The following is a 68,827-nucleotide window of genomic DNA, read 5'->3' on the forward strand; positions in this document are numbered from 1 at the left end:
TGGTCTCTTGAGATTCAATTCTGTCACTGTCACTCCAATGCAAAAGTCACTTTCCCACTACCTTATAATTGAAACGCCACTAGTGGGTCTGGCTCACTTGGTTACTGATTGGCCTTTTTCCTCCTCATGCATGTCAGCGATTGTTTCATCATAGTACAATTATGGTGTACTGTCTTCAGTTATGTGAAACCAGAAGTATGTCGTCGTGGTTCGAAGTATGCAGAAGGCACAGCCACTCACTGAACCTGCTGAATTCCTTTGTTTTGGGTTAGATGGCCAACAGTATCTCCAATAGTTGATAGCCTGCTAAGTAGGAATTTCTGTGCTATCTGGTTGCTTAAATAGTCAGAAATTTTATTTATTTTCCTATAGGCAAACAATGTAAGTACGCTCTATTCGTTTTATTTATCACCAAACCTGAGCAAGAACACTATTTAATCAACCATGGAAGCATCATGTAGTTGTCCTTATGCTACCAAATCAAGGAGGGCAGTTGAACTGTTTAAGCACGTACCCGCTGTAAAGTGCACCAGTTTACTAATCTCCAGTGCCCTTTTCATTCTTGTTACTAGATATCACCCAGAAGAAGCTGAACTAACAAGTCAAAGCAACAAGGTTAGCCTTTAAAATACCTGATAACTAGCTCTGCATTATTCAGAGCTACTCTGATTATTCTAATCATATATCTGTAACCGGGATTCTGCATTTCTACATGCTCTACCTTCTCCTTTGGCTTGTATTGCATTTTCACTAGTAGGAGTCCAGCACATTCCCTGACTGTGATACACAGAGCAGGTAGGCGTTTGACAACACCTTTCCCCCCTTTTTGCAGCTTAGGCTCCTACCACACCACAGCAATGGGGGTTTATACACATCTTCCCAACTCCGGGGTAGCAGCTATCCTGTAAGTTCAGCTCCCCCTTTCTAGTTTACACAGTTGCATCATAACATCGTAGCAATGGCCATTCCGCTTGCGCTTCTTCTATCTCTGCTCTTTGGCATCCTGCTTGCACCGGAATGTGTAGCCACACCGGACATGGCTCCTACCACTCTGCTGCAGGTGAAGTCCGATCTCATCGATCCTCAAGGCATCCTCTCCGACTGGTCGCCGAAGGCTGATGTCTGCTCCTGGCACGGTGTTTCATGCCTGCTGGGAGAGGGCATTGTGACAGGCCTCAACTTGTCGGGATACGGCCTATCCGGCACGATATCGCCGGCGATATCTGGCCTGATATCTGTGGAGTTCATTGACCTGTCCTCCAACTCCCTCACCGGGCCGATCCCGGCAGAGCTCGGCATGCTGCAGAACCTGAAGACGCTGCTCCTCTACTCCAACGCCCTCGTCGGCACCATCCCTCCGGAGCTGGGCCTCCTTGGGAACCTAAAAGTTCTCAGGATTGGCGACAACAGGCTGCACAGCGAGATACCACCGCAGCTCGGCAACTGCACGGAGCTCGAGACCATGGGGTTGGCCTATTGCCAGCTGAGTGGTGCCATTCCTCACCAGATTGGCAACCTGAAGAACCTGCAGCAGCTGGTCTTGGACAACAACACTCTCACCGGAAGCATCCCGGAGCAGCTTGGTGGTTGCGCAAATCTGCGTAGTCTGTCAGTGTCTGATAATAGGCTGGGTGGCATCATTCCCTCGTTCATTGGCAGCCTGAGTGTTCTCCAGTCTCTCAACCTTGCAAACAATCAGTTTTCCGGTGCGATTCCGGCGGATATTGGGAAGCTATCCAGCCTGACATACCTCAACCTGCTCGGCAACAGCCTGACAGGCGCCATCCCGGAAGAGCTGAACCAGCTGAGCCAGCTGCAGGTTCTTGACTTGTCCAAGAACAACATCTCTGGAGTGATCAGCATCTCCACATCACAGCTGAAGAACCTGAAGTACCTTGTGCTCTCTGACAATGTTCTTGATGGTACCATACCTGAAGGCCTCTGCCCTGGCAACTCGAGCTTGGAGAGCCTGTTCCTTGCCGGGAACAACCTCAAAGGAGGCATCGAGGGGCTGCTCAACTGCATTTCACTGCGATCCATCGACGCGTCGAACAACAGCTTCACCGGAAAGATTCCGTCGGAGATCGACCGGCTGTCGAACCTTGTCAACCTTGTGCTGCACAACAACAGCCTTACCGGCGTTCTGCCACCTGAGATAGGTAACTTGAGCAACCTGGAGATGCTGTCCCTGTACCACAATGGCCTCACCGGTGTGCTCCCGCCGGAGATCGGCCGGCTGCAGAGGCTGAAGGTCTTGTTCCTGTACGAGAATCAGATGTCTGGGACCATACCTGATGAGATCACCAACTGCACGAGCTTGGAAGAGGTGGACTTCTTCGGCAACCATTTCCATGGGACTATCCCTGAGAAGATCGGGAACCTCAAGAGCCTAACGGTGCTTCAGCTCCGGCAGAATGACCTGTCCGGCTCAATCCCAGCGAGTCTCAGGGAATGCAGGCGGCTGCAGGCATTGGCATTGGCGGACAACCGGCTCTCCGGCGCACTGCCGGACACGTTCAGGCTTCTCACCGAGCTCAGCATCATCACCTTGTACAATAACTCCCTTGAGGGGTCGCTGCCCGAAGCACTGTTCGAGCTGAAGAACCTGACGGTGATCAACATCTCGCACAACAGGTTCAGCGGCAGCGTGGTGCCTCTCCTTGGCTCGAGCTCCCTCTCCGTGCTGGTGCTGACCGACAACAACTTCTCCGGTGTCATTCCGACAGCAGTGACACGGTCGAGGAACATGGTCAGGCTTCAGCTGGCCGGCAACCATCTCACCGGTGCAATCCCGGCCGAGTTGGGCGACCTGACGCAGCTCAAGATGCTTGACCTCTCATCCAACAACCTCTCCGGCGATATCCCATCGCAGCTCTCCAACTGCTTGCAGCTCACCCATCTGAACCTTGAGCGTAACAGTCTGACAGGCGCCGTGCCTTCCTGGCTCGGCGGCCTGCGGTTCCTTGGAGAGCTCGACCTCTCGTCGAATGCATTGACCGGCGTTATACCGGTGGAGCTCGGCAACTGTTCGAGCCTTCTCAAGCTGTCTCTCAGCGGCAACCGTCTCTCCGGCAGCATTCCGCAGGAGATAGGAAGGCTCACGTCCCTGAACGTTCTAAACCTGCAGAAGAACAGTCTCACCGGCGTCATACCGCCCACACTCCGGAGGTGCAACAAGCTCTATGAGCTGCGCCTGTCGGAGAACTCGCTGGAGGGGCCGATCCCCATGGAGCTCGGGCAGCTGTCAGAGCTGCAGGTGATGCTGGACCTAAGCCAGAACAGGCTGACCGGACAGATTCCGACGTCCCTCGGCAACCTCGTGAAGCTGGAGCGGCTGAACCTGTCCTCCAACCAGCTCCACGGGCAGATACCAGCCTCGCTGCTGCAGCTCACCAGCCTGAACCGCCTCAACCTGTCGGACAATCTCCTCTCCGGCACGATACCCGCCGTGTTATCGAGCTTCCCGGCCGCGTCCTACGCCGGCAACAACGAGCTCTGTGGCGCGCCGCTACCGACGTGCGGGGCGAACGGGAGGCGCCTGGCGAGCGCCACGGTGTCCGGCATCGTGGCGGCCATCGCCATCGTCTCGGCCACTGTGTGCATGGCTCTGCTGTACATAATGCTCAGGATGTGGAGCAATTGGAGGGAGGTGTCGGTGTCGAGCTCGGACGGTGAGGAGCCGGAGGCGCATGGCAAAGGGGGCAAGTGCTGCGCCGGGGACGGGAAGTACTGGAAGGTCGGTTCGGGCTTGGTCGTCGCGCCGTCGACGGAGGAGAAGTACAGCTCGGCGTCGGAGAGCAGCGTTCTCCATGGGAAGCTCACGGAGGCGAGCGCCATCAACTCCAAGGGCTAGCAGCGCGGCTTGCATGCTGTGGTTGAATCTCAAAATGTTTGTGTATTATCAGTGGCTGTTTCTTGTATCAAAGTTATCGGTCGCCACCGTTAAGCATTTTGTTCTCGTTTCTCTAATATATTATCTTCATGTTTTAAATTTTGTTCGTGGGTTCTTCATCTGAAGCTAAAGCTTTTTCAATTATCAGAGGACTTTATTGTAAACTTGGAAAACCTTCATCAGATGATTAAATGATCGATTGCTCACATGCACCCTGAAGACTACAGCTCTTAGCTAGAATAACGTACTCCCTCCGCTTTCTTTTTACTCTGTGTATAAAATTTGTTTGAAGTCAAACTACATAAATAAGTTTGACCAAATTTATCTTAAAAAATAACAACATTTACAGTACAAAAGTTATATAGTATAAAAATTAATTTCATGATGCATCTAAAAAAAAGATATTGATTTTATATTGTGAGTGTTGATAATTTTTCTTATATAGTTAGTCAAACTTTACAAAGTTTGATTTTGGACAAATTATATATTTTTTGACAAAGGAAATATATTAATATCGTGAAGATACCAATTACACCCAGCCTTCGCAACAACGAAATGTTGTATAGACATTACGGATACACACAACCTTACAACAGAAAGGAAGAAGAAGAAGAAAAAAGATCCCGCTACGGTGATTAAAACCATGTAGCTGCAACACAAACCACTGCATAGGCAGCACGCGGAGTCCAAATTCTCCAAAAGCGATGCCTCCAGATACACTTTTTTGTGCAGAATAGATTATACTGATTAAATGTGATGTTTGTGTGCAGGTGGTGTTGATGATCCACCAGATGGTTTGGAAGGTCTCATTGTCAGGTTGCACTACTTCCAAAGGTTTGTAGTACTGGAGGGTATGCTTGAGTATGTAGGTGGTTTGGTGGTAGAGTTTCCTGTTGAGAAAGCCAGAATGGATTATGAAGCAATTTTGTCATATGCACAAGATATGTATCATGTGGAAAGAGGGCATTGCAAAAGGGATTGCAGCTACAAACTACATCGGCTAGTTCCTATCAAATCATTGGAAGATGGGCCGCTTTGTTTGTGTGATGATTCAAAGATGGAGAGTGGCACAGCTAATGGTGATTGTGATGTCATTTATGTGGAGGAAAGTATCGGCTTTTCATGGAACATTCTTTTTTTTGAAATGTTGTGCTTTATCTTTGGCATTGTACTAAAGTGCATTGTTTTCATATGTAGCAACCGAGAAATAGCACATGGACATATCATATTGCAGCATCACTGATTTTGTAGCAACATAACTAAATTTGTATAGCAACATGGCAAACATACCTAACAACACATCTTCAGACCAAACTTATACTAACTTATATGCTGAACTAACAACATACCTAACATCACTTCTTCATATCCCCGGTCCCCAAAAGTCATCCATCTTTATATCTTCAGTCCTACACATCTTCGTATCTTCATGCTCATTAACTGACCACCCTTTAGGCACTCAGAGCGGCGCACATGCATCAGGCGTGGAGAGCGGCGCACCCCCTCCTTCACACCCCTCCTTTTCTTTGTCACAACACTCTGCACCACCACTGCCTCGTCTTCTTCCTTGGCATTCTTCTTCACAACGACAACAACATCAAGATCCACGTCGGCCACATCGATAGGATTCTCCTTGTTACTATGCACCTCGTCCCTCTCGTCGTCAGCAACAACAACAATTGGCCAGGCACAGTGCGGATATGAAAGTTGGGGTTGACTGGCACTAGCAAGGCAATCACCATGTCCACGAAGCGTACCACCCTTGACGCGACATGGTGTGGATCTAGCTATGGTGGGGGGACGATGGAGCGATACATCCACAACCTCGCGATCTGGTGTCATGCATGGCCCATAGCAGAATCGCCGCCGGAGGAACTCCTTGGCCTCAGGGAAGGCATGAGCCTTCTCCGTTGATGTCATCACGTCGATGAGACCCCACACGTGGTTTGGAACCAACGGGAGATCCCCTCCCAACTCCGCAGGAAACACTAGATTTTCACCAGTCAACTCCTCAATTGTGTGCTGCCAAGTTACTTGTTCTCCATGGCGGGTAGTGATCGACGGTTGCCTCTACGAAACTTTTGGGAGTGGAAAGTGGAGAGTGGGGAGTCGAGAGTGGAGAATGGGGAGTGGGAAAGGTGGAGAGTGAGGTTATATCGACGCAGCATGCAGATAGTCCGCACGTTTGTCCAGTGCACGACAACCACTTGAACTAATTAGTGCACACAATTGAAACTATTGCACTGTAAATCTCTGAATCCCTACATATATGTGCCTCTCTGCATCTAAATCTCTGCACATATGTGCACACATATCTGAAATTTGCCAAAACCACATATCTAAAATTGAATTAGCATTTTTATGTGAATTTCCACATGTCCGCGTAACCACAAATTCATAGAAATTCAGATGCAATTACACAAAACAAAATTCAGTGTCATTTTGCACACATATCTGGACATTCATTTTCAGTGAAATCAAGCACACATCTCTGAACACAATATCAACATCATCACTTGTATGCATGTAAGTCAAACACATAAAACAACAAAAGACAACAACTTGAAAGTTCATCTTCAGCTTCTCAAATTGCTTCTTCACTGCAGCCATTTCTTCAACATGTCTACCTTGCAAATCAAGGGCAAACACATCTGCAGCACCAAGACTTGACTTGGCGTCCATCAGCAAATGCTCTATTTGTTGCTTCTCAATCTTCATCTTCCTCACATTAGTCTTCAAACGGATCACAACACCACACGGGTCACCTAGCAGATGTGTGAGGAACTCACTGTAAGGATCATCATGCCACTTAAAAAAACGGCAATCGGCACCTTGTATCACACACATGTGTGATGAACAACAACAAGCATCAGTCCACAGTGCGCCAAATCAACTGAAATGCAAAAATTTTGAGCCGAGTCTAAAGAAACCGATTTTTTACCTTTGATTTTGAGTAGTTGTAGTACATGTGCCCTAGATAGGCGAGGCTCCATGAATCCAATGTGACAACTTCATGTTGCAGTGCCACACAATCTCAAGCATATACTCGAGCGGCCGCTCTCGGTATGTCACCAGTGACTACGAAGGCGAAGCCTGCGCCGAGGAGCTATGGCTTCGTGAAGACATAGCGAATGACGACCGTGACATGATTGTCCATGAAGAGCTGCGCGGGGCGTAGAAAGAGCGACACACGACGAGGACGGCAATGAATCTCCAACCAAGGGAGAGAGGAAGAGAGGAAAAGAGGAATAGAGCTAGGGTTCCTCGCGACAGAGAGATGAATAAAGGAGCCAGTCCATGTGTAATATCCAGTCAGCAAGATTGTGCCAGTCAACCATGCGAGTCAGTTCAAGAGAAGTCAAAACCACCTTAAATCCAGACCATAACCACTCCAGGTCCTAATTTATTCAGAGGATTCTATTTTATTTATTCTATCCGAACAAGCCAAACATTCTTTGAGGAGACACTAGTGAGGGCTGCCAAATGGGTGAATCATCTTCGACCCTCATTGCATCGAATTCTCTCGACCAAACGTCCAATTGGGCGCGTCTATATATCGTCCCACTACTGGTGGATGGGTCAGGCCCAACGTCATCCATGGTAGGGACATCAAATGTCCAGCATGGCGAGCGCAAGACTGATTTTTATACTCTTTACTAGGCATATGCCCGTGCGCTGCCACAGAAGCCCAGACATTGTCAATGCATAAGAGCATTAAAAACAATATGGTATTCTGAGATCACCACACACTATAATCTACCCGATCTTGATGGACACTCTTTTGTCTAGGGAAAGAATTTGTGCAAATAGTAGAATGTCCGTGCGTTGCCATCCAACATCTTATTGGCATATTGTCACCATCTAATTGCAACCTCTTGTGTAGTTTGTACAGGTAACTCGAAGCACCTCTCAACATCTGGCATTCCTTTTCATGTACAACATGGAAATGGCTAAGATTTTGTCACTCCATTAGGTGTCTATGATCATACGACACTGTTCAAGCTATTACCATGATAGAGTTTACTAGGAACTAACAGGGGTAAATATATTTTTTGAGTATCTGGTTGGCATCTTGTCGTCATCTAATTGCATCAGCTTGTACAGTTAACTCGAAGCACCTCCCAACATGTAGCATTCTTTGTGGTGTACAATATGGGAACGGCTAAGATTGTCTCACTCCATCAGGTTTCAATGACCATCTGACTGTTCAAGCTATTTCATACTATTTCCTTTTTTGTAGTGTTTGAACGTAATGCACATGTTGTCAGCATAGTTATTCAGAGTTGCTGTATTCATTGTTTGAACAGTATTATTTCTATGAATATCTTCGAAATTCTTCACACAAAATTTATCTCACAATTATTGTTTTCTGGAAATGAAATTATCCTCTCATCAAATTTAATAGCTATGATTGTGCTCTATAGCAAATCAATTAGGCCTTTTTAGCAACATCAATTGTAAAGATGTTGGATGTCTTGCTATGTGCTATGAGGGTGTGACATTACTAAGGTTTTGATAAAATTGTGCTGCCAAACAACTCTTACGGTTTTGAAAAAAGGCACCAACTCTTTCTAAAATAATATGATACAAATTCTTTTGGAATTGTCCTAAACAATCTGGTACCTTTTATAAATAATACGTTAGCTCTGTAGAACAGAGTGATAAACACACAAGAATCTTGCTGTCTATATCTATATCTAGAGGCGTACAAAGCATAGTGGTAGTGCATTGTAGTGAACAAGTACAAAAAATGTATAAATGTATACTAAAATAAAGTATATTGAGGGTTGTGAGAATTAACTCTAGTTCCTTTTTGAATGAGGCAAGCATGATATAATTGAAGATGTACTCGACTGCATGTTTGACCCATGAAAGTTGGGCAATGTCTCCATTTGTGCGGGCACAACCTCGATTGGTACATGTACAACTAATATGGAAGATCGATAGTTGGTGAGGGACGAGATGCGAGCGAGGGACCAGTAAACGACAGGCGGTGAAATAGGAGGATCACAATATATGATGAAGAGTCCGAGGGTACTGATTGATGACCAATTTTTTAGGTAACAATGCATACAATTCTTCTATCCATGCGTGATCCTGATTCAAAAAATTCCAAAGTATAACTGCATGAACCAAAAAAAAACATCATCGGATCATAGTTTAAGCAAAATAATTAACAAAATAATTTTCTACTTCACGTGCTTGTAAACAAAAAAGGAACGATAGAATTTCCTTTTTTTTTCTTTCCTTTTCCTACTTCACATTTCGGGCGTGTTCGGCAATGCTTGATTTTATTTCTTTCCTTTTCTTTCACTAGCATGTGAAGTAGGAAATCATTTCATTATTGTTTTTCCTAAATTGCGATCCAGGGTTGATTCTTTTGGGTAGTGCAGGATGGAATCAAAATCAAGCGTTGACATATTATGAACACACCCGACACATGAAGTATGAAAAGGAAAGAAACAAATCTTTTTGTTTACAATCACGTGAAGTAGGAAATTATTTTGTTAATTGCTTTTCCCAAACTATGATCCGATGCTGATTCTTTTGGCTAGTGCGAGATGGAATCCAAATCAAGCATCGCCATAGTATTAATAATATGGATGTACGTTCTAAAATTATACCTTGGTAGGTTTTGAATTGGAATCATGTACGGATGGAAGAATTATATGTGTGCTTTTCAGAAAGGCAAAACTACCTAATAAATCATCCGTCCTCCTATTTCACCAACCATCGTTCACCGGCCCCTCGCTCGCATCTCGTCCCTCACCAACTATCGATCACCCAAGGAGGTTGTGCCCACACCAATCTGAGGTTATGCCCGCACCAATGGACGCAATGTCCAACTTTCATGACGTCAATCATCCAGTCGACTACATCTTCAACTACATCTCGCTTGCCTTACACAAACAGGAATTAGAGTCAGTTCTGACATCCCTCAATGTATTTTATTTTAGTATACATCTATACATTTTTCACACTTGTTTGCTGCAGATATAGGTATAGCCAGCAAGATTGTTGTGTGTCTAGCCTCTGTTTATCTCTATTTTCAACATAGCTAACTTATTATTTAGAAAAGGTACCAGATTGTTTGGGACAACTACAATTCTTTTGTATCATATTATTTAAGAAAGAGTTTGTGCCTTTTTTAGACACTGTAAGGCTTAGTTTAGCAGCATAGTTTTATCAAATCTTAGTAATGTCACGCCCTCATAGAAAGACATCCAACATCTTTACAATTAAATCACCTATTGTTTCACCTAAAAAAGAAAGATCGGACCGATCGATAGGAAATCCCTAGAACTAAACTGACATTAATCAAAAGAAGTGCCAAGTTGAGGAGAAAATAGTATGTCTCCCCTAGGGAAAATGGCATGCATGAGATGCAGAGCCCTTGACATGCGACTCAAAATCGATGTCACGAGGGCCGAGATTCCACGCGGCGCCCCCAATGCTCATCATAGTGCGAACTGACACCCTCTGCAACCTAGAATCCAAAGAAGTGTGCGGTCGCCATCCATTTCACATGGAGAGGCCGCGACATGTGGAGACGAGGACCAGGGAGGCTGAGACGAAAAGCAGTGAAGACCGCGGGGCGGTGTCATTGCGGGGTGCCTTGAGAGGAGACCGATGGAGGCTGTGTGGGAACTGTGGGGAGATAGTGTCGGTGGCAATAGGGAGGAGGGGGGGGGGGGGGGAGGAGATCAAGGGTTGGGGATGGCAACATAGATGCATGCATGTGTGGTGGGTTCCACCGGCCATTACTTTCATTGTGTCGGTTCTTTTGCCTCATGGAAAATTGGGGGGGGGGGGGGGGGGGGGGAGGAACGGGACGACGGAGGATGTGAAATGGGAGAGGCAGACGAAGGTCGAGCGGAACTGAAACGTTAGTACAATATTTTTTTAAGTAGTGATATAATAATATATGCAATTGCTGGTGCATTGCAACGGAGGCATACATATTTTACTTGTCAACATTAATTTAGTCAAGCAGAAATATATTAAAATACAAAATTAGGATCCTCATGCAGATAAAGAAGAAAATGTGGACTTACCGTTACATTTAAATCACTCATCCACTACTTCTTTCATCTTATTCTTCTTCCACTGATTCTCTTCATCTCCTCAATGCATGCTCCCCATCTCCGTTAATGGTACATCCAACCTCACAATTACCCAACCCTCTCGCAAAACCAAAGCATGCGTCAAGCGCCAAATTAGTGCACCAAAATATGCATCAGATCGACATCCTAAAAAGTTGGCGTCAGAGAAAAATGTAAAGAAAATTCTTGTTGCATAGCTAGTATAGATGTAGAAAAATTCTCCACCTAGCAATTATCTTGGTGTCCCAGATACATGCTCCCCATCACCGTTAATGGTACATCCAATCTCACGATCCTCCAAGCCTCCTGCAAACCCAAGGTATGTTAAGCGCCAAACCGGCATGCAGATTAGCGCACCAAAATATGATCACATCTGCATCCTGAAAAAATGGCATCGGAAAAAGATGTAGAAGAATTTCTTGGCGCATAGCTGGTATAAATGTAAAAAAAATAGACTTGGAAATTATGTGGTACTTGCAGATACTCTGACATGCCTAAATTTGTGACCATAATGCAAGATCTTTTTTTTAACGGGGAATGCAAGATCCATGCAAGGTGCATGTATGTAATCAGGTATAGCAAAATTTATGTTGGATGGATGGGTGAATAGAAGCAAGAAGGCTAATTACAAGGTGGGATTGGTCGACGTAGTGCGTGAGGGCCCGTTTGTCCTGTTGACGAGTGCCATGCATGGCAGTTGGCAGGGAAACCTCCTCGTTGTTCACCCTTGTGTTGTACTACTAGTTCATCTCCTTGATACAATGCTGCATACGTAAGTAAAAATATTGAGTTAACAATGTGCTGCATTGAGAAATCTGAGTAATTAAGTAAAAATAAGTAGCAAAAGTATCCTGTAATCGACTACATAATCATCTGTACGTGTGCATACTATATGCAACGAACCGTCAAGCAGTGCCCTGCCCACGTACGTACAGGGTCTCATAACCATGGCGTACGTGCATGACTCGCTCGGCGGGCGACAGCATGCATGCAGGGATCATTGTTCAGGCGGGTCGTGGAGGAGCTGGGTGTGACGGACCAGACGATGGACGTGATGCGAGTGTGGTGGAGTCGGTGCTGGTCCGCTAGCGACGACGAGGTCTGGGACTCATATATAGGTGACGCGACGAACTTTGTGCCAGGCGCCATGGAGCTGGCCGCGGAGGGGACGGGCGTGGCGGTGCCGGACGCGGTGTGCAGCAGTTGGACACGGCGACGACAGCGATGCATCGTCCTGGCCGTCGTTGAGAAAGTGCTGCACGTACTCCCTCCGTTTCTTTTTACTTCATATATAAGATTTGATCAAAGTCAAACTACACAAAATTTGATTAAATTTATATAAAAAAATATAAACATCTACAATACTAAAATTATATAGTATGAAAATACGTTTCATGGCGCATCTGATAATATTGATTTCATATTATTAATGCTTATATTTTTTTATATAAAGTTAGTCAAACTCTACAAAACTTAACTTTGATCAAACCTTATATACGCATTAAAAAGAAACGGAGGGAGTAGTACATGGCTGGGTTGAGGTCGGCCATCGACATCGTGTGCGTCAAGAGATCGACCCTCTGCTCCAGGACTGGCCACTGTTGAGATTGACATCGTTTGCGCATGTCAAGCGATCGGCGGCGGTGGAACCCTAGGTTTGGCCGACAAGAGAGTTGGTCGGTCTTATGATGCAGGATGGGCTTGGGCCGATCGAGTTCTGGACCAGCCAGATGATATCGCCGCCCTAGAGACAAGTTCTCTGAACCGAGCGGAACGGAGCGCTGCAACGTGGGTAGGTCTTTTGCCTAAAAAAGCAAAAAAAAAAAAAACAGAAGTAGGTCTTGATGAAAGAAGGGGCAAAACGAGAATATTACCTTTCTTTTTTTAAGAAGAGAAGAGAAGAGATAGGAGAGATATATATGACCGGTCGTTTCACTAGAAAATGTTATTTTCCTATTTTTCCAAATGAAAGTTGAACTCTTTTTAACATACCTTTTAAAGTGTTCGTATATTTGAAAAGGTACACCGTGTGATAAGAAAAGTTAATAATTTATTTTGAAAAATATTAGAGTATGTCATAAAAAATGAAATAATATATTTTTAAAAATATCGCATATTACAAAAATATCAATCGTGTTTTTTCAAAGATGTTTTGCCATGTGTGTACAAAATGGTCATCATTTATTAAAAAGTGGTCGCCGTGTAATTGCAAATTGTTCAAAATGTTTTCAAAAAAGCCTACCGTGTATTCATAAGAATGTTTGACATGCATCTGAAAAAAGATCAGCGTGTGTTTAAAAAATGTTCAGTTTCTATTTAAAAATTGTTCACCAGGCATTTGAAAAATGTTCAACACCCATTTAACAAATATTCAACATGTACAGAAAAAATTCCAAAATGTATCTAAAAATGTTCACTGGGTATTTAAAAATTGTTCACCGTGCATTTGACAAATGCCCAACGTGCATTTAACAAATATTCAACATACATATTTAAATATTCACCATGCATATAAAACTTGTTCAATGTGCATTTAACAAATGGTCAACATTAATAAAAAAAATCCAACATATATTTAATAATGTTTAAATGATCACCATGCGTGTAAAAAATGTTTAGTGTCCATTAAAAATTTCAACCTGCTTTTGATAAAAAACAGAGAAAAGAAAACCCAAAACAGGGAGACAGAAAACGAACAAAAAAGAAAAAGGAAAAAAATCGTAAAGCCAACACATGAAAAAAAGGAAAAAAGCGGACAAAATCTTCTTAAAATTGTCGAAAGTTTGCCAAAATCGCTCCAAAACTACCTCTTGGAAGGTTCCAAGCAACATATGTCTTTTTTAGACCCTGCGGGTGATATGTAGGTCTCGCAAGTATGGACTGGCACAAATTGAGCAATCGATCGAGCGGTAGCAGTTTTGTTAGGAGTCCCGACACTTTTCTTTGTTTTTCAGTATCGTTTTTGTAAGTTTATTTCATTTCCTTTTCGTTTTCCCTTTTGTTATATATATATTTTTATTTTTCCTTCAAAAAATATTGGACAAACTTTTTTTAACTCGTGAACAGTTTCTATAATACTCAAATGTTTTTAAAATTCAGGAACTTTAAAAAAAATCATGATCACTTTTCTAGAACGTAATGAGGATTATATTGCCACAATATTAAACTCGATACCGCTTAATATCCAATTTAGGAGACCCCTAGCAGGGGACTGGAATGTACGGTTGCACCTGGTCCATAGGTTGATGGATGTTCACCTATCCGATCATGCAGATACAATACGCTGGAAGTTAAACACGAATGGAATCTTCTCAATGAAATCCATGTATTCGGACCTCATTGATTCCGGGCCATTGTTGAGGTCTTTACACATTTGAAAGATTAAAGTTCCACCTCGAATTAAAAAAATTATGTGGTTCTTACATAAAGAAGTCATTCTAACCAAAGATAATTTGGTAAAAAGGAATTGGGTTGGTAACTCCAGGTGCTGCTTTTATGATCAAAATGAAATGATTAAACATCTCTTTCTCGAATGTCGTCTTGCAAAATTATTGTGGTGATCAGTTCATATAGCTTTTAGGGTTCATCCCCCAAGGAGTATAAACACGTTTTTTGGGACGTGGCTTAATGGAGTGGACATACACATAGCTAAGCATATTCGGATTGGAATATGTGCATTATTTTGGGCTATATGGAACACTAGGAATGATGTGATTTTTAATGGGACAAAATTCAATAACCTTTTACAGGTTATCTACAGAGCTACAACTTGGATCCGTACGTGGTCCTTACTCGCGCATGCGGACTTCAGGGAGATTATGATTATTGGGTGCAACCGCTGGAAGATGGTAGCATGGACTATCTTCAGCCGATTTGCGTGGTGAGCTAATAATAGGCTAGGTGTGTAAGCATCGTAGCTTGTTTTTTATCACCGGATATGGCACTTTTCAGTTCTATATCGCCGGATGTGGCGCTTTTCAGTTTTATTTGCTTTCAACTATTGCTCAGTTTATGAGTCTCTTTGGACCTTAAGACTTTGTTACGTTTTTATTTAATAATATGGCTGCATACTTTTAAACAAACTCCGAACATTTTTTTTATAACACACTAACATACTTTTTAGTTTTAAAAAAAACTACAGCAGCTGGTCTGAAAACCAGAAGTAAAAACTGAGGAAACAATATCGTTCTGCAAGGAGCCATGGATAAAGAGGTCTTTGCGATTTCCCGGCAATTCGACGCAAAAATCGTCCATTATGGGGTCTCTCTCATCAACACGACCGATCAACTATAAGAGCATCTCCAACAAGGTCCTTAATAGTTTTGTTAAAAAACTGCTTCAGCAGGGACCCTATCCTAGCCCCTAAATCATCCCAGAACTGGAGCATTTTGTCAAAGTAGTTGAGTTTATTTGATTGTATCAAATCTAAAAAAAACTGAATTGAACATTTGATCTTTGAACTGAGGCCAGTGAGGCAAGGATGAAACATTTTGTTGTTTTCTTACTGGAGCCGTATTTTTAGATGTCTTTGACTAGTATTAAGTACAAACTACTATTTAATACTCCCTTCGTACATAAATATAAAATGTTTTAGATATTTCAATATGAACTACATACATATTAGAATAAATGATCGAACATACCAAAACAGTTTTAATGTCTATATACATCAAATTCAGAAAAAGTTAAAACAACTTGTATTTATGAACAGAGGGAGTAGTATTTCACGCGGGAAATTTTACTCGACTCGCTAATGCTTTTAGGCTGAGATAGTTCCTAAAATTAGTGGCACAATGACGATGAAGTGACGTCACGTTTCCTTTTATATCCGGTGGAATGTACTTTAGGATTTGCTCCAACAATGGAAGAAATATTTGGTATATTTCTTACGAACTAGTACAAAAAACACCAAAAATGATCTAATTATCTATATTTGATTCTCTCTTTCCTTATGCATAGATAATTTTGTATATATACGAGTCCAAAAGGCGTGCCAATTGCTAGCTAGAACTCTCGTTTTAAGTGCAAAATGATGATATAATAAGGTGCCCATTGTTAGGCGTCAAGCAATTTCACTGTAATACACTGATTTGGTGGCGGGTGCAAGCAGCACGCCGAGGCATCTCACCGCATCCTTTCCCCTGTTCCACATAATCCTTTTCGTTCCATTTTTACTCGATGGATTCGTCTCACGCTGTCAGCTGGGAGCTAAAGCTGCCCTCAGTTCATACATCAGCCGCGATTCCAGGATAACAAAGGCCGATCGAACGCCACCCGTTCTCCTCCCCGAATCCCACGCCCCTGAAGAGCTTTCGATGATTTCCTCCTCGCCAACCGCCGCTGATGAAATTATGTACCTAGAATAGGGGCACGGACCTGTCCAAAGAGCCCTACCCAAGGACATTCCTAGAAGAAGTCACCTTTCAATCGACTTGAAGGTATCCCACTCGACGGGTTCAAGACACTCGACCAAGAAGCTATCACTCGACCATGAAGCCAACCACTCGACTGTCAGGAGACTAAAGTCACTCTACAGGCAAACGGTCGGCTATTAAATAGTCTTTATGGTCATTATAGCACTTTATTAGGGGCGTTACCAGTAACGCCCAACCTTAAATGTACCTTAAATCCTGCATCACTGAGGGCAGGAGAGGGCCGGCGAACTCTATATAAGCCACCCCCTTCTCAGTATGAAGGGTTCGCACCCCTGTTGATCATACACACATAATCCAATTGACCGCCTCCGGGCACCGAGACGTAGGGCTGTTACTTCCTTCGAGAAGGGCCTGAACTCGTAATCCTCGTGTGTTTACAACTTTCCAATAACTGAGATCTAGCCTCTCCATACACACACCCCTACATCACTGTCAGAGTTAGAACCACGACAGTTGGCGCCCACCATGGGGCAGGAATCTTAGCGCCTGATTGGAGAAGTTGCGATTTTTCCGATCCCTTTGATCATGGTTTCGTGCGGAGTTTTGGTGGAGGGCCGCGAGATCCGCCTCGGCGCGCTCACGTTCATCGCCGACGACTCCGCCTGTCTTCAGGAGGCACCACTCGACATCGACGCGCTTCCCGTCCGCGGTGCGACGCATTTCCGCGCATGCGTTCGTGGCGTCCTCCTGCGGCAGCCGTCGACCCAGTATCGGTCGGCCCCCGTATCGTCTCCCCGCTCTGTCTCCCACCGGCGCAAGCACTCCGGTCGGTCGAGACTTCAGAGGTGGGTGAGGCATGCCGTGGCTCGCCAGTCGGCCTCCCCACAAGTCGCGGCAATCGAGCCCGACGAATCCCTCTGCGGCCTGTTCGACCTGTCGACTGGCTCCGCGGAGACCGCATCCGAGTGCGACAGCAGCGACCCAGCGGCTGAGGTTCTGGCGGTCGATGGAACACACAGTCCTCCCGGTTTCCCTCGCGCTGATGGAGGCGCGGGTGGGGGCGACCCATCGCATCCCCACGATGAGTATCTCCCCGAACCTCTCACGTCATTACAGCGAGAGGAGCTTCGCCGCCGGAACATGGACGCACTCCACACTCCTATCGTCGGAGAGACCCCCGAGGCCCGGGCCTTGGAGGACGCGCGCTTGGCTAACTTGGCCGAGCGCACTCGACTGGAGAATCTCCAGCGAGCACTCGACGAGCAAGCGCGTCAGCGGGCTCCCGAGTCTAGTCGACGTCAGCTCTTCCCGCCGACGTAGGTATACCGAACCCCAGTTCAGAATTTGGCCGCCGCGGCCCGTATAGCAGAATCGATTCAGCCCTCCCAGTCGGAGGCTGGCAGGGGCTTGTTGCAGATCAGAGTGTTGCTCCGGGCGGCGGGAAACCAGAATTTCGCTGTTTCTCAGTCGCGGAATAGGATCCACAGTCGATCCGTTGCAACAGATACAGTCCAGTCAGCTCACGGCCCGAGATCGCCCCCGAGGCGTGAGGGACGTGGTGACCGGCATGATTAGTACAGAAGGAATGAGCAGTATGATCACCGATCCAATCGTGATGATCGATGTCGAGTGCCAACCCCTCCCCCGAGGAGTGGGTCATATGCGCCTCGACATCGAGATGACAGGCGCCCTCATAGTGTTGGGCAGAGGATTCCAGTCGACCCCAGGGACCAGGCTTTGTCGCGAGATCTATCCTCGTTCAAGGTTTGGTTGACAGGAACAGAGATCATTGGGAAGGCCACAACAGAGATGCGCCTGCCAGCAGCAGAGTATGTGTTTCGGGGCCAGAGTGTTTCAGTCGAGCCATCAGGGCCGCAGTGATTCCTCCCAACTTTCGGTTGGCGACTGGAGTCAGCAAGTTCACCGGCGAGTCTAAGCCTGACACTTGGCTCGAAGACTACCGAGTGGCTGTCCAGATTGGTGGCGGCAATGATGAGGTGGCTATGAAGCATTTGCCTCTCCTGTTAGAGGGCTCGGCCAGAGCGTGGCTGAATCAGTTAGCGCCCAGCAGCATCTACACTTGGGAGGATCTCTCTCGAGTGTTTGTCACGACCTTTAAAGGAACATGCAAGCGACCAGCAGGCCTTACAAAATTGCGGTCTTGCGTGCAGAAACCGAGTGAAACTCTGAGGGATTACATCCAGAGGTGGATCACTTTGCATCACACAGTTGAGAACGTACCGGATCACCAAGCAGTTTGTGCCTTTAAAGAAGGCGTCAAGAACAGAGAGTTGAACCTGAAGTTCGGTCGGACCAGAGAAATGTCCCTGAATTGGATGATGGAAATTGCCACCAAATACGCTAACGGAGAAGATGAAGATCGACTCTGGAGCGGCAAGCAGAAAACAGTCGCCCAGGAAACCGAAGGCAATTCCAGTCGGAAGCAGAAGCGGAAGGCCGAGCCAGCCGCCCCTGGGGAGGCCCTTGCCGTAGCTCAGGGAAATTTCAAGGGAAAACCCAAAGGCCCCTGGAAGCCCAAGAAAGTCAAGGATCAAGATGGAAATGATGTTTTGGATCTGCCATGTCACATCCACACCAAGAAAGATAAAGAGGGTAATTTTATTTACCGAAAGCATACCACTCGACAGTGCCGGCTCCTGATCCAGCAGTTTCAGGGCAAACAATCCAAAGATAAAGAAAAAGAGTCGGACAGAGTTGAGGACAAGGAAGATAGTGACGATGGATACCCCCAAATCAATTCCACCCTGATGATTTTTGCTGATGTCGAAAGCAAAAGTCGACTAAAAGTCATTAACCGTGAGGTGAATATGGTTGCTCCGGCAACACCCAGTTATCTGAAGTGGTCTTAGACTGCCATCACATTCGACCAGTCTGATCACCCTGCGCACATTGCCACCCCTGGGAGGCAAGCTTTGGTGGTCGACCCAGTTGTCGAAGGCACTCGACTGACCAAAGTCCTAATGGATGGTGGCAGTGGCCTGAACATATTGTATGCTGAAACATTGAAAGGAATGGGCATTCCGATGTCCAGGCTCAGTACCAGTAACACGAGCTTCCACGGAGTCATTCCTGGGAAGAAAGCCGAATCACTCGGCCAGATTGCTCTTGATGTGGTTTTCGGTGATTCAAAGAATTACCGCAAGGAAAAGTTGACATTCGAGGTTGTGGACTTCCAAAGTGCTTATCATGCCATTTTGGGTAGGCCAGCTTACGCACGCTTCATGGCTCGACCATGTTATGTGTATCTCAAGTTGAAGATGCCTGGTCCCAAAGATGTGATCACTGTTACAGGCAATCGGAAGAAGGCAGAAGAGTGTTTTCAGACAGGCTCAAAGATTGCTAATGCTCAGATGGCAGTTGTTGAGCTGCAAGAGTACCAGAAGATTGCTGATCCGAGTGAATTGCTACGAGCCAAGAAGCCTGCTTCAGAATCTGCTTTCCAGTCATCCGGTGAAACAAAGCTAGCCCACATTCACCCGACCGACCCCGATGTTGCCCCGACTCACATCTCAACGACGCTCGACTCCAAATAGGAAGAAGCGTTCATCCAGTTCCTCCGTGAGAACAGGGACATCTTTGCATGGAAGCCTTCTGACATGCCTGGAGTTCCTAGGGGGCTGGCTGAGCACCGTCTACGAGTCGACCCGAAGTTCAAGCCTGTGAAAGAACATCTTCGACGGTCCGCCATCCAGAAGAGGAAAGCTATTGGCAAGGAGGTGGCTCGGCTCTTAGCAGCGGAGTTCGTCCGAGAGATTTACCACTCCGAGTGGTTCACCAATGTTGTCATGGTCCCCAAAAAGGACAAGTCACTTCGCATGTGCATTGACTTTAAACATATCAATCGGGCCTGCCCGAAAAATCATTTCCCCCTCCCCCGCATCGACCAGGTAGTCGACTCGACCGTGGGGTGTGAGCGTTTGTCTTTTCTAGATGCTTATTCAGGGTACCATCAGATCCGTCTGTATGGACCCGACGAGATCAAAACGGCTTTCATCACCCCATTCGGGTGCTTCTGTTACATCACCATGCTCTTCGCCCTCAAGAATGCTGGAGCCACGTTCATGAGGATGATTCAGAAGTGTTTGCTCACTCAGATCAGTCGGATCGTAGAAGCATACATGGATGATATTGTGGTTAAGTCACGGAAAGGTTCCGACCTACTGACTGACCTCGCTGAAACCTTTGCTAACCTCAGGAGATATGATATCAAACTCAATCCATCAAAGTGCACATTCGGAGTTTCAGGTGGAAAGTTACTCGGTTTCCTTGTTTCCGAACGAGGAATCGACGCCAATCCCGAGAAAGTTGGCACCATACTCCGGATGAAGCGCCCTGTGCGTGTACACGATGTCCAGAAGCTTACAGGTTGCTTGGCCGCTCTAAGTCGATTCATTTCTCGTCTCGGTGAAAAGGCGTTGCCTCTTTATCGACTGACGAAGAAGTCTGACAAGTTCGAGTGGACTCCAGAAGCTGATGCAGCGTTCGCAGAGCTCAAAGCTCTACTCTCCACCCAGCCGGTGCTTGCTGCCCCAATCAGTAAAGAGCCTCTGCTGCTTTACATTGCGGCCACGGGACAAGTTGTCAGTACAGTACTTACGGTCGAGCGGGAAGAAGAAGGAAAGGCCTTCAGAGTTCAGCGCCCAGTATATTATGTGTCTGAAGTTTTGACTCCTTCGAAGCAAAGATATCCCCATTACCAGAAGCTTGTATATGGGATTTACATGACCATGAAGAAGGTTGCACACTACTTCTCTGACCATTCCATTACAGTCATCAGCGACGCTCCACTGCCAGAGATTTTGCACAACAGAGATGCAACTGGTCGAGTGGCGAAGTGGGCGATTGAACTCCTTCCCCTAGATATCAAGTTTGAAGCAAAGAAGGCTATCAAGTCCCAAGCAATTGCAGATTTCGTCGCCGAGTGGATTGAACAGCAGCTTCCGACCCAAGTTCACTCGGAGCACTGGACCATGTTCTTCGATGGATCTAAGATGCTGAATGGTTCCGGTGCTGGGGTAGTATTGGTCTCCCCCCGAGGATATAAGCTCAAATATGTTCTCCAGATTCACTTCGATTCCTCCAATAATGAAGCAGAATATGAAGCACTCTTGTATGGGTTGCGCATGGCCATTTCACTCGGCGTCCGGCGCCTCATCGTCTACGGCGACTCAGATTTGGTGGTTAATCAGGTCATGAAGGAGTGGGACGTCAGAAGCCCAGCTATGACTGGCTACTGCAACGCAGTAAGAAAGCTAGAAAAGAAATTCGAGGGGTTAGAGCTTCATCACATCCCCCGACTGAAAAATCAAGCAGTTGATGATCTAGCAAAGATAGGCTCCAAGAGAGAAGCCATTCCCAGCAATGTGTTTTTGGAGCACATCCGATCGCCGTCAGTCCAGGAGGATCCTTTCACAGAGGAAGCCCCGCAACCGAAAAGTGCCACGGATCCGACTGAAGTCGAAATTCCTGCTGTGGTCGACCTAGTCATGGAGGTCTTGGCTATCACTCCCGACTGGACGATACCATACATCGCGTATATCTTGAGGAAAGAACTTTCAGAGGACGAAGAAGAGGCTCGATAGATCGTCCGTCGATCTAAAGCTTTCACAGTCATAAAAGGACAGTTGTATAGAGAAAGCGCAACTGGAATCGGTCAGAAGTGCATAACGCCAGAAGAAGGTCAGATGATCCTTGATGATATCCACTCGGGGACCTGTGGTCACCATGCGTCCTCTCGAACCATTGTGGCCAAAGCATACCGAGCGGGTTTTTTCTGGCCCAGGGCAAACGAAATGGCGAAAGAGATAGTCGACAAGTGTGAAGGCTGCCAGTTTTACTCCAACATGTCGCACAAGTCGGCATCAGCTCTGAGGACCATTCCACTCGTCTGGCCCTTCGCTGTTTGGGGACTGGACATGGTTGGTCCACTGAGAACAGGCAGGAGCGGATTCACACATGTGCTTGTGACAGTCGACAAGTTTACCAAATGGATTGAAGCCAAGCCTATCAAAAATCTTGATGCTAGCACTGCTATCGGTTTCGTCAGAGAGTTGATATTCATATATGGGGTCCCACATAGCATCATCACTGACAATGGGTCAAACTTCGATTCAGACAAGTTCAGAGCTTTTTGCGCCTCTCAAGGCACACGAGTCGACTACGCGTCGGTCGCGCATCCCCAGTCGAACGGACAAGCTGAAAGAGCAAATGGTCTAATTCTCAAAGGACTGAAGCCTCGACTGATGCGTGATCTCAAGCACGCAGCAGGCGCTTGGGTCGACGAGCTTCCGTCAGTTTTGTGGGGACTGAGGACCACCCCGAACCGGTCGACTAGAAGAACGCCATTCTTTCTGGTTTACGGAGCCGAAGCCGTCCTGCCGAGTGATCTACTTCACAACGCCCCCAGAGTCGAGCTTTACAACGAAGACGAAGCAGAGCGAGCCCGGCAAGACGCAGTCGACCTCCTAGAGGAGGAGAGGGAAATGGCTATGATCAGATCGACCATCTATCAGCAAGACTTGCGTCAATTCCATGCCAGAAATGTGAAGAGCCGAGCCTTCCAAGAAGGAGATTTGGTCCTCCGAGTGGATCAGCAGAAACCACACAAACTTGCTCCTACTTGGGAAAGCCCCTTCATCATCACCAGAGTCCTCCACAATGGATCATATCATATCTACAACGTTGGTCGCCGGATCGACGAGCCACGAGCTTGGAATGCGGAACTACTCCGCCCATTTTACACTTGAATTCTCACTCGGACGAGATGTAATAAGGAAAAATTTCCTGCGGTACATTTTTATCAAAGACAAGAGTGTTCCAATAATTGATGTCACTTTTGTTTGCATACGAAATCCCCCAGTGGGTGACTTAGCTGCGAATCCGTTTCGCCTAAGTTTAAAAAATCCTACCGAGTGGAGAGCAATCCTCCCACTCGGGGGCTTAGCTGCAGTCCAGCACTCGCCTAAGTTTGAAAAATTCTACCGAGTGGAGAGCAATCCTCCCACTCGGGGGCTTAGCTGCAGTCTAGTACTCGCCTAAGTTCTCCCACTCGGGGGCTTAGCTGCAGTCCAGCACTCGCCTAAGTTTGAAAAAATCCTACCGAGTGGAGAGCAATCCTCCCACTCGGGGGCTTAGCTGCAGTCCAGTACTCGCCTAAATTCTCCCACCTAGAGACTTAGCTGCAGTCAGGCACTCGCCTAAGTTTGAAAAAAATCCTACCGAGTGGAGAGCAATCCTCCCACTCGGAGGCTTAGCTGCAGTCCAGTACTCGCCTAAGTTCTCCCACTTAGAGACTTAGCTGCAGTCAGGCACTCGCCTAAGTTTGAAAAAATCCTACCGAGTGGGAGCAAACCTCCCACTCGGGGGCTTAGCTGCAGCCCAGTGCTCGCCTAAGTGTTTAAAAATCCTACCGAGTGAGAGCAAACCTCCCACTCGGGGGCTTAGCTGCAGCCCAGTGCTCGCCTAAGTGTTTAAAAATCCTACCGAGTGGAGAGCAAACCTCCTACTCGGGGGCTTAGCTGCAGCCTAGCGCTCGCCTAAGTGTTTAAAAATCCTACCGAGTGGAGAGAAAACCTCCCACTCGGGGACTTAGCTGCGACCCAGTGCTCGCCTAAGTAACTGCAAGACAGTCGGGGCAGAGTAATTACCTTCGAGCACGACGAACAGCTTCTTGGCGAGTCCACCAAAATAAGCCTCCAGATCGTTCCTCTTCCCCGCTAGCTCACCTGCCTTGTCGTGCAGAGCCACGTTGTCGTTCTTCAGTCGGCTGACCTCTTGATTGGCTACCTCGAGAGCAGCTTTCAGTCTGGAGTTCTCCTGCTCAAGAGCTCCGACCGAGGCCATTTTCTCTTCAGCAAGCCTCGTTTTATCCAAGACCTCCTTCTGTGCCTCCGCAAGATCTTGATCCTTCTTCTTCGGAGCTTCCTCCAGTTTATCTGCGGCGCGTTGAGCGAAATCAACATCAAGAATGGACAAGAAAGCCACTCGTCAAGAATGGAGAACCTCACCAGCCATACCTTTTGCTTCTTCTTGCGCCTTCTTCAAATTCTCCTGAGCAAGCTTCAAGTTAAGGTTGAGCTGGATCTGCTGATTCTCCAACTCAGTATAGCGAGCTACAAGTTCGCAGGATTTCTGTAAAAAGAAAAATCAGTCGACAGACGTCCAAAATAAGTTGCTTCCGAGTAACTAAGAGACAATGATGACGTTTCTAAGACTACAGCCAAATCAAGAACATTCGACAGTAGTCTCGGGGACTACACCCAGTGGGTGCACTCAGCGTGCCCCCACTGTAAAAAAAAGTCGACTGCCCTCAGTCGACCGGATACAATCCCATTTGACATGGCCTGACCAGACTGAATGAAGAAATACAGCTACAGCAACACAATATAAAGACTACAGTCGACTGCCAGCAGTCCATCGTAGTCTCGGGGACTACACCCAGTAGGTGCACTTAGCGTTCCCCCACTCGTCCAAGAATTGGCAGACACACCTAGTGGGTGTACAAATACAAAGATCTTCGGAAAAGAGATTCTTCAAACAGCATATCATAACAGACCAAGTGTTGAGTCGACTGACCTAGACGTTGCTCTGAAGAGCCGAGCTCGCGTCATAAGCTGCTTGGCTGGCCTCCCGAGCCACCCTCACTTGCTCCATCATGATCCCCGCCTGGCGTATAGCCTCTTTTGCGGCAGCCGCTTGGTCCTCAGGGACAGGGTACGCGGCAAAAAGCGAAGGCGGATCCGCAGTCGACGTCGAAGGCCGCACACTTGTCAAAGGAATGGCGAAAGTCATAGAAGCCCGAGCGGTGTCACCACCATCCCGAGCTACGGCCTCAGACGCCGGAGCAGATTGGGGGGTCTTGTCAGCCGACGCCCTCTTGTTCCTCCTCACTCTCAGCGGTTCGTTGTCGTCGTCATCCGGGAGGTCGATAACATGAGGAGGGGCTACAAGGAAAACATTCAATCGACCAGAGTTGCAATAAATGTTCAGTCGACTCAAAGCGGAACGTCAGTAATCGTACCAGGGTTGGAGGTAACGGCATCCTCCATCTCTTGGTTGTCGTCCTTGGCGGAGATCTTAGAAGTAGCAACACTGCAAGTCTCGAAAGTCAATCAGTTGGCTCAATGAATCGACCAAGGATTTGTCCACGGTCGACAAAGGGAAACAAGTTTTATTATTACCCAGAAATGGTGGGGACGGCCATCTTCATCTTGGGCAGAGCCTTGGGCGGCTTGGACGGCGTCACGCGTGGGTGTTTGGGAGCCTTTCCAGTCGGCGTAGGAGAAGAGGTCCGAGGGCGTTTCGACGACTGCCCAACAGGAGCAGTCGCCCTACCACGCTCCCGCGCTGGGTCGTGTGTGAGCTTGGATCGCCCCTCCGGGCGGGGGGGGGGGGGTTCAACTTCCTCCTCCTCCTCTTCGCTGGAGTCGACATCGTTGCCTCCCTCTCCTTCACCGTCGGACTCCCACTCGCCTTGATCGTCTCCGCTCTCACCTCCGCTCGCCTCCCCTTCCTCAGTTGGCCCCTGTGCCCCATTGGGCGTCGAGTACATCTCGGTAGTCGCCTGGAGAACAACAGACAAGACGAAAGTCAATCGACCTACTCAAAGAAGACCAATGAAGAAAACAAGATCTCAGTCAGGAGCATAAAGACATACCTGGTCCACGTCATACGAGTTGTCGAGTGGAATTACCCTCCTGACTCCTCGGGGGTTGTCTTTGTTCCCCGTGATGCTCGATAGCCACCCCTCCAGCATCTCGTCAGTAACCTCCTCCCGGTGGACCCGAGTGGTGTCGTCGAGACCAGAGTACAGCCATATCGGGTGGTCACGAGTCTGGAGCGGTTGGATGCGCCTCCGGAGGAAGACCTCCAGCAAGTCCATACAGTCACGCCCTCACGGACAAGCTCAACCACTCGACCAACCAGTACTTTGACTTGGGCCTTTTCCTCCGGCGTCACTTTCAGAGAAGCAGGTTTTTCAGCTCGGTCAAGAGAGAAAGGGGGAAGTCCGGTCGACTGCCCTGGGGTCGCCTGGTCTTGACAGTAAAACAAGGTCGCCTGCCAACCGCGGACCGACTCCGGGAAAATGATAGATGGAAAACAACTCTTTCCCCTCGTCTGGATCGCCAGGCCCCCGCACAGCTGAATCACCTGCGTCCTTTCGTCACTCGACTTGGCCTTCTTGACCGATTGAGAACGGCAGGTAAAGATGTGCTTGAAGAGTCCCCAATGGGGGCGGCAACCCAAGAAACCCTCACACATGGAAATGAAAGCAGCAAGGTATACGATGGAGTTGGGAGTGAAGTGGTGGAGCTGCGCTCCGAAGAAGTTCAGAAAGCTCCGAAAAAAAATGATGGGGCGGCAGAGAAAACCCTCGGTCGATATGGGTGGCTAGGAGCACACACACTCACCGTCGCGAGGCTGAGGTTCGATCTCTCTCCACGGGAGACGCACAGCTTCATGGGGAATGACTCCCCCCTCGACCATGTCGTCGAGGTCTTCTTGCCGGACCACCGACGGCATCCAATCGCCCTGGATCCAGCCGGCGGGCAGAGCAGACCTTGAGGAAGATCCGCCCCGAGCAGATCTCTTCCCTTTTCCCTGCGCCGCCGCCTTCTTCGCGCGCTCCAGAGCGGATGTCTTGTCCTTCGCCATCGTCGCCGGCAAATCTCGCACGGGTCTGCGGCGCTAGGGTGAGAGCGGAGGTGGCGGAGGAGCTTGCGAAGGGAGAGAGGAAGAAGAGAGCACACTGTTTGGAAATCCCGAGCCGGCTACTTATAAGAGGCCGCTCCCGAGTGGCTGACTGGTAGGCCCAGGCAATCCAGTCAAATCCCGCAGCAGACGCGCGCGCAGTACGTGGCGAAAAAGGTGGCACGGAAATCGAGGAGCTTCCGCTTTATCGCTTCCGATTACTGCGGCCGCTCCCGTCCCGCGCGCTTCCCGAAATCCGAATCCCACGACATCCGCGGACTGCAAAACAACTTGTCAAAACAAAAGTCCCCGCTCGCGCCGACACTCGGTATGTCACAAGTAAAGAAATTCACTCGACGAAAGGCCTGGAATGGATCAAAGCAACTGAAAGAGGTTGATGACGTCATCCGTGACGATTGACCCAAAACGAGGAACTCATGTAGCCCAAAGAACCAGTCGGAAGGATCTCCAACTCTTTCCCCACTCAAACCTCGATCCATTCGGGGGCTAATGATGAAGCTATGTACCTAGGATAGGGGCACGGACCTGTCCAAAGAGCCCTACCCAAGGACATCCCTAGAAGAAGTCACCTTTCAATCGACTTGAAGGTATCCCACTCGACGGGTTCAAGACACTCGACCAAGAAGCTATCACTCGACCATGAAGCCAACCACTCGACTGCCAGGAGACCTAAAGTCACTCTGCAGGCAAATGGTCGGCTATTAAGTAGTCTTTATGGTCATTATAGCACTTTATTAGGGGCGTTACCAGTAACGTCCAACCTTAAATGTACCTTAAACCCTGCATCACTGAGGGCAGGAGAGGGCCGACGAACTCTATATAAGCCACCCCCCTCCTCAGTATGAAGGGTTCGCACCCCTGTTGTTCATACACACATAATTCAATCGACCGCCTCCGGGCACCGAGACGTAGGGCTGTTACTTCCTCCGAGAAGGGCCTGAACTCGTAATCCTCGTGTGTTTACAACTTTCCAATAGCTGAGATCTAGCCTCTCCAAACACCCCCCCTACATCACTGTCAGAGTTAGAACCACGACAGCCGCCGCTGCCGCTGCCGCTGAGCGCCGCCCGGTCCCAGCAACGAGCTTTCTCGCCCGACAGTCGTTTTCAGTGCAGGCAAAGGGCCATTGACCGCACAACTTCAACGACAGAATCATTGCGCCATGGAACGGAAGCGAGGGATCTCCAGTGAGTCCCAGTCCCAGGTGTGAGGATGAGCGAGCGCGCACGCGTAGAACGAACGACGGGTCGCTGAATCCGCCTGCGCTTGGTATATATTCCTTGCTCATTGCTCGGCCCGTGCGTGTTAGTGCCGGACGCGACGCGCTGTCAGCGGCGCCTGGGAGGGAATCGCAGGCGGTCCACGCGGGTTTCATGCCCCTATCCGCAGGTTATTCCGTGGCCGCCTCGCTTTTCGGTGGAGCTTTGCGAGGCCGATCAGGCGTCAGTTCATGGCGGATCTCGCCGGCTTTTTTCAACCTGCGTCGGTCGCAGACGGCACCTTTTCTGGCTTTGCTGCCTCCGCCTGCCGCCTGTCACCTGAACGCACCCGTCGAGCCAATGGGTCTCGTGCCGTCGCATGCTGCCGCACAAGAGTGGAGATGCCACTCGCCCGTCCGTCCGTCCATTGGTGATGAACTGATGATATGCTGGTTCCACAGTTTACATTTGATGAGCTGCGATTTGCGGCAGGATTTTTCTTATTTGTCTCCGCAAATAGGTTTTGTACCTGTATTTGAATTTGTGTGCCATTGTTCTCGCAAAAGAAAAAAAAATTTGTGTGCCATTGTGCATTGATGCTTATTTTTTTTAGTTTTATTGTGCATTGATGTTGTTGTTTCTTTGGCCTTAGAGGGAAAAACTAGATTTTTGATTTTAATTTTTCTAAACATCATGATCATGACAAAGTATGTATGTCCTCATGATTGATCTGCTTTAGTGAGTTTTTTTTGAGGTAGTGAGTTACCAAAGATAAGAGGTTGATTTTTAGGGGCTGTTTGATTTTAGGACTAGCGTTGTCACATTTTGCCATACATTGTTGTCAAGTTTGCATAAGGTTAGTTTATCAAAATGAAAGCCACAAGTTGACAAGTCTAAGGAAATCTTGCCACATTTTTTGTGTATATGCCATGTGGGATCCAAATGTGGCTTGCTTAAGGTGTGGCTTGCTTAAGGTGTGGCTTGAACTAACAAATGTTGACTGAGAAATAACTATGTCTAAGTGAAGTGAGCTATAGACATTCCCAATATAAAACCGGTTGAAATTTCTTCAGGTTCCAGAAGGCAGAGTTGCACTGTATATATCGAAGTGACTTTGCTGCAGTCTAATCGGGCAACTAATGCTCCTTTTTCCCTCGTTTACCATCGGAAACTGCAAGTCTTTTCATCACCCCCAAAAAAACATGAACGGTTAAGTTACCATTGGAAAGCGGAAATCCCCTTGAACGAGTGACTAAATTGAGTCAACTGCTGTGAACTTCCCCAAAAAGAGTCTTGAGGGCCGTCTTCATGCAACGAATAAAACCAAATTTTGGTAGTAGTATGAGTATACTAAAATTTTCTCAAACTCTGTTCTGATTTCTGAAACCAATCGAACTTTAAAAGAAAATCAGCACTGGGTTCTTGACAATCTTTTTTCAGGCTAAGTTAGTAACGGATATATGACCAAATTGAACACCAAGAAGACGCAGAGACAGCCCATTCAATCAATGCAAAATCAATAACTGATTCGGTAGACCGTATGTACAAGAGGAAAATTACAGTGCACCAGTTGGGTAGACTTTGCAAAGACAGAGGTCGAAAGCAGTCAGCCCCACCGGCGGCCGATCACAGGTTGTGCAGCGGGTTCGACCCCGTCGGCGCGAACCTCTTGTCGTCCCGGAAGAAGCCGCCGAACCGCCGCGGGGCGAAGGGAGCGATGGTGGTGGCGCGGCCGCCCCGAGTCTGACGGCCCACCGTCCTCCTCCGCTCCTGCCTCCACTGCTCCGCCGGCACCGGAGCCAAGACGCCGGTGCGTGATGCAGAGTCAGGGGCGGAAGGTGACGGGACGACGAGGAGCGACGCCCCCCTCAGCGCGAGAGGGATGAGGGAGAGCAGTACGAGAATCTTGACGCAGTTCATGCCGGCGGCTCCCTCTCTCTCTTTCTCTCTCGGCGTAGATATTGGTTGGGGCGGCGGAGTGAGCGGATATATGGGAGCGGCCGGTGAGTGAGAGGAGACGACAGTGGCGAGCATTGGCGTTGGTTGGCAACTTGCGTAAATGCGTAATCGGCAATGATGGACGGAATGGATGCAGTCATGCGGAGAGAGAAGAAACAGAGAGTGATTTGACGTAGGAGGGAGGGAGGGGGGAGCAATGAGCCAAAGGGGGAGCAGCTTTCTAGAGGAGCAAGTGAGCCCAGCGTCGCGTATTATTCGTACCGGTTTTCGATTGGACGGGTGAGGAATCATGAAATGACAGTGGCATCCCTCACTGGCTCACTGGCTCTCGCTCTCTCCTCCCGAAACAACTAAGTTGATGCGTGCAAAATAGTGGCATCCTGGCTTAACCCATGACACTGTCAGGGCATGATTGTTATGTGGAGGTGGATTCAGGGTGAGTAGTTCTGGATAGATCTAGGTTCTCATGGAGTGGAGTACCCACAAAAAGAAAAAGGTACTCATGGAGTAGTAGAGGTGTTATGTTGATGTATCAACTCACGGTTGATGAATAGATTGGAAGTTTTCTCGGGAAAAAAACAACTCACGGTGAAGGGTTGATACTTTTCTCCCTATAACATATTGATGAACATGCTTGTGCGTACTCGAGAAAAAAAGATTATAGCTGTGGCGTGACGATGAAGAAAAGAGAAGGCCTATACTAAAGACATCTTCAAGAATTTGTGCTTCAGTTCTGCAAAAAAAATGTTTCTGCTAGAAGGGGATTCTTTGGAGAGTAGGAAATGGCCGAAGCATCAGAATTTGGCGTGACAACTAGATTCCTAGACCATTCAGTTTCAAACCGGTTACCACTCAGGGCACATGCAGAATCAGGTTTGTGGCGGATCTGCTTAATCCTAACGGCTCTTGGAATCTGGCCTTACTTCAACAATACTTCCTCCTAGCTGATGTTGTGGAAATCTCTAAAATTAGAGCATCCCCGAGACAGGAGGAAGACATCATTGCTTGGGGGCCAGGCAAACAAGGTGTATTCTCTATGAAAAGCGCTTACAACTTTGCGTTTGAAGAGGTTTATCGATATGCAGAATCGGCCTCCAGTTCAGCCCCGGATGGTAGATGAAAAGGATGGCAGCTGATATGGAAATGTGACATACCCCCTTCGGCCCGTAACTTTGTTTGGAGAGTGGCAGTTGATTCTTTGCCAACCTGGCAAAATAAGCATAAACGCGGGCTGGAAACATTTGAACTATGTACGCTTTGTGCTACAGAACTTGAAGATAATTTTCACCCATTTTTGCGGTGCCCTCTTGGCCGGAATTTATGGCATACAATGGCGGAGGTCTGGTCCCTGCCAGATATCAATATGGTAGAGCATACAGGGAAAGAGTGGTTGTTGCATGCTTCGGATCCTATGTCCGATGTTGATCGTTCCATGTTACTGATGACCTTGTGGCGTACTTAGTTTGTCCGGAATGAGGTGGTCTACCATAAACCCCCACCTCCGGCTGAGTCCTCGAAAAGGTTCCTGGTGAGCTATCTCGATTCCCTGCTAGGACTTAAAACTGATACATGCAACTATCAGGGAAAGGGTAAGACTCCTATTGCTACACCAGTGGTGAGCTCCAAATTCCACGCATATTGGTCGATGGAAATTGCCGGATGCTGGTTGGGTCAAGTTGAACACAGATGGATCGGTTGGTGAATATGGTAGTGCTGGTGCTGTCATGGTCCTTAGGGACGACAAGGGAGCTATTATTTTTTCATCATGTCGAGCGCTTTTCTCTTGCAGAGATGTGTTGGAAGCTGAGCTATGTGCGTGCATGGAAGGTCTCTCTTTGGCGATCCAACGCACCGAGCTACCAATTATTGTGGAGATGGATTCTATGGTTGCCATGATGATGATTCGGGCGCAAGGAGTGGATAGATCCTTATATTCAGCCATTGTAAGAGAGATTAAGTATATTTTGAGTCTACATAGGTCTTGGATTACTTTTGCTAGTCGTTCTCAGAATAAGGTTAGCAACAGTCTAGCTTCTTTTGCGAGGATTGAAGATAGGATTATGACTTGGTTTGGTTCAGGACCTTCAATAGCTGTAGAGCTAGCCCTCGCTGATTGTAACTCCTTTGTTTTTGAGTAATACAAGTCTTCTACCCGCAAAAAAAGAAACTTAGAGCAACATCAGCTATCCGATGCCTCCCAGCTACGTCGCGCCGAGGGGAGGGTCTCGCAGGGCAACCTTCTTCAAGTGAACCCATAGTTTTTTTATGCAGTCGCGGGCTCATATGTGAAGGAAATATGCCCTAGAGGCAATAATAAAGTTGTTATTTATATTTCCTTATATCATGATAAATGTTTATTATTCATGCTAGAATTGTATTAACCGGAAACTTAGTACATGTGTGAATACATAGACAAACAGAGTGTCACTAGTACGCCTCTACTTGACTATCTCATTAATCAAAGATGGTTAAGTTTCCTAGCCATGGACACGAGTTTTTATTTGATGAACGGGATCACATCATTAGAGAATGATGTGATTGACATGACCCATCCGTTAGCTTAGCACTTTGATCGTTTAGTTTACTGCTATTGCTTTCTTCATGACTTGTACATGTTCCTATGACTATGAGATTATGCAACTCCTGAATATCGGAGGAACACTTAGTGTGCTATCAAATGTCACAATGTAACTGAGTGATTATAAAGATGCTCTACAGGTGTCTCCGATGGTGTTTGTTGAGTTGGCATAGATCGAGATTAGGATTTGTCACTCCGATTCTCGGAGAGGTATCTCTGGGCCCTCTCGGTAATGCACATCACTATAAGCCTTGCAAGCTATGTGACTAATGAGTTAGTTGCGGGATGTTGCATTACGGAACGAGTAAAGAGACTTGCCGGTAACAAGATTGAACAAGGTATGATGATAGTGACGATCGAATCTCGGGCAAGTAACATACTGATGACAAAGGGAACTGCTACCTCTTGAGCATGTGTTGGTTTTACCTTGAAGAGGAAAGGGTGATGCAGCAAAGTAGCGTAAGTATTCCCCTCAGTTTTTGAGAACCAAGGTATCAATCCAGTAGGAGACCACACGCGACTCACCTCGTACCTACACAAACAAATAAGAACCTCGCAACCAACACGATAAAGGGGTTGTCAATCCCTTCACGGCCACTTGCAAGAGTGAGATCTGATAGAGATAATAATAATAAGATAAATATTTTTGGTATTTTTATGATATAGATTGAAAGTAAAGATTGCAAAATAAAATAGATTGGAAACTTGTATGATGGAAAATAGACCCGGGGGCCATAGGTCTCACTAGTGGCTTCTCTCAAGATAGCATAAGTATTACGGTGGGTGAACAAATTACTATCGAGCAATTGATAGAAAAGCGAATGATTATGAGAATATCTAGGTATGATCATGTATATTGGCATAACGTCCGTGACAAGTAGACCGACTCCTGCCTGCATCTACTACTATTACTACACACATCAATCGCTATCCAGCATGCATCTAGAGTATTAAGTTCATAAGAACAGAGTAACGCTTTAAGCAAGATGACATGATGTAGAGGGATAAACTCATGCAATATGATATAAACCCCATCTTTTTATCCTCGATGGCAACAATACAATACGTGTCATTTCCCTTTCTGTCACTGGGATCGAACACCGCAAGATTGAACCCAAAGCTAAGCACTTCTCCCATTGCAAGAAAGATCAATCTAGTAGGCCAAACCAAACTGAAAATTCGAATAGACTTGCAAAGATAACCAATCATACATAAAAGAATTCAGAGAAGATTCAAATATTATTCGTAGATAATCTTGATCATAAACCCACAATTCATCGGATCTCGACAAACACACCGCAAAAGAAGATTACATCGAATAGATCTCCAAGAGAATCAAGGAGAACTTTGTATTGAGATCCAAAGAGAGAGAAGAAGCCATCTAGCTAATAACTATGGACCCGAAGGTCTGAGGTAAACTACTCACACATCATCAGAGGGGCCATGGAGTTGATGTAGAGGCCCTCCGTGATCAATGCCCCCTCCGGCGGAGCTCCGAAAAAGGCCCCAAGATGGGATCTCTTGGGTACAGAAGGTTGGGGCGGTGGAATTAGGTTTTCATGGTGCTCTCTGATGTTTTCAAGGTACATATGTATATATAGGAGGAAGAAGTAGGTCGGTGGAGCCACGAGGGGCCCACGAGGGGCCCATGAGGGTGGAGGGCGCGCCCAGGGGGTAGGCGTGCCCCCTGCCTCGTGGCCTCCTTGTTGATTGCTTGACGTCCACTCCAAGTCCTCTGGATCACGTTTGTTCCAAAAATCACGCCCCTGAAGGTTTCATTCCGTTTGGACTCCGTTTGATATTCTTTTTCTGCGGAACACTGAAATAGGCAAAAAACAACAATTTGGGCTGGGCCTCCGGTTAATAGGTTAGTCCCCAAAATAATATAGAAGTGTATAAATAAGCCCATTAAACATCCAAAACATAATATATAATAGCATGGAACAATCGAAAATTATAGATACGTTGGAGACGTATCAAGCATCCCCAAGCTTAATTCCCGCTCTTCCTCGAGTAGGTAAATGATAAAAACAGAATTTTTGATGTGGAATGCTTCCTAACATATTTCTCAATGTAATTTTCTTTATTGTGGCATGAATGTTCAGATCCGAAAGATTCAAGATAAAAGTTTAATATTGACATAAAAATAATAATACTTCAAGCATACTAACTAAGCAATCATGTCTTCTCAAAATAACATGGCCAAAGAAAGTTCATCCCTACAAAATCATATAGTTTGGTCATGCTTCATTTTCGTCACACAAGAATGCTCTCATCATGCACAACCCCGATGACAAGCCAAGCAATTGTTTCATACTTTAGTAATCTCAAACTTTTTTCAACTTTCACGCAATACATGAGCATGAGCCATGGATATAGCACTATGGGTGGAATAGAATACACCGAAGGGGTTATGTGGAGAAGACAAAAAAGGATAAAGTCTCACATTGACGCGACTAATCAATGGTCTAGGGTGATGCCCATCAATTGATGTCAATGCAAGGAGTAGGGATTGCCATGCAACGGATGCACTAGAGCTATAAATGTATGAAAGCTCAACAAAAGAAACTAAGTGGGTGTGCATCCAACTTGCTTGCTCACGAAGACCTAGGGAACTTGAGGAGGCCAATTGTTGGAATATACAAGCCAAGTTCTATAATGAAAAATTCCCACTAGTATATGAAAATGACAAAACAAGAGACTCTCTATCATAAAGATCATGGTGCTACTTTGAAGCACAAGTGTGGAAAATGGATAGTAGCATTGCCCCTTTTTATTTTATATTTATTTATTTTATTTTTTGGGCCTTTTTTTATTTGGCCTTTCTCTTTTTTTCTTTTGGAACAATGCTCTATTAATGATGATCATCACACTTCTATTTATTTACAACTCAATGATTACAACTCGATACTAGAACAAGATATGACTCTATATGAATGCCCCCGGCGGTGTACCGGGATGTGCAATGACTCATGAGAGACATGTATGAAAGAATTATGAACGGTGGCTTTTCCACAAATACGATGTCAACTACATGATCATGCAAGGCAATATGACAATGATGATGCGTGTCATAGTAAACGGAATGGTGGAAAGTTGTATGGCAATATATCTCGGAATGGCTATGGAAATGCCATAATAGGTAGGTATGGTGGCTGTTTTGAGGAAGATATAAGGAGCTTTATGTGTGATAGAGCGTGTCGTATCACAGGGTTTGGATGCACCGGCGAAGTTTGCACCAACTCTCAAGGTGAGAAAGGGCAGTGCACGGTACCGAAGAGGCTAGCAATGATGGAAGGGTGAGAGTGGGTATAATCCATGGACTCAACATTAGTCATAAAGAACTCACATACTTATTGCAAAAATCTACAAGTCATCAAAAACCAAGTATTACGCACATGCTCCTAGGGGGATAGATTGGTAGGAAAAGACCATCGCTCGTCCCTGACCGCCACTCATAAGGAAGACAATCAAATAACACCTCATGTTTCAAATTTGTTACACAACGTTTACCATACGTGCATGCTACGGGACTTGCAAACTTCAACACAAGTATTTCTCAAATTCACAACTACTCAACTAGCACAACTTTAATATCACTATCTCCATATCTCAAAACAATCATCAAGTATCAAACTTCTCTTAGTATTCAATGCACTTATATGAAAGTTTTTTATAATATCAAAAGAAAATTACCATGCTGTTCTAAAGGACTCTCAAAATAATATAAGTGAAGCATGAGATATCAATTATTTCTATAAAATGAAACCACCACCGTGCTCTAAAAGATATAAGTGAAGCACTAGAGCAAAAACTATATAGCTCAAAAGATATAAGTGAAGCACATAGAGTATTCTAATAAATTCCGGTTCATGTGTGTCTCTCTCAAAAGGTGTGTACATCAAGGATGATTGTGGTAAACTAAAAAGCAAATTCTCAAATCATACAAGACGCTCCAAGCAAAACACATATCATGTGGTGAATAAAAATATAGCTCCAAGTAAAGTTACCGATGAACGAAGACAAAAGAGGGGATGCCTTCCGGGGCATCCCCAAGCTTAGGCTTTTTGGTGTCCTTGTATTTTACCTTGGGGTGCCATGGGAATCCCCAAGCTTAGGCTCTTGCCACTCCTTGTTCCATAATCCATCGAATCTTTACCCAAAACTTGAAAACTTCACAACACAAAACTTAGCAAGAGAATCTAGTGAGCTCCGTTAGCGAAAGAAAACAAAACACCACTTCAAGGTACTGTAATGAACTCATTCTTTATTTATATTGGTGTTAAACCTACTTTATTCCAACTTCTCTATGGTTTATAAACTCTTTTACTAGCCATAGATTCGTCAAAATAAGCAAACAACACACGAAAAACAGAATCTGTCAAAAACAGAACAGTCTATAGTAATCTGTAGCTAACGCAAACTTCTGGAACCCCAAAAATTCTAAAATAAATTTATGGATGTGAGTAATTTATCTATTAATCATCTGAAAAAGGAATTAACTAAATATCACTCTCCAATAAAAAATTGCAGCAATTCTCGTGAGCGCTAAAGTTTCTGTTTTTACAGCAAGATCAAAAAGACTTTCCCCAAGTCTTCCCAACGGTTCTACTGGCACAAACACTAATTAAACAAGGTAAATCGCCATGATAATGGTAAGGTAAATCGCGATAACTCATCTCATACTCTCTACGTAAGCAAGCTTTCTTTGTGGCAAGCAAAAGTAATCAAAAGGGCTAAATTTAACGGGACAAAAGTCCCCAAGATCAAGCTCGGGAGGTGTTGGTTCCTCCTTTGGCCCCTCATATTGCACAACCAATTCATCATTATAAGCATTCTTTTGGCAAAAAATCATGAGCCTTTGTTCAAGGGAAAAACCTAGCCCATTGTTCTGGATAGCAAAATTATCATTAAGTTCAGAGATCCTATTAACAAGAACATCGGTAGGAACCTTTTTTCTAAGGTTTTCATTAAAAGCAACATGATCTAAAGATCGTAAAGGCATAATGTCTTCTTGATAAAAAAAGGATTGCTTCTATGGGAGGACGGCCAACATCCACCCTATAATGCGCAAAAATTTCATTTGCTTCTTTTATTATAAATCTGAACTCATGAGCTAAAAAGATGGTTGCTGCTCGCTTAACAGAAGAATGCTCAATATAAGAAAATTCTAGGAAAATCCTTTGTATGGAAGGATGCATATGTAAAAATTGTCTTCCAAGTTCAACTATGAGCAAAGATATAGCATCTGTGAGACTACTAGTTTTATGAAGAATAGACCCGCTTATGTTGGGCAAAGCACCGGCACAAGTAAAGAAATCTTGAATAACTCCCTTCCCAATAATGTTACCGCTACCAATCCGAAACCTTTTAGTGTGTAAAATAGTAGGATTTTCAAGAGGATCATCAATAGCATCAAAGTTTTCCATATTATTATCCTTATCAATGATAACCTCCCCAGTTTCAGACATGAAGACAACAAGTTGCAAAAATAATGAGCACACAGAAGGCAGGAAGGAAAAAGAGGCGAACGGGAAAGAGAGGGCGAATAAAACGGCAAGGGTGAAGTGGGGGTGAGGAAAATGAGAGGCAAATGGCAAATAATGTAATGCGAAGGATAAGAGTTGTGATGGGTACTTGGTATGTCTTAACTTGGCGTAGATCTCCCGGCAACGGCGCCAGAAATCCTTCTTGCTACCTCTTGAGCATGCGTTGGTTTTCTCTTGAAGAGGAAAGGGTGATGCAGCAAAGTAGCGTAAGTATTTCCCTCAGTTTTTGAGAACCAATGTATCAATCCAGTAGGAGACCACATGCGAGTCACCTCATACCTACACAAACAAATAAGAACCTCGCAACCAACGCGATAAAGGGGTTGTCAATCCCTTCACGGCCACTTGCAAGAGTGAGATCTGATAGAGATAATAATAACAAGATAAATATTTTTGGTATTTTTATGATATAGATTGAAAGTAGAGATTGCAAAATAAAATAGATTTGAAACTTTTATGATGGAAAATAGACCCGGGGGCCATAGGTTTCACTAGTGGCTTCTCTCAAGATAGTATAAGTATTATAGTGGGTGAACAAATTACTGTCGAGCAATTGATAGAAAAGTGAATAATTATGAGAATATCTAGTTATGATCATGTATGTAGGCATCATGTCCGTGACAAGTAGATCGACTCCTGCCTGCATCTACTACAATTACTCCACACATCGACCGCTATCCAGCATGCATCTAGAGTATTAAGTTCATACGAATAGAGTAACGCTTTAAGCAAGATGACATGATGTAGAGGGATAAACTCATGCAATATGATATAAACCCCATATTTTTATCCTCGATGGCAACAATACAATACATGTCGTTTCCCTTTCTGTCACTGGGATCGAACACCGCAAGATTGAACCCAAAGCTAAGCAATTCTCCCATTGCAAGAAAGATCAATCTAGTAGGCCAAACCAAACTGAAAATTTGAAGAGACTTGCAAAGATAACCAATCATATGTAAAAAAATTCAGAGAAGATTCCAATATTGTTCATAGATAATCTTGATCATAAACCCATAATTCATCGAATCTTGACAAACACACCGCAAAAGAAGATTACATTGAATAGATCTCCAAGAGAATCTAGGAGAACTTTGTATTGAGATCCAAAGATAGAGAAGAATCCATCTAGCTAATAACTATGGACCCAAAGGTCTGAGGTAAACTACTCACACATCATCGGAGGGGCCATGGAGTTGATGTAGAGGCCCTCCGTGATCAATGCCCCCTCCGGCGGAGCTCCGGAAAAGGCCCCAAGATGGGATCTATTGGGTACAGAAGGTTGCGGCGGTGGAATTTGGTTTTCTTGGTGCTCTCTGATGTTTTCAGGGTACGTAGGTATATATAGGAGGAAGAAGTAGGTCGGTGGAGCCACGAGGGGCCCACGAGGGCGAAGGGCGCGCCCCCTGCCTCGTGGCCTCCTCGTTGATTGCTTGACGTCCACTCCAAGTCCTCTAGATCACGTTTGTTCCAAAAATCACGCTCCCGAAGGTTTCGTTCCGTTTGGACTCCGTTTGATATTCTTTTTCTATGAAACACTGAAATAGGCAAAAAACAACAATTTGGGTTGGGCCTCCGGTTAATAGGTTAGTCCCAAAAATAATATAAAAGTGTATAAATAATCCCATTAAACATCCAAAACAAAATATATAATAGCATGGAACAATAAAAAATTATAGATACGTTGGAGACGTATCAGGAACAACGTATGTTGTTGTGCGGTTTGACCGATAAAGATCTTCGTAGAATATGTAGGAACCAATATGAGCATCCAGGTTGCACTATTGGTTATTGACCGGAGATGAGTCTCGGTCATGTCTACATAGTTCTCGAACCCGTAGGGTCCGCACGCTTAACGTTCGATGACGATTGATATTATGAGTTTATGTGATTTGATGTACCGAAGGTTGTTCGGAGTCCTAGATGTGATCACGGACATGACGAGGAGTCTTGAAATAGTCGAGACATGAAGGTTGATATATTGAAAGGTTATGTTTGCACACCGGAAAGGTTTCAGATTAGTTTGGGCATTTTCTGGAGTACCAGGGGGTTACTGGAACCCCCCGGGGACTTAATGAGCCTACATGGGCTTTAGTGAAAGAGAGGAGGAGGCGGCCAAGAGGTGGGGTGTGCCCCCCAAGCCCAATCCGAATTGGGAGGGGAGCCCCCCCCTTTCCTTTCTCTCCCTCTTCCCTCCCCCCTCCTAGTAGGACTAGGAAAGGGGGGAACCTACTCCTAGTAGGAGTAGGATTCCTCCCTTGGGCGCGCCCTAGGAGGCCGGTCAGCCCCCCCTCCACTCCTTTATATACGGAGGATGGGGGAACCCCATAGACACAAGTTGATCTCTTAGCCGTGTGTGGTGCCCCCTCCATAGATTTCCACCTCGGTCATATTGTCGTAGTGCTTAGGCGAAGCCCTGCGTCGGTAACTTCATCAACACCGTCACCACGCTGTCGTGCTGACGACACTCTCCCTCGGCCTCAGCTGGATCTAGAGTTCGAGGGACGTCACCGAGCTGAATGTGTGGAGATCGCGGAGGTGCCGTGTGTTCGACACTTGATCGGTTGGATCGCGAAGACGTTCAACTACATCAACCACATTACTTAACGCTTCCGCTTTCGGTCTACAAGGGTACGTGGACACACTCTCCCCGCTCGTTGCTATGCTTCTCCTAGATAGATCTTGCATGATCATAGGAATTTTTTTGAAATACTACCTTCCCCAACAGTGGCATCCGAGCCAGGTCTATGCATAGATGTTATATGCATGAGTAGAAAACAAAGGAGTTGTGGGTGTGGGTATATACATATTGCTTGTCGTCACTAGTTGTTTCTTGATTTGTTGGTATTGTTGGATGAAGCGGCCTGGACCGAGATTACATGACCGCGTTCATGAGACTGGCTCTACCGACGTGCTTTGCACATAGGTGGCTGGCGGGTGTCGGTTTCTCCAACTTTAGTTGAATCGGATTCAATGAATATGGTTCTTCCTGAAGATCAAAAAGCAATCACTATACCATGTTTTGGTTTTTATGCCGTAGGTAAGAACGGTTCTTGCTAAGACCGTTGCAGCCACGTAAAACTTGTAACAACAAAGTAGAGGACGTCTAACTTGTTTTTGCAGGGCATGTTGTGATGTGATATGGTCAAGACGTGATGATATATAATTTGTTGTATGAGATGATCATGTTTTGTAATAGTTATCGGCAACTGGCAGGAGCCATATGGTTGTCGCTTTATTGTATGAAATGCAATTGCCATGTAATTGCTTTACTTTATCACTAAGCGGTAGCGATAGTCGTAGAAGCAATAGTTGGCGAGACGACAACACTGCTTCAATGGAGATCAAGGTGTCAAGCCAATGATGATGGTGATCATGACGGTTCTTTGGAGATGGAGATCAAAGACACAAGATGATGATGGCCATATCATGTCACATATTTTGATTGCATGTGATGTTTATCTATTATGCATCTTATTTTTGCTTAGTATGGCAGCAACATTATAAGATGATCCCTCACTAAATTTCAAGGTATAAGTGTTCTCCCTGAGTATGCACCATTGCTACAGTTCGTCGTGCCGAGACACCAGGTGATGATCGGGTGTGATAAGCTCTACGTTCACATACAACGGATGCAAGCCAGTTTTGCACACGCAGAATACTCGGGTTAAACTTGACGAGCCTAGCATATGTAGATATGGCCTCGGAACACTGAGAGCGAAAGGTCGACTATGAATCATATAGTAGATATGATCAACATAGTGATGTTCACCATTGAAAACTACTCCATCTCACGTGATGATCGGACATGGTTTAGTTGATACGGATCACGTGATCACTTAGATGATTAGAGGGATGTCTATCTAAGTGGGTGTTCTTAAGTAATATGATTAATTGAACTTTAATTTATCATGAACTTAGTACCTTATAGTATTTTGCATGTCTATGTTGTTGTAGATAAATGGCCCATGCTACTGTTCCGTTGAATTTTAATGCGTTCCTAGAGAAAGCTAAGTTCAAAGATGATGGTAGCAACTACACGGACTAGGTCCGTATCTTGAGGATTATCCTCATTGCTGCACAGAAGAATTACGTCCTGAAAGCACCGCTAGGTGCCAAATCCGCTGCAGGAGCAACTCAAGATGTTATGAACACCTGGCAGAGAAAGCTAATGACAACTCGATAGTTCAGTGTGCCATGCTTTACGGCTTAGAACCGGGACTTCAACGATGTTTTGAAGGTCATGGAGCATATGAGATGTTCCAGGAGTTGAAGTTAATATTTCAAGCAAATGCACGGATTGAGAGATATGAAGTCTCCAATAAGTTCTACAGCTGCAAAATGGAGGAGAATAGTTCTGTCAGTGAACACATACTCAGAATGTCTGGGTACCACAATCACTTGAATCAGCTGTGAGTTAATCTTCCGGTTGATAGTGTCATTGATAGAGTTCTTCAATCACTGCCACCAAGCTACAAAAGCTTCATGATGAACTCTAATATGCAAGGGATGGATAAGACAATTCCCGATCTCTTTGCAATGCTAAAGGCTGCGGAGGTAGAAATCAAGAAGGAGCATCAAGTGTTGATGGTTAACAAGACCACCAGTTTCAAGAAGAAGGGCAAAGGAAAGAAGGGGAACTTCAATAAGAATGGCAATCAAGTTGCTGCTCAAGTGAAGAAGCCCAAGTTTGGACCTAAGCTTGAGACTGAGTGCTTCTACTTCAAAGGGACTGGTAACTGGAAGTGGAACTGCCCCAAGTATTTGGCGGAGAAGAAGGATGGCAAAGTGAAAGGTATATTTGATATACATGTTATTGATGTGTACCTTACTAATGCTCGTAGTAGCGCCTGGGTATTTGATACTGGTTCTGTTGCTAATATTTGCAACTTGAAACATGGGCTACAGATTAAGCGAAGATTGGCTAAGGACGAGGTGACGATGCACGTGGGAAATGGTTCCAAAGTCGATGTGATCGCCGTCGGCACACTACCTCTACATCTACCTTCGGGATTAGTTTTAGACCCGAATAATTGTTATTTGGTGCCAGCATTAAGCATGGACATTATATCTGGATCTTGTTTGATGCGAGATGGTTATTCATTTAAATCAGAGAACAATGGTTGTTCTATTTATATGAGTAATATCTTTTATGGGCATGCACCCTTGATGAGTGGTCTATTTTTACTAAATCTTGATAGTAGTGATACACATATTCATAGTATTGAAGCCAAAATATATAAGTTTAATAATGATAGTGCAACTTATTTGTGGCACTACTGTTTAGGTCATATTGGTGTAAAGCGCATGAAGAAACTCCATGCTGATGGGCTTTTGGAATCACTTGATGCTTGCGAACCATGCCTCATGGGCAAGATGACTAAGACTTCGTTCTCCGGAACAATGGAGCAAGCAACAGACTTGTTGGAAATAATACATATAGATGTATGTGGTCCGATGAGTGTTGATGCTCGCGGCGGGTATCATTATTTTCTGACCTTCACAGATGATTTAAGCAGATATGGGTATATCTACTTGATGAAACATATGTCTGAAACATTTGAAAAGTTCAAAGAATTTCAGAGTGAAGTGGAAAATCATTGTAACAAGAAAATAAAGTTTCTATGATCTGATCGTGGAGGTGAATATTTGAGTTATGAGTTTGGTCTTCATTTGAAACAATGCAGAATAGTTTCACAACTCATGCCATCTGGAACACCATAGCGTAATGGTGTGTCCGAACGTCGTAATCATACTTTATTAGATATGGTGCGATCTATGATGTCTCTTACTGATTTACCGCTATCGTTTTGGGGTTATGCTTTAGAGACGGCTGCATTCACGTTAAATAGGGCACCAACTAAATCCATTGAGACGACACCATATGAACTGTGGTTTGTCAAGAAACCCAAGTTGTCGTTTCTTAAAGTTTGGGGCTGCGATGCTTATGTGAAAAAGATTCAACTTGATAAGCTTGAACCCAAATCGGAGAAATGTGTCTTCATAGGATACCCAAAGGAGACTGTAGGGTACACCTTCTATCATAGTTCCGAAGACAAGATATTCGTTGCTAAAAATGGATCCTTTCTAGAGAAGGAGTTTCTCTCGAAAGAAGTGAGTGGGAGGAAAGTAGAACTTGATGAGGTAACTGTACCTGCTCCCTTATTGGAAAGTAGTTCATGATAGAAATTAGTTAGAGTGACTCCTACACCAATTAGTGAGGAAGCTAATGATGATGATCATGAAACTCCTGATCAAGTTACTACGGAACCTCGTAGGTCAACCAGAGTAAGATCCGCACCAGAGTGGTATGGTAATCCTATTCTGGAAGTCATGTTACTTGACCATGATGAACCTACGAACTATGAGGAGGTGATGATGAGCCTAGATTACGCAAAATGGCTTGAGGCCATGAAATCTGAGATGGGATCCATGTATGAGAACAAAGTGTGGACTTCGGTTGACTTTCCCGATGATCGGCAAGCCATAGAGAATAAATGGATCTTCAAGAAGAAGATTGACGCTGACGGTAATATTACTGTCTACAAAGCTTGACTTGTTGCAAAAGGTTTTCGACAAGTTCAAGGAGTTGACTACGATGAGACCTTCTCACCCGTAGTGATGCTTAAGTCCGTCCGAAGCATGTTAGCAATTGCCGCATTTTATGATTTTGAAATTTGGCAAATGGATGTCAAAACTGCATTCCTTAATGGATATCTTAAAGACAAGTTGTTGATATGTCTCCGTCGTATCTATAATTTTTGATTGTTCCATGCCAATATTCTACAACTTTCATATACTTTTGGCAACTTTTTATATTATTTTTGGGACTAACATATTGATCCAGTGCCCAGTGCCAGTTCCTATTTGTTGCATGTTTTATGTTTTGCAGAATATCCATATCAAACGGAGTCCAAACGGGATAAAAACGGATGGAGCTTATTTTTGGAATATTTCGAAAATCTGGGAGAAATATCAACGCGAAACGGTGTCCGAGGTGGGCACGAGGTAGGGGGCATGCCCCACCCCCCTAGGCGCGCCCCTGACCCTCGTGGTCCACCCGTAAGGCGGTTGATGCCCTTCTTCGGCCGCAAGAAAGCTATTTTTTGGTAAAAAAATCACCGCGAAGGTTTTGGTCCAATCGGAGTTACGGATCTCCATATATATACGAAACGGTGAAAGGGCAGCAGAAGAGAACGCAGAAACAGAGAGAGACAGAGAGACAGATCCAATCTCGGAGGGGCTCTCGCCCCTCCCATGCCATGGAGGCCAAGGACTAGAGGGAAAACCCTTCTCCCATCTAGGGAGGAGGTCAAGGAAGAAGAAGATGAAGGGCCCCCTCTCCCCTTCTCTTCCGGTGGCGCCGGAACGCTGCCGTGGCCATCATCATCATCATCACCGCGATCTACACCAACACCTCCGCCATCTTCACCAACATCTCCATCACCTTCCCCCCTCTATCTACAGCGGTCCACTCTCCCGCAATCCGCTGTACCCTCTACTTGAACATGGTGCTTTATGCTTCATATTATTATCCAATGATGTGTTGCCATCCTATGATGTCTGAGTAGATTTTCGTTGTCCGATCGGTGGTTGATGAATTGCTATGATTGATTTAATTTGCTTGTGGTTATGTTGATGTCCTTTGGTGCCCATCATATGAGCGCGCGCGTGGATCACACCCTAGGGTTAGTTGTATGTTGATAGGACTATGTATTGGAGGGGTAGAGTGACAGAAGCTTTAACCTAGCATAGAAATTGATGCATACATGATTGAAGGGGGACCAATATATCTTAATGCTATGGTTGGGTTTTACCTTAATGAACGTTAGTAGTTGCGGATGCTTGCTAATAGTTCCAATCATAAGTGCATAGAATTCCAAGTCAGGGATGACATGCTAGCAGTGGCCTCTCCCACATAATACTTGCTATCAGTCTAGTAAAGTAGTCAATTGCTTAAGGGCAATTTCGCAACTCCTACCACCACTTTTCCACACTCGCTATATTTACTTTATTGTGTCTTTACTTAAACAGCCCCTACTTTTTATTTACGTAATCTTTATTATCTTGCAAACCTATCCAACAACACCTACAAAGTACTTATAATTTCATACTTGTTCTAGGTAAAGCGAACATCAAGCGTGCGTAGAGTTGTATTGGTGGTCAATAGAACTTGAGGGAATATTTGTTCTGCCTTTAGCTCCTCGTTGGGTTCGACACTCTTACTTATCAAAAACTGTTGCGATCCCCTATACTTGTGGGTTATCAAGACCTTTTTCTAGCGCCGTTGCCGGGGAGCAATAACTTGGGGTGAATATTCTCGTGTGTGCTTGTTTGCTTTATCACTAAGTAATTTTTATTTGCTGTTCTTAGTTGTTCTTTATCTTTAGTTATGGATATGGAACACGAAATACCAAAAAATTAGGTGTACCTGCTATTCATGGAGATGGGGAACCTCCTAAAACCCTCGATGCTCGTTATGTGACAGAAATTATGTACTACTTTGATAATCCTGAGAAAACCCCATTCAATCTGGTAATGGGAGTAACATTGGATCAACGTGAATACTTTAGGGATTATCGCTTGACACAAAAAGGGAAACTATTATGGGATCAAATTTATATATTGAAGTGGTATGCTCGGCAAGTATGCTTGAGTTATAATTATACTTGTTGCTCTAGGATGAAGGCTCCACACTGAGGGAGTGCTGGATTAGGGGGTCTCTGGACAGCCGGACTATATCCTTTGGCCGGACTGTTGGACGATGAAGATACGAGATTGAAGACTTCGTCCCGTGTCCGGATGGGATGCTACTTGGCGTGGAAGGCAAGCTAGGCAATATAGATATGTATATCTCCTCCTTTGTAACCGACCTTGTGTAACCCTAGCCCCCTCCAGTGTCTATATAAACCGGAGGGTTTTAGTCCGTAGGACAACATACAATCATACCATAGGCTAGCTTCTAGGGTTTAGCCTCTTTGATCTCGTGGTAGATCAACTCTTGTAATACTCATATCATCAAGAACAATCAAGCAGGACGTAGGGTATTACCTCCATCAAGAGGGCCTGAACCTGGGTAAACATCGTGTCCCCTGCCTCATGTTACCATCCGCCTTAGACGCACAGTTCGGGACCCCCTACCCGAGATCCGCCGGTTTTGACACCGACATTGGTGCTTTCATTGAGAGTTCCACTATGTTGTTATCATAAGAAGGATGGCTCGCCTCGTTGTCAAGGACAACATCACCTCTGGGGGAGCCCTGGCTGTAGGCCAAACTCTCCGACTAGGCGGCTTCGTCATGACCGCCCGCTCGGCCGCGGCGCCGACGATGACTTCTCGGGTCATTGAAAATAGCCTCCACACCGGCTCGAAATTCGCCGAGCAAATGGATCCAATGGAGCTCTCCTCTTTCAACGAGCTCTCAAATCGCATCGCCACTCTGGGAGTCACTACGGACTACGATCAGATCGGGCTTAAACCCGACCAAAGGGAGATTAACTCTCCGCCGGTCACCCATCAGATAGCGGTGGTGGAGGAGCAATGCGGCGATTCTCCTTCTATCCCGAGGACGAACTATGTCCGGATTCCCGAGCTCCCCGAGCTGGATACTCGCTCATGGGAGGATACCGCCCTAACCCTGAATCCAGAATCAGGCCGCATACCGAACCCACAGGGCAACATCCCGGAGCCCGAACTTCCAAGGTCGGAAACTCCCCTGCCCCGAGATCACAGATTGGGTCAAGGTCTAGAATTAAATCCACCCACCCACCCAGATACAAATGATCTTTCCCACATTAGGCAAGCGCCCCAAGAGACAATACATCACTATTGGGCTAGATTCCTCCTTGTAATGAACAAGGTCAAGGACTGTCGCGAGGAAGACGCAATTTTGTTCTTTTGCAACAATTGCACGGACAAGGGAGTCCTCAAGGCCATAAGTCTCCATGACATAGCACACATCGCTGATTTGGCGGCCATAGTACGCAAATATTGTGTGATGGAAAGTGCCTGGAAAATCCAAACGCAATTTTGGGATAATCCGGCTCTGACAAAACCCCTAGTCCGGACTAAAAGGGCGCACTCTCATAAGTCGCCCGACTCAATTACAAAGAAGCAAAAGCCCACTACAGGGCATGGAACCGTATTGGAGGGATGGCTTAACGGGCCCTGCAAAATCCATAGTACAGCGGATACCATATCAACACACAGCCTTAGAGCATGTTTGGTACTCCGACAGGTGGCCAAAAGCGGTGAGGATCTCCTCACCCAAAATACCTCAGAGCACCTTCCCACGGATAACAATACAATATTAACGGTCTTCGAGACCTTCGCCTCAAATAATAGGCGTAAGCGAGCACTCCGCAGCCTTGCCGAAGTCTGCCACGTGGTAGCAATAAATCCATGGAGCGACACGGCTATCACCTTCAATGCCAGTGACGAACCTAAATTCCGAACACCCGAGCACCAGCCGCTTTAGTCCTCAGTCCAATTGTGGACGGCTTTCGGCTCACTAAGGTGCTCATGGACGGCGGCAGCTGATACGTCCATTTTGCGTCATGCTTTTATGTTAATATTTATTGCATTATGGGCTGTTATTTCACGTTATGTCACAATACTTATGGCTATTCTCTCTTATTTTATAAGGTTTACCATGAAGAGGGGGAATGCTGGCAGCTGGAATTCTGGCTGGAAAAGGAGCAAATATTGGAGACCTATTCTGTGCAACTCCAAAAGTCCTGAAACTCCACGGAATATCTTAAAATAAATAAAGAAAAATCGTCGCCAAAGATGAAGGCCAGGGGGCCCACACCCTGCTCACGAGGGTGGGGGGCGCGCCCCTCCCCCCTGGGCGCGCCCCCCTACCTCATGGGCTCCCTGGTGGCTCTCCGACGCCCATCTTCTCCTATATGAAGTCTTTCGATGAGAAAAAAAAATCATAAGCAACCTTTCGGGACGAGACTCCGCCGCCACGAGGCGGAACCTTGCCGGAACCAATCTAGGGCTCCGGCAGAGCTGTTCTGCCAGGGACACTTCCCTCCGGGAGGGGGAAATCATCACCATCGTCATCACCAACGCTCCTCTCATCGGGAGAGGGCAATCTCCATCAACATCTTCACCTACACCATCTCATCTCCAAACCCTAGTTCATCTCTTGTATCCAATTCTTGTCTCTAAGTCCGGGATTGGTGCTAGTAGGTTGCTAGTAGTGTTGATTACTCCTTGTAGTTGATGCTAGTTGGTTTACTTGGTGGAAGATCATATGTTCAGATCCTTTATGCATACTATTACCCCTCTGATTATGAACATGAATATGCTTTATGAGTAGTTACGTTTGTTCCTGAGGACACGGGAGAAGTCTTGCTATTAGTAGTCATGTGAATTTGGTATTCGTTCGATATTTTGATGAGATGTATGTTGTCTAACCTCTAGTGGTGTTATGTGAACGTCGACTACATAACACTTCACCATTATTTGGGCCTAGAGGAAGGCATTGGGAAGTAATAAGTAGATGATGGGTTGCTAGAGTGATAGAAGCTTAAACCCTAGTTTATGTGTTGCTTCGTAAGGGGCTGATTTGGATCCATATGTTTCATGCTATGGTTAGGTTTACCTTAATACTTTTGTTATAGTTGCGGATGCTTGCAATAGAGGTTAATCATAAGTGGGATGCTTGTTCAAGTAAGAACAGCACCCAAGCACCGGTCCACCCACATATCAAATTATCAAAGTACCGAACGCGAATCATATGAGCGTGATGAAAACTAGCTTGACGATATTCCCATGTGTCCTCGGGAGCTCTTTTCCTTATATAAGAATTTTTCAGGCTTGTCCTTTGCTACAAAAAGGATTGGGCCACCTTGCTGCACCTTATTTACTTTTGTTACTTGGTTCTCGTTACAATTTACCTTATCACAAAACTATCTGTTACCACTTATTTCAGTACTTGCAGAGAATACCTTGCTGAAAACCGCTTATCATTTCCTTCTGCTCCTCGTTGGGTTCGACACTCTTACTTATCGAAAGGACTACGATAGATCCCCTATACTTGTGGGTCATCAAGACTCTTTTCTGGCGCCGTTGCCGGGGAGTGTAGCGCCTTTGGTAGGTGGAATTTGGTAAGGAAAAATTTATATAGTGTGCTGAAATTTTCTATCACTTGTTACTATGGAAACTGAATCTCTAAGGGGCTTGTTCGGGGTATCTTCACCCCGTACAGTAGAGCAAAGAGTTGCTCCTCAACCTACTGAACCTATTGAAAATGAAACTCCTTTTTCATTTCCTTCGGGTATTACAGAAAAACTGCTGGCTAATACTTTTACAGGAGATGGGACAAAGCATCCCGACGAGCATCTACGCTATTGGGATGATATTTGTGGATTATTTAAGCTTGCAGGTATACCCGATGATGTTGTTAAGAAGAAGGCTTTCCCTTTATCTTTGGAGGGAGATGCATCGACATGGTATAGGCTATGTGATGATACGAGATTATGGAACTATAAAAGAATGAAATTGGAATTTCATCAAAAGTATTACCCTATGCATCTTGTTCATCGTGATCGCAATTATATATATAATTTTTGGCCTCGCGAAGGAGAAAGCATCGCTCGAGCTTGGGGGAGGCTTAAATCAATGTTATATTCATGCCCCAATCATGAGCTCTCAAAATTGACAATTCTCCAGAATTTTTATGCTCGGCTTTCTGATAACAATCGCACCATGCTCGATACTTCTTGTGCTGGCTCTTTTATGATGAAGTCTATTGAATTCAGATGGAATTTATTGGATAGAATTAAACGCAACTCTGAAGATTGGGACCTCGACGAAGGTAAGGAGTCAGGTATGACACCTAAGTTTGATTGTGTTAAATCTTTTATGGATACCGATATTTTCCGTAAGTTTAGCACTAAATATGGACTTGACTCTGAGATAGTAGCTTCTTTCTGTGAATCTTTTGCTACTTATGTTGATCTCCCAAAGGAGAAGTGGTTTAAATATCATCCTCCCATAGAAGTAAAAATAGCTGCACCTATTTAAGTTGAAGAAAAGACCATCACTTATAATGATCCTATTGTTCCCACCTCTTATGTTGAGAAACCACCTTTCCCTGCTAGAGTAAAGGATCATGCTAAAGCTTCAACTGTTGTTTGTAAAAGCAATACTAGAACTTATACACCTCCTAAGAAAGTCAAAGTAGAACCTAATATTGCTATTGTTAAAGATCTCTTGTCTGATAATATTGATGGGCATGTCATTGAATTCTCTAGTGAAACTGCTAGAATTGCTAAACCCTATGATAGAGATAAACATAGACCTGTGGTAGGTGTGCCTGTTATTTCTGTTAAAATAGGAGATCATTGTTATCATGGCTTATGTGATATGGGTGCTAGTGCTAGTGTTATACCCATTGACTTATATAAAGAAATTATGCATGATATCGCACCTGCTGAGTTAGAAGATATTGATGTTACAATTAAACTTGCCAATAGAGATACTATATCTGCAATGGGAATTGTTAGAGATGTTGAAGTCTTGTGTGGGAAAACCAAATATCCCGCTGACTTTCTTGTTCTTGGTTCTCCACAAGATAGCTTTTGTCCCATTATTTTTGGTAGACCCTTCTTGAATACTGTTAATGCTACGATAGACTGCAAAAAGAATGTTGTTACTGTTGGCTTGAATGATATGGTTCATGAGTTTAATTTCTCTAAATTCAGTAAACAACATCGTGAGGAAGAATTGCCTAGTAAGGATGAAATTATTGGTCTTGCTTCTATTGTTGTACCTCCTAGTGATCCTTTAGAACACTATTTGCTAGACCATGAAAATGATATGTTTATGAATGAAAGAAAGGAAATAGATGAAATATTCTTTAAACAGGAACCTATTCTGAAACACAATTTGCCTGTTGAAATCCTAGGGGATCCTCCTCCACCCAAGGGTGATCCCGTTTTTGAGCTTAAATCGTTGCCTGATAATCTTAAGTATGCTTATCTCGATGAAAAGAAAATATATCCTGTTATTATTAGTGCTAACCTTTCAGAGCATGAAGAAGAAAGATTATTGAAAACTCTGAAGAAGCACCGTGCCGCTATTGGATATACTCTTGATGATCTTAAGGGCATTAGTCCCACTCTATGTCAGCATAAAATAAATTCGGAAGCGGATGCTAAACCAGTATGTGATCCTCAACGACGTTTGAATCCTAAAATGAAAGAAGTGGTAAGGAAGGAAATACTCAAGCTTCTGGAGGCAGGTATAATTTATCCTATTGCTGATAGTCAGTGGGTAAGTCCTGTCCGTTGTGTCCCTAAGAAGGGAGGTATTACTGTTGTCCCTAATGATAAAGATGAATTGATTCCTCAAAGAATTATTACAGGTTATAGGATGGTAATTGATTTCCACAAATTAAATAAAGCCACTAAGAAAGATCATACCCCTTACCTTTTATTGATCAAATGCTAGAAAGATTATGCAAACATACACATTATTGCTTTCTAGATGGTTATTCTGGTTTCTCTCAAATACCTGTGTCGGCTAAAGATCAATCAAAGACTACTTTTACATGCCCTTTTGGTACTTTTGCTTATAGACGTATGCCTTTTGGTTTATGTAATGCACCTGCTACCTTTCAAAGATGCATGATGGCTATATTCTCTGATTTTTGTGAAAAGATTTGTGAGGTTTTCATGGATGACTTTTCCGTCTATGGTTCCTCTTTTGATGATTGCTTGAGCAATCTTGATCGAGTTTTGCAGAGATGTGAAGAAACTAATCTTGTCCTGAATTGGGAAAGGTGCCACTTTATGGTTAATGAAGGTATTGTCTTGGGGCACAAAGTTTCTGAAAGAGGTATTGAAGTTGATAAAGCCAAGGTTGACGCTATTGAAAAGATGCCATGTCCCAAGGACATCAAAGTGGTCACGCCGGATTTTATAGGAGGTTCATTAAGGACTTCTCAAAAATTTCTCGGCCTTTGACTAATTTATTACAAAAAGATGTACCATTTGTCTTTGATGATGATTGTGTAGAAGCATTTGAAATACTTAAGAAAGCATTAGTCTCTGCACCTATTGTTCAACCACCTGATTGGAATTTACCCTTTGAAATTATGTGTGATGCTAGTGATTATGCTGTAGGTGCTGTTCTAGGGCAAAGAGTTGATAAGAAATTAAATGTTATCCATTATGCTAGTAAGACTCTAGACAATGCTCAAAGAAATTATGCTACTACCGAAAAGGAACTTTTAGCAGTTGTGTTTGCTTGTGATAAATTCAGACCCTATATTGTTGATTCTAAAGTAACTATTCACACTGATCATGCTGCTATTAAATATCTTATGGAAAAGAAAGATGCTAAACCTAGACTTATTAGATGGGTTCTCTTGCTGCAAGAATTTGATTTGCATATTGTTGATAGAAAAGGAGCTGAGAACCCAGTTGCAGACAACTTATCTAGGTTAGAGAATGTTCTTGATGACCCACTACCTATTGATGATAGCTTTCCCGATGAACAATTAAATGTCATAAGCACTTCTCGTAGCACTCCATGGTATGATGATTATGCTAATTATATTGTTGCTAAATTTATACCACCTAGCCTCACATACCAACAAAAGAAAAAGTTCTTTTATGATTTGAGACATTACTTTTGGGATGACCCACATCTTTATAAGGAAGGAGTAGATGGTGTTATTAGACGTTGTGTACCTGAGCATGAACAGGAACAGATCCTACGCAAGTGTCACTCCGAAGCTTATGGAGGACACCACGCTGGAGATAGAACTGCACATAAGGTATTGCAATCTGGTTTTTATTGGCCTACTCTCTTCAAGGATGCCCGTAAGTTTGTTTTATCTTGTGATGAATGTCAAAGAATAGGTAATATTAGTAGACGTCAAGAAATGCCTATGAATTATTCACTTTTTATTGAACCATTTGATGTTTGGGGCTTTGATTATATGGGACCTTTTCCTGCCTCCAATGGATACACTCATATTTTAGTTGCTGTTGATTACGTTACTAAGTGGGTAGAAGCTATTCCAACTAGTAGTGCTGATCATAACACTTCTATTAAAATGCTTAAGGAAGTTATTTTTTCCGAGGTTTAGAGTCCCTAGATATTTAATGACTGATGGTGGTTCACACTTTATTCATGGTGCTTTCCGTAAAATGCTTGCCAAATATGACGTTAATCATAGAATTGCATCTCCTTATCACCCACAGTCTAGTGGTCAAGTAGAATTGAGTAATAGAGAGCTCAAATTAATTTTGCAAAAGACTGTTAGTAGGTTTAGAAAGAATTGGTCCAAGAAACTTGATGATGCATTATGGGCATATAGAACTGCATATAAGAATCCTATGGGTATGTCTCCATATAAAATGGTTTACAGAAAAGCATGTCACTTACCTCTCGAACTAGAACATAAGGCATATTGGGCTATTAAAGAGCTTAACTATGATTTCAAACTTGCCGGTGAGAAGAGGTTATTTGATATTAGCTCACTTGATGAATGGAGAACCCAAGCCTATGAAAATGCCAAGTTGTTTAAAGAAAAAGTTAAAAGATGGCATGACAAAAGGATACAGAAGTGTGAGTTTAATGTAGGCGATTATGTATTGCTATACACCTCTTGTTTAAGATTTTTTGCAGGAAAACTTCTCTCTAAATGGGAAGGTCCCTACGTTATCGAGGAGGTCTATCGTTCCGGTGCCATAAAAATCAACAATTTCGAAGGCACAAATCCGAAGGTGGTAAACGGTCAAAGAATCAAGCACTATATCTCAGGTAATCCTATAAATGTTGAAACCAATGTTATTGAAACCGTAACCCCGGAGGAATACATAAGGGACACTTTCCAGAACGTTCCAGACTCCGAAAAGGAATAGGTATGTGGTACGGTAAGTAAACTGACTCCAAAACAATTTTTAAGGCAATATTTCTCCATTTTGGAATATTTAGAAAAATAGAAAATAGGTAGCAGTCCAGGGAGGACACGAGCCCTCCACGAGGGTGGAGGGCGCGCCCTACCCCCTGGGCGCGCCCCCTACCTCATGAGCACCTCGTGTGCCCTCCGGACTCCATTTTCCTGAACGATACGTATTTTGGTCGGTAAAAATTCATTATATATTCTCCCGAAGGTTTTGACCCCCGTATCACGCAAATATCCCCTGTTTTCGTTTCGAGCTGTTTCCGTTGCAGATTTGAGAATTCCGGAGACTAGATCATCCTTCTATGAGGGTGAGCCTATGCCATGGAAGGGGACGACAAGCTTGCGTCATCAACAACACCTCCACCTCCAACAACAAAGAAGGGGACCTCATCACATGGGTATGGGCACTCCCCTTGGCAACTGCCAAGCTTGGGGGAGGTGCCCCGGTATCGTATCACCATCACAACTCCTATCTTTATCGTTTTTCTTAGTTCGATCCTATTAGTAGTATCTTGATTTAGTAGAACAAAGTCACGACATGATCTAGTTTTGAAGTTTGCTTTATGATCCCTCTATGCAATCTAGTCCGTGAGCTATATATAATAAAGATTAGTGTTGAGTCGAGGGCTTGATTATTTTGCCATGATCTTGATTGAATAAAAGAAAGAATGAAAAGAAACAAAGAGTTCATATTGATCTTATTGAGAGTAATGGCTTCACATAGAAAGAGTATGATGATTAAAAAGTTGTTAGGAGTTGGCAAATATATAGCTTTAGTCATCGTGGCAATTAATAGGAAGTAATAAGGAGAGAGAGGTTTCACATATAGATATACTATCATTGACATCTTTCATAATTGGGAGCACTCATTAAGTATGACATGCTAAAGAGTTGATGTTAGACAAGGAAGACAACGTAATGGGTTATGTTTTCTCGCATCTCAGTTAAAGTATATTGTCATGGATCATTCAAACATGTTGAGCTTGCCTTTCCCCCTCATGCTAGCCAAATTCTCAGCACCAAGTAGAGATACTACTTGTGCTTCCAAATACCCTTAAACCAGTTTAGCCATGAGAGTCCACCATATCTACCTATGGATTGAGTAAGATCCTTCAAGTAAGTTGTCATCGGTGCAAGCAATAAAAATTGCTCTTTAAATATGCATGACTTATTAGTGCAGAGAAATAAGCTTTGTATGAACTTGTTGTGGACGAAATAAAAGCGACGGACTGCATAATAAAGGTTCACATACAAGGGGCAATATAAAGTGACGTTCTTTTGCATTAAGATTTTTTGCATCCAACCATAAAAGTGCATGGCAACCTCTGCTTCCCTCTGCGAAGGGCCTATCTTTTATTATTATCCTCTATCTTATGCAAGAGTCAAGGTAATCTTCACCTTTCCCTTTTTCATTTTATCCTTTGGCAAGCACTTCATGGTGGGGTGATCCTGATATATATATCCAATTGGATGTACGTTAGCATGAACTATTATTGTTGACATCACCCAAAGGTGAATAAGTTTGGAGGCAACATTATAAGCCCCAATCTTTCTCTGTGTCTGATTGAAACTTCATAACCACAAGTATTGCGTGAGTGTTAGCAATTATGAAGGACTAAGTGATAGTTGAGTATGTGGACTTGCTTTTAAGCTCTGACATAGACTCCTTCCGATGTTATGATAAATTGCAATTGCTTCAATGACTGAGGTTATAATTTGTTAGCGCCTAATAAGGTTTTTGATTCATACTTCTGCATTGTGAAAAGATCATCACTTGAACATAAGTAATCATATGACAAATCTATATATGTTGCTGTTATGAAACAATCATGATGCCTTCATGTCCGTATTTTATTTTTATCGACGCCTCTACCTCTAAACATGAGGACATATTTATTGTTATCGGCTTTTCGCTTGAGGACAAGCGAGGTCTAAGCTTGGGGGAGTTGATACGTCCATTTTGCGTCATGCTTTTATGTTAATATTTATTGCATTATGGGCTGTTATTTCACGTTATATCACAATACTTATGGCTATTCTCTCTTATTTTACAAGGTTTACCATGAAGAGGGGGAATGCCGGCAGCTGGAATTCTGGCTGGAAAAGGAGCAAATATTGGAGACCTATTCTGCGCAACTCCAAAAGTCCTGAAACTCCACGGAATATCTTAAAATAAATAAAGAAAAATCGTTGCCAAAGATGAAGGCCAGGGGGCCCACACCCTGCTCACGAGGGTGGGGGGCGTGCCCCCTACCTCGTGGGCCCCCTGGTGGCTCTCCGATGCCCATCTTCTCCTATATGAAGTCTTTCGATGAGAAAAAAAATCATAAGCAACCTTTCGGGACGAGACTCCGCCGCCACGAGGCGGAACCTTGGCAGAACCAATCTAGGGCTCTGGCAGAGCTGTTCTGCCGGGGACACTTCCCTCTAGGAGGGGGAAATCATCACCATCATCATCACCAACGCTCCTCTCATCGGGAGAGGGCAATCTCCATCAACATCTTCACCTACACCATCTCATCTCCAAACCCTAGTTCATCTCTTGTATCCAATTCTTGTCTCTAAGTCCGAGATTGGTGCTAGTAGGTTGCTAGTAGTGTTGATTACTCCTTGTAGTTGATGCTAGTTGGTTTACTTGGTGGAAGATCATATGTTCAGATCCCTTATGCATACTATTACCCCTCTGATTATGAACATGAATATGCTTTTTGAGTAGTTACGTTTGTTCCTGAGGACACGGGAGAAGTCTTGCTATTAGTAGTCATGTGAATTTGGTATTCGTTCGAAATTTTGATGAGATGTATGTTGTCTAACCTCTAGTGGTGTTATGTGAACGTCGACTACATAACACTTCACCATTATTTGGGCCTAGAGGAAGGCATTGCGAAGTAATAAGTAGATGATGGGTTGCTAGAGTGACAGAAGCTTAAACCCTAGTTTATGCGTTGCTTCGTAAGGGGCTGATTTGGATCCATATGTTTCATGCTATGGTTAGGTTTACCTTAATACTTTTGTTGTAGTTGCGGATGCTTGCAATAGAGGTTAATCATAAGTGGGATGCTTGTTCAAGTAAGAACAGCACCCAAGCACCGGTCCACCCACATATCAAATTATCAAAGTACCGAACGCGAATCATATGAGCGTGATGAAAACTAGCTTGACGATACTCCCATGTGTCCTCGGGAGCTCTTTTCCTTATATAAGAATTTGTCCGGCTTGTGCTTTGCTACAAAAAGGATTGGGACACCTTGCTGCACCTTATTTACTTTTGTTACTTGTTGCTCGTTACAATTTACCTTATCACAAAACTATCTATTACCACTTATTTTAGTACTTGCAGAGAATACCTTGCTGAAAACCGCTTATCATTTCCTTCTGCTCCTCGTGGGGTTCGACACTCTTACTTATCGAAAGGAGTACGATAGATCCCCTATACTTGTGGGTCATCAGTAGTGGATTAAACCTCATTTATGAGGAAACTCTCCAAAAAATGGAAATAGACATCAACCGTATTGAGCAAAGCAGTACGACCTTCCGAGGAATCATCCCTAGTTGGGAGGCACGTTGCGCTGGGAAAGTCACACTTGAGGTGGTATTCGGCACTCCGGAGAATTACAGGTCCGAAGAAATTACATTCCAAGTGGCCCCATTCAGTAGCGGATACCACGCCCTTCTAGGGCGGGAGGCATTCATGATTTTTCAAGCCATACCCCATTACCGGTACATGAAGCTCAAAATGCCCGGACCCAATGGAATCATCACTCTAGTTAGTGATCCGGACATAGCACTCCGCGCTGAGAACAAAACAGCCGCACTAGCCCTCGAAACATTATCCGAAGCCCTTGTGGCGGAGGAGTTAACCGCGCTGCGCTCCACGATGGACAGGGACGACGTGATACTAGAAAAAAGATCCAAGTCCACCTCCTTTAAACCAGCGGACGAAATATTCAACTTCCAAGTCCATCCAATGGACCCCACAAAAACAGCATCCATTGGGGCACAGTTAAACCCCGCTGTAGACGCCGCACTACGGGAGTTTCTGCGCGAGAATTGGGACATATTCGCCTGGCATCCTTCAGACATGCCAGGAATCCCAGGCAGATTGGCCGAGCATAGCCTTAATGTTCTAAAAGGATTCAAGCCGGTCAAGCAGACTCTTCGGCATTTCTCTGAACCTAAGCGACAAGCCATGGGAGAAGAGCTAGCCAAGCTATTGGAGGCCAGATTTATTAGAGAAATAAAACATCCGGACTGGCTAGCAAACATGGTGATGGTACCAAAGAAGGACAAATCCTAGCGCCTATGCGTCGACTTCAAAGACCTTAATAGGGTTTTCCCAGAGGATCCCTTTCCACTCCCTCGCATCGATCAAATCATCGATGCTACCATAGGACAAGAATCATTGTGCTTCCTCGACGCATACTCCGGTTACCACCAGATTAAGATGGCGGAGTCTGATCAAGCCGCAACGGCATTTATCACGCCATACGACCCCTTCTGTTTTATCACAATGCCCTTCGGGCTCAAAAACATTGGCGCAACATATCAGCGCATGATCCAGACATGTCTGGAAAAGCATATCAATAAGACTGTGGAGACATATGTAGACGATGTGGTCAATAAACCAGACACGTCGACTCTTTAATAGACGACTTAAGGCTCACGTTCACCAATCTCCGAACATACGACATTAAGCTCAATCCGGAAAAATGCGTTTTCGGCGTTCCCACAGGAAAGCTCCTGGGCTTCATCGTCTCCAGTAGAGGAATTGAAGCAAATCCGGCTAAAATCCGAGCTCTATCGCAGTTGGCTATCCCAACTGACCTCAAGCAAATCTAGAAATTAACTAGATGTGTGGCGGCTTTAAGCCGCTTTATCTCTCGATTAGGAGAAAATGCACTTCCCCTTTATCGCCTTCTTCGGTGAACCGAACACTTCGAGTGGACGGACATAGCCATGGCCGGACTGGAAGAACTAAAAGCCATCCTGGCCACCAACCCAATCTTGGCCGTGCCAACTGTTGGCGAACCAATGCTATTATATATAGCGGCAACTCATCAAGTTGTAAGCGCAGTGCTCGTCGTCGAACGAGAGATGGACGGACATAAATTCCCACTTCAAAAGCCGGTATATTATGTATCCACCGTCCTCACTCCATGCAAATCACTGTACCCACATTATCAAAAGATAGCATACGTAGTATTCATGGCATCCCGGAAATTACGACACTACTTTAAAGAGTGTCCAATCACGGTGGCCTCCGAAGTACCACTCAATGACATAATAAACAACCGCGATGCCACGGGCCGGATTGCCAAATGGGCCATCGAGCTCCTCCCGTTCGACATAACATACAAACCATGGCGAGCCATTAAGTCGCAAGTATTGGCCGATTTCGTCGCCGAATGGACGGAAGCCGAACTCCCTAAAGAGTACGACGCATACTCCAATTGGATCATGCACTTCGACGACTCTAAAATGCTGGCTGGTCTGGGGGCTGGCGTCGTCTTGACGCCCCCACCGGAGATACAGTGCAATACGTACTCCAAATACTATACATAGACTCCAATAACGCAGCCGAATACAAGGCCCTAGTACACGGTCTCCGGATGGCAGTCTCCATGGGCATCCAACGCCTAGAGATGCGTGGGGACTCGAACCTCGCAATATCCCAAATAAATGGAGACTTCGACGCCAAGGATCCGAAAATGGCGGCATATCGCAACGCCATCCTCAAAATGTCAGCTCGGTTCGAGGGGCTTGAATTCTACCATGTGGCTCGGGAAAACAACCAGGCGGCAGACATCCTCACCCGTATCGGCGCTAAATGTGACCCTGTCCCACCGAACATCTTCCTGGAAAGACTGTTTAAACCATCCGTGGTATGGGAAGGGGACACCGACAAAAATAGTCTGGACCCAGCCACAACCCCAGATACCGAACACTCTGACACAATCGGAGGCTCTGCCACCGAAATAACACCTTCAGCCCACGTGATAATGGTCGTCATCTCTGATGAAGCTATGTACCTAGGGTAGGGTCATGGACCTGTCCCAGCTGCCCTACCCAAGGACATCTCAAGAAGAAATCACCTTTCAATCGACTTGGAGGTGTTTCACTCGATAGACTCGAAGACACTCGACCAAGAGGCAATCACTCGACCAAGGTCCAATCACTCGACGGCCAGGAGACCTAAAGGCACTCCGCACGCTAATGGTCGGTAATTAAGTGGCTTTTATGATCATCATAGCACTTTATTAGAGGCGTTACCAGTAACGCCTCACCTTAATGTATTTAAAACCCTGCACAACTGAGGGCCGGAGGGGTCGGGCGGACTCTATATAAGCCACCCCCCTCCTTAGTGTAAAGGGTTCGCACCCCTGTAATTCATACACACATAATCCAGTCGACCGCCTCCGGGCTCCGAGACGTAGGGCTATTACTTCCTCCGAGAAGGGCCTGAACTCGTAAACCTCATGTGCTTACAACTTCTCCATAGCTAAGATCTTGCCTCTCCATACCTACCCCCCTACATTACTGTCAGACTTAGAACCACGACAGTTGGCGCCCACCTTGGGGCCGGTGTTTTAGCGATTTGTTGGAGGGTTTGCGATCTTTTCCAATCCAAATCATCATGGTTTCTGGCGGAGTTTTGGTGGAGGGCCGCGAGATCCGTCTCGGCGCGCTCATGTTCACCGCCGACGACTCCGCTTGGCTTCAGGAGGCTCCGCTCGACGTGGACGCACTCCCTGTCCGCGGGGCGATGCACTTTCGCACGTGCGTCCGCGACGTCCTCTTGCGGCAACCGTCGACCCACTATCGGTCGGCTCCTGTGCTGTCCTCCCTCCCTGTTTCCCGCCGGCGCAAGTGCTCCAGTCGGTCGAGACTTCAGCAGTGGGTGAGACACGCGGTGGCACGCTAGTCGGCCACCCCTCAAGTCGCGGCGATCGAGCCCGATGAATCCCTCTACGGCCTGTTTGACCTGTCGACTGGCTCCGTAGAGACCGCATCCGAGTGTGACAGTAGTGATCCAGCGGCAGAGGTTCTGATGGTTGACGGACTACCCAGTCCTCCGTTTTTCCCCGCACTGATGGAGGCGCCGGTGGAGGCGACCCGTCGCGTCCCCATGAGGAATATCTCCCCGAGCCTCTCACGTCGCTGTAGAGAGAAGAACTGCGTCGCCGGAACATGGATGCACTGCACACTCCTATCATTGGAGAAACCCCCGAGGCTCGTGCCTTGGAGGATGCGCACCTGGCAAACTTGGCCGAGCGCACTCGACTGGAGAACCTCCCTCGAGCACTCGACGAGCGTGCGCGACAACGGGTTCCAGAATCCAGTCGACGTCAGCTCTTTCCGCCCCCGCAGGTATATCGAACTCCGATTCAGAATTTAGCAGCTGCAGCATGTATAGCAGAGTCGATTAAGCCTTCCTAGTCGGAGGCTGGTAGAGGCTTGCTGCAGATCAGAGCGTTACTCTGGGCAGCAGGAGACCAGAATTCCACTGTCTCTCAGTCGCGGAACAGGATTGCTGCAGACACAGTCCAGTCGGCCCATAGCCCAAGATCGCCCCCGGGGCGTGAGGGACGTGGGGACCGGCGTAATCAGTACGGGAACCATGAGCAGTATGATCACCAATTCGATCATGACGATCGACGTCGAGTGCCCACCCCTCCCCCGAGGAGCGGGTCGTATGCGCCTCGACAGCAAGATGACAGGCGCCCTCATAGTGTTGGGCGAAGGATCCCAGTTGACCCCAGGGAACCAGGCTTTGATGCGAGATCCATTCTCGTTCAAGGTTTGGTCGACAGGAACAGGGCTCACCGAGAAGGTCACAACAGAGATGCACCTACCAGAAGCAGAGTACATGTTTCAGGGCCAGAGTGCTTTAGTAGAGCCATCAGGGCCGCTGTGATTCCTCCCAACTCCAGGTTGGCGACTGGAGTCAGTAAGTTCACTAGTGAGTCCAAACCCGATACTTGGCTTGAAGACTACCGAGTGGCCGTCCAGATTGGCGGCGGCAATGATGAAGTGGCCATGAAGCACCTGCCTCTAATGTTGGAGGGCTCGGCCAGAGCGTGGCTGAATCAGTTAGCACCCAGCAGCATTTACGCTTGGGAAGATCTCGCCCGAGTGTTTGTCACCACATTTGAAGGAACATGCAAGCGACCGGCAGGGCTGACGGAACTGCGGTCTTGCGTGCATAAGCCGAATGAAACTTTGAGGGATTACATCCAGAGATGGATCACGTTACATCACACAGTAGAGAATGTGCCTGACCACCAAGCAGTCTGTGCCTTCAAAGAAGGTGTCAAGTACAGAGAACTGAATCTGAAATTCGGTCGAACCGGAGATATGTATTTGAATCGGATGATGGAGATTGCCACCAAGTATGCTAATGGTGAAGATGAGGATCGACTCAGGAGTGGCAAGATCAAGCCAGTCGCTCAAGAAACCGGAGGAAATTCCAATCGGAAACAGAAGCGGAAGGCCGAGCCAGTTGCTCCTGGGGAAGCCTTGGCTGTGACTCAAGGAAAGTTTAAGGGGAAACCCAAAGGACCTTGGAACCCCAAGAAAGTTAAAGACCAAGACGGAAATGATGTGTTGGATTTGCCATGTCACATCCACACCAAGAAAGATGAAGAGGGTAATTTCATTTACCCTAAACATACCACTCGACAGTGTCGACTCTTGATCCAGCAGTTCCAGGGCAAGCAACCCAAAGATAAGGAAAAGGAGTCGGACAAAGTTGAGGACAAGGAAGATAGTGATGATGGATACCCCCAGGTCAATTCCACCCTGATGATTTTTGCTGATGTTGAAAGCAAAAGTCGACTGAAAGTTATCAACCGAGAGGTGAATATGGTTGCTCCGGCGACACCCAGTTATCTGAAGTGGTCTCAGACTGCCATCACATTCGACCGGTCCGATCACCCAACGCACATTGCCACCCCTGGGAGGCAACCTTTGGTGGTCGACCCAGTTGCTGAAGGCACTCTACTGACCAAAGTCTTGATGGATGGTGGCAGTGGTTTGAACATACTATATGCTGAGACGTTGAAAGGGATGGGCATTCCGATGTCTAGACTCAGTACCAGCAACATGAGTTTCCATGGAGTCATTCCTGGGAAGAAGGCTGAATCACTCGGCTAGATTGCTCTTGATGTGGTTTTTGGTGATTCCAAGAATTACCGCAAGGAAAAGTTGATGTTTGAAGTTGTAGAATTCCAGAGTGCCTATCACGCCATTTTGTGCAGGCCGGCTTATGCACGCTTCATGGCCCGACCATGTTATGTGTATCTCAAATTGAAGATGCCTGGCCCCAAAGGTGTGATCACTATTACGGGCAAACGGAAGAAAGCAGAAGAATGTTTTCAGAAAGGTTCAAAGATCGCTGATGCTCAGATGGAAGTGGTGGAGCTGCAGGAATACCAGAAGACTGCAGACCCGAGTGATTTGTTGCGAGCCAAGAAGCCCGCTAGAGAATTAGCTTTTCAGTCGTCTGGCGAAACGAAGACAACTCACATCCACCCGACTGATCCTAGCGCTGCTCCAACTCATATCTCAACAACACTCGACTCCAAATAGGAAGAAGCGCTCATCCAGTTCCTCCGTGAGAACTGGGACATTTTCGCATGGAAGCCTTCTGACATGCCAGGTGTTCCCAGGGAGCTGGCTGAGCATCGCCTATGAGTCGACTCAAAAATAAAACCTGTCAAAGAACATCTCTGATGGTCCGCCGTCCAGAAGAGAAAGGCTATTGGCGAGGAGGTAGCTCGGCTCTTAGCAGTGGAGTTCATCCGAGAGATCTACCACTCCGAGTGGCTCGCCAACATTGTCATGGTCCCCAAGAAGGACAAGTCACTTCGCATGTGCATTGACTTTAAATATATCAATTGGGCCTGCCCGAAAGATCATTTCCTCTCCCCCGCATCGACCAGATAGTCGACTCGACTGCGGGATGTGAGCGACTGTCTTTTTTAGACGCCTATTCCGGGTACCATCAAATCCATCTGTATGGGCCTGACGAGATCAAAACAGCTTTCATCACTCCATTCGGGTGCTTCTGTTATGTTACCATGCCATTCGGCCTCAAGAATGCTGGAGCCACATTCATGAGGATGATTCAGAAGTGTTTGCTCACTCAAATCAGTTGGAATGTGGAAGCATACATGGATGATATTGTGGTCAAGTCACGGAAGGGTTCCGACCTGCTGACTGACCTTGCTGAAACCTTTGCCAACCTCAGGAGGTATGACATCAAGCTTAATCCATCAAAGTGCACATTCGGAGTTCCTGGCGGAAAGTTACTTGGTTTCCTCGTTTCCAAATGGGGAATCGACGCAAATCCGGAAAAAGTCGGTGCTATACTCCAAATGAAAAGTCCTGTGCGAGTGCACGACGTCCAAAAGCTTACCGGTTGCTTGGCCGCTTTAAGTCGATTCATCTCTCGTCTCGGTGAAAAGGCATTGCCTCTTTACCGATTGATGAAAAAGTCAGACAAGTTCGAGTGGACTCCTGAAGCTGATGCAGCGTTTTGCAGAGCTCAAAGCTCTGCTCTCCACCCAGCCGGTGCTTGCCGCCCCAATCAGCAAGGAGCCTTTGCTGATTTACGTCGCAGCCACGGGACAAGTCGTCAGTATGGTACTTACGGTCGAGCGGGAAGAAGAAGGAAAAGCCTTCAAAGTTCAGCGCCCAGTATATTATATTTCTGAAGTTTTGACCCCGTCGAAGCAAAGATATCCTCATTATCAGAAGCTTGTATATGGGATTTATATGACCACAAAGAAAGTTGCTCACTACTTCTCTGATCATTCTATTACAGTCGTTAGTGACGCTCCATTGTTAGAGATCCTGCATAACAGAGATGCAACTGGTCGAGTGGCTAAATGGGCGATTGAACTCCTTCCTCCAGATATCAAGTTTGAGGCAAAGAAAGCTATCAAGTCCCAGGCAATAGCAGATTTCGTCGCCGAGTGGATTGAACAACAACTACCGACTCAGGTTCACTCGGAGCATTGGACCATGTTCTTCAACGGTTCCAAAATGCTGAATGGTTCCGGTGCCGGGATGGTGTTGGTCTCCCCCCGAGGAGATAAGCTCAGATATGTTCTTCAAATCCACTTTGATTCCTCCAATAACGAGGCAAAATATGAAGCACTTTTATATGGGTTGCGCATGGCCATTTCACTCGGTGTCCGTCGCCTCATGGTCTATGGCGACTCAGATTTGGTGGTTAATCAGGTAATGAAGGAGTGGGACGTCAGAAGTCCAGCCATGACTGGTTATTGCAATGCAGTGAGAAAGCTGGAGAAGAAATTCGAGGGGTTAGAACTTCATCACATACCCCGACTGAAAAATCAAGCAGCTGATGATTTGGCAAAAATAGGTTCCAAAAGAGAAGCCATTCCCAGTAATGTGTTTTTAGAACACATCGACACACCATCAGTTCAGGAGGATCCCTTCACTGAAGAGGCCCCGCAGCCAAAAAGTGCCTCGGATCTGACTGAAGTTGAAGTTCCAGCTGTGGTCGACCTGATCATGGAAGTCTTGGTCATCACTCCCAACTGGACAATACCGTACATCGCGTACATCCTAAGGAAAGAGCTCCTAGAGGACGAAGAAGAGGCTCGACAGATCGTCTATTGATCCAAGGCCTTTACAGTCATAAAGGGACAGTTATATAGAGAAAGCGCGACTGGAGTCAGTCAGAAGTGTATTACACCAGAAGAAGGTCAGATGATCCTTGATGATATCCACTCGGGGACCTGTGGTCATCATGCGTCCTCTCGGACCATTGTGGCTAAAGCATACCGAGCGGGATTCTACTGGCCCAGGGCCAATGAAATGGCAAAAGAGATAGTCAACAAATGTGAAGGATGTCAGTATTACTCCAATATGTCTCACAAGCCCGCGTCAGCCCTGAAAACCATTCCACTCGTCTGGCCCTTTGCTGTTTGGGGGCTGGATATGGTTGGACCACTGAGAACGGGCAGGAGCGGCTTCACTCATGTGCTAGTAGTAGTCGACAAGTTCACCAAATGGATTGAAGCTAATCCTATCAAGAATCTTGATGCTTGCACTGCTATCAGTTTCATCAGAGAGTTGATATTCAGATATGGAGTTCCGCACAGCATCATCACTGATAATGGGTCGAACTTTGATTCTGACAAATTCAGGGCCTTTTGTGCCTCTCAGGGCACACGAGTCGACTACGCTTCGGTCGCTCACCCCCCAGTCGAATGGACAAGCGGAAAGGGAAAATGGCCTAATTCTCAAAGGACTGAAACCTCGATTGATGCGCGATCTCAAGCACGCAGCAGGTGCATGGGTCGACGAGCTTCCATCAGTCCTTTGGGGATTGAGGACAACCCCGAACCGATCGACCGGAAGAACCCCATTCTTTCTGGTCTACGGAGCCGAAGCAGTCTTGCCGAGTGACCTGCTTCACAACGCCCCCCGAGTCGAGCTCTAATCTGAAGATGAAGCAGAACAAGCCCGGTAGGATGCAGTCGACCTCCTGGAAGAAGAAAGAGAAATGGCCATGATCCGATCGACCATCTATCAGCAAGACTTGCGTCGATTCCATGCCAGAAATGTGAAGAGTTGAGCCTTCCAAGAAGGAGACTTAGTCCTCCGAGTGGATCAGCAGAAACCACACAAACTTGCTCCTACCTGCGAAGGCCCCTTCATAGTCACCAGAGTCCTCCACAATGGAGCATACCACCTCTATAATGTCGATCGCCAGATTGATGAGCCACGAGCCTGGAATGCGGAGCTCCTCCGCCCCTTTTATACTTGAATTCTCACTCGGATGAGATGTAATAAGAAAAACTCCTATAGTTTATTTATCAAAGACAAGAGCGTTATAATTTTCCCAGTGATTGTTATTGTTTTTGTTTGCGTGAGAAATCCCCCAGTGGGTGGCTTAGCTGAGAATCTGTTTCGCCTAAGTTTGTAAAAATAATTTCCTACCGAGTGGTGAGCCAGCCTCCCACTCGGGGGCGTAGCCGCGAACCCGTTTCGCCTAAGTATTTGAAAATCCTAACGAGTGGTGAGCAAGCCTCCCACTCGGGGGCTTAGCTGCAGTCCAGTACTCGCCTAAGTATTTGAAAATCCTACCGAGTGGTGAGCCAGCCTCCCACTCGGGGGCTTAGTTGCAGTCCAGTACTCGCCTAAGTATTTGAAAATCCTACCGAGTGGTGAGCCAGCCTCCCACTTGGGGGCTTAGCTACAGTCCAGTACTCGCCTAAGTATTTGAAAATCCTACCGAGTGGTGAGCCAGCCTCCCACTCGGGGGCTTAGCTGCAGTCCAGTACTCGCCTAAGTTTGAAAAATCCTACCGAGTGGTGAGCCAGCCTCCCACTCGGGGGCTTAGCTGCAGTCCAGTACTCGCCTAAGTATTTGAAAATCCTACCGAGTGGTGAGCCAGCCTCCCACTCGAGGGCTTAGCTGCAATCTGACACTCGCCTAAGTTCTCCCAGTTGGAGGCTTAGCTGCAGTCCAGTTC

At 45.6% G+C, this 68,827-nt stretch overlaps 2 protein-coding genes across 2 annotated transcripts; one reads left to right on the forward strand and one right to left on the reverse strand.

The window, feature by feature from the left end:
• Nucleotides 1-239: 239 nt before the first annotated feature.
• LOC123040135 (LRR receptor-like serine/threonine-protein kinase GSO1) lies at nucleotides 240-4,111 on the forward strand. The gene has a single exon (XM_044463066.1). The coding sequence runs from the start codon at nucleotides 959-961 to the stop codon at nucleotides 3,851-3,853; it is 2,895 nt and encodes a 964-aa protein (XP_044319001.1). The 5' UTR covers nucleotides 240-958; the 3' UTR covers nucleotides 3,854-4,111.
• Nucleotides 4,112-29,745: 25,634 nt separating this feature from the next.
• Nucleotides 29,746-30,421, reverse strand: LOC123106108 (uncharacterized). Its single transcript, XM_044528349.1, has one exon. The coding sequence runs from the start codon at nucleotides 30,332-30,334 to the stop codon at nucleotides 29,927-29,929; it is 408 nt and encodes a 135-aa protein (XP_044384284.1). The 5' UTR covers nucleotides 30,335-30,421; the 3' UTR covers nucleotides 29,746-29,926.
• Nucleotides 30,422-68,827: the final 38,406 nt, after the last annotated feature.

The sequence above is a fragment of the Triticum aestivum genome, chromosome 1A, assembly GCF_018294505.1.
Source record: "Triticum aestivum cultivar Chinese Spring chromosome 1A, IWGSC CS RefSeq v2.1, whole genome shotgun sequence".
NCBI classification, from domain to species: Eukaryota; Viridiplantae; Streptophyta; class Magnoliopsida; order Poales; family Poaceae; genus Triticum; species Triticum aestivum.

What these genes read in the sequence shown, in the direction of transcription:
- LOC123040135 (XM_044463066.1), top strand. Translation starts at nt 959, where the DNA reads ATGGCCATTCCGCTTGCGCTTCTTCTATCTCTGCTCTTTGGCATCCTG.
- LOC123106108 (XM_044528349.1), bottom strand. Translation starts at nt 30,334, where the DNA reads ATGCTCGCCACTGTCGTCTCCTCTCACTCACCGGCCGCTCCCATATAT.